Below are 72,089 nucleotides of genomic sequence, written 5' to 3'. Positions count from 1 at the left end.
CACTAGACCCGATTTTCACGTCTGTGGTGACCTGTAGAAAGACATGCCTGGACGTCTGTTTCAGTCAGACGAGGAAGGGCAATAGTGGGTGCGGTTGTGGATTTATTGACAGCCGACCGCGTTCTATGAAACAGGAATTTATACCGGTGTGGTAAATGGCCCCACGCTTGTGGTTATTACTTTTGAATGGAACCATTCAGTGGTTCCGTTGTGGCGGGTGTTCGATTTTCATTTGACAGCACCTTATTATTTTGCTGTTTCTTGGCAGTCTACAATCTCGTCATTATAACTGAATGTTATGTCGCAGCCATTCTGTTACTGATCCTAGTTCTCCATAAATAGTGACTCCTAAGTCGGAAAGCAGTCTTCAGAGTACTGTAGTGACCAGGCTGCAGACACTAAACTCAATTGTCTAATTGCTGATGAGTGGCTGTCTGGGTGTTCGCCGCGTGTAACGCTTCGGTGCCTGTTGGCGGAAGGATTTCTAGGTTGGCCAGTACAAGGCGGAAGCGATATAGTCCCTTCAACCATAGATATTGGTAGACTGGTCATGACGTATATTTCGTGGCACCAACATCTCTACTGCTATACCACGTGACTATTGGCAAAACAATGGTGTTATCCTGTTGTGCTTATGGTTGTACCGAGCGTTTTGTGAAGGGAAGTAACATTAAATTTCATGTGTAAGTATTATTAGTATAATTTAGCGGCATTTCTTGAATACTGATAAACTATTGTGTGTATCATATCGTTACCCAGAACGCCACAGTTACGTAAATTGGCGGTTTGAAGTGCTGTGTGTGTTTCCAGGCGCACATTGCAATCGTTTATATTTCTTGAAATGGTAAGCTACAAAGCTACTTTTTCTCTTTCGTATAGGTTTCCAAAGGATGAAGGGAGCAGGCAGATGTGGATACAGGCAGTGAAACGAAAAGATTTCAAGCCTACTGCGCACACACGCATCTGTTCGAAGCACTTTGTTTTTAGATATATTCTTCAAAGATGATGTGACTCACCAAACGAAAGCGCTGGCATGTCGATAGACACACAAACGTACACACAAAATTCAAGCTTTCGCAACCAACGGTTGCTTCGTCACGAAAGAGGGAAAGAGACGAAAGGATGTGGGTTTTAAGGGAGAGAATAAGGAGTCATATTCCAATCCCGGGAGCGGAAAGACTTACCTTATGGGAGAAAAAAGGACAGGTATACACTCGCGCCCCCCCCCCCCCCCCCCCACACACACATATCCATCTGCACATACACAGATATATATATTTTGTGTGTGTGTGTGTGTGTGTGTGTGTGCGAGAGAGAGAGAGAGAGAGAGAGAGAGAGAGAGAGAGAGAGGGATATTTATTACCAATAACCCTTCCCACTCCAAAAGCAATGGCATTGTGCATTGCTACTGCATAAGTAGAAAGGGTGATTTTTACTATCCTGGATTAAATCTGACTTTGGTGCAAAAAGGGGTGAATTATGCTGGTATTATTTTAAAGAACAATGTGCAAAAACAAGTTAGGGGTTTGATTTCTCATCAGGGTTTAGTTTTATTTTGTACTTCCCAGTTACAAAACATACGAATATCAGAAACAAATACTGAATACAATTTGCAAAAAGGTAGTTGTATGGCCTATGTTAGTTTCCACATAATAAGCTGTAATGTATGGGATAAATAATATGCTGCTACAAAAATCTTTGGTCATTTACCAGGAAGCATTAAAAGCCTGACAGATAGCCAACCAGCATTTAAAATCAAAGTAAAAGAATCTATGAATGACAGCTGCTACTCAGCTGCTACACTTTTTAGGTGTAAATAAGTGATTGGAAGAATTGTCATGTAATGATAGGTCTACCTTTCATTAAACTGACACATCATTGCGAAGTATCGTATTCATGATCTGTGGAACAAGTATTCATGTAAGTAGGTACTGATTTTGTAGATGTCTTATTTGATACATCTACGAAACGAACTGTTTAAACCAAAAAAGAGCTTTCAAATGAAACTGCTTTACGTTTTATGGGTGAACGACACAATTGAGATCGTTACATTCGATGTGAACACGTGTGTTTACGTTACAGGTTTCGTTGTTTATGCCGATTTATGAAGTCTATAACACTTTCTACAACACTAAAACACACACACACACACACACACACGCAATATTTACATTTTATGCAGTGCATAACGCGTATTGTTAGTAGAGAATGCATCTCATAATTGGTAACACTGAAATATTCGCGGCGAATATATTGCCGAACATCGAAAGTGTTTCAGCAGTCACAAAGTTCATTGTGAAGCAATGGCTTTAAAACTAAATTTGTACAGTGGTTACGCAATAATTTATGACTTCTAGCTGTGTTTACATAAGCTACATTTAATGTGGCGAAGTTAGCAGGAAATCCACTGAGAAATACTGGAAGTGAAATCAGGAATCAGAATGCTGCCTTGAACTCCCGCCGACGTTTTGCCAACAGTCACGTGATTCTATGTTGCAGCCACGCCAGATGTATAGCCGCTGCACTGCTTGCCCAGTCTATTAGTATCTATGGTCGAAGTATAGTCCACTGTTCACAGCGCTTTCTGTGGTGACTGTCCACACTATCGGCAGGCGCTTCAGGGGCCGAAATTCATCGAAGACTTTCGGTACAGTTCGGGAACAGTGCTTTTCCGCATCGGAGTGTCTACGCATGGATTGAAAAATTCCGAAATGGTCGCACAAGTGTTACGCACGATGAAGGAGCCGGACAAACATTTACCGCCACAAATGACGAAACCATTTAGCGTTCACGTGAAATGATACTCTTAGACAGACATCGTCTGCAAATTAGCCACGAGTCTGCCTACGAAATCATCCGCAAGACTTGGGTTTCATAAAGTTTGTGCAACATGGGTCCCAAAACAACTGACACAGTTGCATAAACAAACGCGCTTGGACATTTGCAAATAACATTTAGATCGCTATGGTAACGAAGGGGACAACTTCTTAGACAGGATCATTACTGGTGACGAAACATGGATCCATCATTACGAGCCGGAGACTAAACGGCAGAGTATGGAATGGAAACATCCAAATTCGTCGTGCAAGAAAAAGTTCAAGACCCAACCGTCCGCAGGATAACTGATGCTTTCGGTGTTTTGTGACGCACAAGGTCTAGTACTGGAACATTATGGGGAAAGGGGCACAGCAATAAACAGTGTGCGTTACACTGAGATGCTTACTGTCAGCCTAAGGCCTACAATTTGAAGCAAATGCCGAGGATTACTGTCGAAACGTGTTGTGTTGTTGCACGACAATGCCCGTCCGCATACTGCTGCCCACACTGCTGATACGCTTCAAAAACTCAAATTTGAAGTACTGGATCATCCTCCATATAGTCCCGATCTTGGCCCTTCTGGCTATCACTTGTTTGGTCACTCAAACAGGCATTAAGGGGCCGTCGATTTGCCTCGGACGAAGCAGTGAAAGAAGCTTGTTCAGCGATGGACCAAGTGCGTTGAAACGCAAGGAGACTGTGTCGAAAAATGATGTTCTTGTAAGTTTCCTATTTGATTACAATAAAATTTTATAACTACTTTGCGGATACTAACTGACTTACCCTCGTATGAAACATTCTTCTCTCTTCACGTTTCCTCTCCGACTGCGGAGAGATCTTCACAGGTAAAGTGGCGAACTGCAACCAGAACTCCAGAGACCTCCGAATATATGGGCGGCGTAGAGGAGACCACAGTTCATCACGTGACGTCGGCGACGAGATTCTATCTGGTAATGTCAATATTCTCGATTTAAAGTGATTGAGCGTCAGCATCCAAATTTTATCTAATTTAACACTTTCCTCTTTTCTGCTATAATTATTATGGTGTTCATAAATCTCAATAGCCTCTCTTTACATACGAGCATGATAATGCAATGTTTTCGATGGGTGGCCCTAATTTCAGTGAATTTTATTTGATGATCATCCCTTTGGTAAAGATATTCCGATGCGGGTAGAGTTGTCCTTATGTCCCAGGCAGCAATTACTCTTGTGTTCAACCAGACAGGTGCTTACACTTCTTTCTCTGGTACCACAACTACTAGGAATTTTGTAGATACCCGGTGTAGCCAAAGGATGTCCTACATCTTTTGCCGATCTTAAACATTCTTTTATCTCCCTGGTGGGTCTGATGGTAGTTTTCTCACCATCTTGCTCAACACTTTCCGAATGCGATCTGTAATTGAACTTTTTCAAAGTTCTCCGTAAACAAACTGGCCGCAGCAGAACTAAGAAGACTGTTCATAGTCTCTCCGCCAATCTGTTCATAAAAATCAAAATTGTATTCGAACGAGGTCTTGGGAGGCAACCCGTCTGGTTGAACACATGAGGAATTTTCGCCTGAGACACACGGATAAATCGGCAGTAGCGGAACATATTTACCAAAAGGGCGATCACGAAATAAAATTCACTGAAACGAGCGTCATATCGAAAACATAGGCGATCACAAAATAAAATTCACTGAAACGAGCGTCATATCGAAAACATAGCATTATCACGTTCGTATGTAATCATACTATCGAGTATAAACACTACAATAACTTTAACAGAGCAGAGGAATGTTTTAAATTAGATAAAATTTGATGTCAACATGGCAACATAAGAATGACGATCTATCACTTTGAATCGAGAATGTTGACATTACCAGAGATAATCTCGTCGCCGACTGTGGTGCCCTCTGCACTGCCCATATATTCGGCGTTCGCTGGAGTTCTGGTGGCAGTTCGCCCCTTTACCTGTGAAGATGTCTCCCGCAGTCGGAGAGGAAACGTTAGGAGAAAAGGATGTATTATATATCGACCACAGTCCATTAGCCCGGAAGTTTTAAGTGATGTTCGTACTTAGACTTCGACGCTCTCCAGTACCCATGCCGTGCGTTTCTGGATATGGATTCGTTCTTGTAAACGGATGAGTTTGCCTGTCCTTACAACATACTAAGCGCTGTCAGAGTATTATGGGACAAATTGTATATTGTGAATGGTAATGATCATGTAACACTCCAAAACTGCCCTGGGGTACATCCGAAGTTACTTTTACATCAGAAGATTTCTATCCATCCAGAATTACATGCTATGTTCTGTTAGCTAGAAATTCATCAGTCCAATGGCATAGCTAGTCTCATGTAGTGTACGCAAGTATTTTGTTCAATAGAAGGCAGTGCTGAACTGTATCGAACAAGATATATAAGTCAAAGAGCACAGCAACAAGGACACCAGTATCTACCGCTTTCTCGGTCTCATGAACGAACCGAGCCAGCTGTGTTTCACAACATAGTTGTTTTCGGAACCTATTTTGATTCCTATAGAGGTGATCTTGCGCCTCCAGAGATTTTAGTATTCGCGAATATAAAATATGTTCAAAAATTGTAAAACAGACAAACGTCGGAAATATAGGTCTATTGCTATGTGCGTCTGTTTGATGATAACTCTTGAGAATGAGATGACTTATGTTTTTTTTTCCAATTGTTAGGAACTCTTCGCTCCTATTTCCTGTTGCTATCCTAAATTGAGAATCCTAAAGAAACCCCTACACAGATCTGTTAGATTGCCATGGCCCGGCTGATCGTAGCCACCAATAGCGCCATAGTGTAAGTATCTTTGCACTCATGGGGTGCTACTACTTCCAAGAGACACTGACACTATTGTGCAAATGAATAATTATCAAGTGAGAGGAATTACGTTAATATTAAAATTATCCAACAATACATTCACACCAAATAATGTATTCATATTATAAAAAAAAGTTCCCAGCTGCATTTTTCAGTCTATAAGTGAAGGCTCATCTAGGAAACTACTGTAGGGGTTTTGATAACGTTTCAACTGCTAGACAGATTCCCGAGGAAGGTTTGTATATGTAAAATATTACCTTTAGGCTAGACAAGTCTTTCGACAGTAGATACTCTGTGCTACCCGTCTAAAATTTGGGCAGATCGCTAGTATTATCTAGCTTCCGCATCTCTCTCGTCTAGAGAAAGCATCTAAAATTGCAATTGAAAGCTTGGGAAGGATTAAGTAATAACAAATTTGCAAAATAAAATGTTTCTTTGTGAAATTTGGGCTTCTTCCAGCGCATCGAATATTCAACTACCTTGCGCGAGAGTATCCGCTTAATGTCGCTCGGCCGGTTTCCCCAAAGTTATATGAACAAAATGTCACATTTCAGTTTAAGTATCCTTAAATGTTGGCCAAATGAATGTGTTAAAAATCTCCATCCCTTCTGGTGCCACTCTGCAACAGTTAGGTTCCCACTTAGATCTTCGTCCTCGAACTTCCCTTATATACTCCTCAGTTCTGTTTCCAGCGGTTCTTTTTGTACGTAAATACTGACTTGGTATAGGTAGTTTTACGAATGCAGTGTTGTATGACCAACACCTCATTTATGGAACGTTTCCGTAATGTTTGTCGACATGGTGACAATGTAAACTACGATCAGCTCCTGTAAAGAGTAGTTTACATTGTTATGTACTGTACAGCAACAGTGCTGTTGCAGTACTCTTTTTTTGTCACTTTTCGTTATTTACTACTAGCGCTGTCAGAGTTCAAGAGTTGGTTTGAGGAGGCAATAGGACGTTTAATGGTGTTTTCAATTAAGTATTCAAAATTAACATTGAAAAAAACACACTGAATCATCTGCAACAAAGAAAACGAATAAAAAGTTAAGTGAATCCTCCGATTAATGGGGAGGCACTCAGCACAGAGATTGAATAAAAGAGTTTTTAGTTTCATTCACCCATTGTTGAGACATGTTTCGAAGTATTGTCGTTAGCTATATACACCAACATTAAGAAGGTGCAAGTCCCCCTGAATAAATTCTTGGGTAATTGAAACTGATGCTCCCAGTTATGTACGAAACTCAGAGATATACACATAGCTTCATATCTGTGAAATCATAGAACAGCCATTGCACAACGTCTACTTCTAGGCTAAATCATCACCACATCATTTAGTCCGAGCCGTAAGTACGATAAGATCCTCCCTTACACTAGGTACAATTTCCTGAATTGATTCTCAATCTGCAGTTTAATATCGGAATTGCTTCGTCCCTAGATAGTACAGTCTCTGAACAAAACAACAGTGAAGACAATGTCAAATGGTAATTATAATTTGAAAGAGCGACCAGCCACAAGAATGCATTAAATTTTTTTTATCGAAATTCGAACCGTACCGGAAATTATGCCCCCGGCTTAGACAAGGAATGAAACCTATGCCGTCGCGGTTCTCCAAAGTCGATACGTCTTGAACACCTCGCAGTGCTCGGTCGGAACTGCGTTTGTTCTTCGACTTCTGGGGCGGCCGTCGCTCTCTCACGGAGACGGCGCCGTGTTTCAGGTTCACCGCGTGTTACGGTTTTGCTGGTACGCACGCCTAGGCCACCTAAACGTTACAACTTTCCTCGTCAATCTGCGGCCCTGCGGTCAACCTCTGCGACGTGATCGGCCGCTACGACATCGTATCCACTTCAGCTCAACTAAAACTCTGCTCCAAGGACGCGGCTGCTGAATTTCATAACCTTCTTGCCGCAGCTGCGGAGATTTCGTTAGTCGCTTCAAACTAAATCGTATTTTGTCAACTCCTTGCGGTTGCCACTACTTTTTCTTTCGTTTCGTGAGTCAAGGTGTGATACCTGAATGAAGTGCAGTGCGAATACGGCTTTCTAGTTCTTACGAACCAAAGATCGGTTGTTGAAACTGTTGTTTCTTAAAATGAGGTATTACTGGCATTAACTTTTTCATATATGTTGGTATTTTTGCCATGGCAAGACGCTGAACTGCAGTTATAATTTAAATCGTGGGTAGGAAAATTGATCTAGACCAAGATCCAGTTACCCTGCTTAACGTGACCAGTCAGTAACCCCGCGTTAATCTGGCGGATTGTAGGATATTCGATGACACATGCTTTCTTATGCAGGTTTGGTGTTTCCACATTTCATTTTCTCAGTCTGTGTACCTTCTGCTTTTGTAACTTACACTAAAGACCCAAAGAGATTGGTACACCTGCCTAATATCGTTTAGGGCTCCCGCGAACACGCAGAAATGCCACAAGAAGACGTGGCATGGACTCGAATAATGTCTGGAATAGAGTTGGAGGAAATTGACACCAAACATCTTGCAGGGCTGTCCATAAATCCGTAAGAGCACGATGGGGTGAAGACACTTGTTGAAGGCCCAACATTGAAATCTGCAGCAATTTGCGGAAGGGTGTTCTGTCACGTTGAATGATTCTCTTCAATTGTCGTTGGTCCTGTGCTTGTATGATCTTTTTCCGGTCGCAACGGTGTCGAAGATATTTTACGGGTTTCCTGATATTCACGGTAACTCCTGAAACGGTCGTACGTGAAAATTCCCACCGTATCGCTACCTCGGATATTCTGTGTCCCATCGCTCGGGCGCCGACTATTAACACCACGTTAAAACTCACTTAAATCATGACAACCTACCATTGTAGCAGCAGTAACCGATCTAACAACTGCGCCAGACACTTGTCTTGTACAGGCGTTGCCGACCGCCGTATTCTGTCTGTTTACATATCTCTGTATTTGAATACGCAAACCAGTTTCTTTGCCGCTCCAGTGTAATATGTATAGGCCGATAACTATATTCTCCAGTTTTCATTGTTCCCATGTATTTAATTTCATAATAACGCCATTTTCAGCTGTATGTTTTGTTATTGAAGTACAAAATTGATAGTGAGGTTATAATAAACAAGTTACTTTTTTAAAGTACATGTGTGGTCAGGCGTTAAAATTAACAATTTGACCTTATTTCTGTAACATTATACAGGAGGTCAGGAGGTACCATGAACCATGGACCTTGCCGTTGGTGGAAAGGCTTGCGTGCCTCAGCGATACAGATAGCCGTACCGTAGGTACAACCACAATGGAGGGGTATCTGTTGAGAGGCCAGACAAACATATGGTTCCTGAAGAGGGGCAGCAGCCTTTTCAGTAGTTGCAAGGGCAACAGTCTGGATGACTGACTGATCTGGCCTTGTAACAATAACCAAAACGGCCTTGCTGTGCTGGTACTGCGAACGGATGAAAGCAAGGGGAAACTACGGCCGTAATTTTTCCCGAGGGCATGCAGCTTTACTGTATGATTAAATGATGATGGTGTCCTCTTGGGTAAAATATTCCGGAGGTAAAATAGTCCCCCATTCAGATCTCCGGGCGGGGACTACTCAAGAGGATGTCGTTATCAGGAGAAAGAAAACAGGCGTTCTACGGATCGGAGAGTGGAATGTCAGATCCCTTAATCGGGCAGGTAGGTCAGAAAATTTAAAAAGGGAAATGGATAGGTTAAAGTTAGATATAGTGGGAATTAGTGAAGTTCGGTGGCAGGAGGAACAAGACTTCTGGTCAGGTGACTACAGGGTTATAAACACAAAGTCAAATAGGGGTAATGCAGGAGTAGGTTTAATAATGAATAGGAAAATAGGAATGCGGGTAAGCTACTACAAACAGCATAGTGAACGCATTATTGTGGCCAAGATAGATACGAAGCCCACACCTACTACAGTAGTACAAGTTTATATGCCAACTAGCTCTACAGATGACGAAGAAATTGAAGAAATGTATGATGAAATAAAAGAAATTATTCAGATAGTGAAGGGAGACGAAAATTTAATAGTCATGGGTGACTGGAATTCGAGTGTAGGAAAAGGGAGAGAAGGAAACATAGTAGGTGAATATGGATTGGGGCTAAGAAATGAAAGAGGAAGCCGCCTGATAGAATTTTGCACAGAGCACAACTTAATCATAGCTAACACTTGGTTTAAGAATCATAATAGAAGGTTGCATACATGGACGAACCCTGGAGATACTAAAAGGTATCACATAGATTATATAATGGTAAGACAGAGATTTAGGAACCAGGTTTTAAATTGTAAGACATTTCCAGGGACAGATGTGGACTCTGACCACAATCTATTGGTAATGACCTGTAGATTAAAACTAAAGAAACAGCAAAAAGGTGGGAATTTAAGGAGAGGGGACCTGGATAAACTGAAAGAACCAGAGGTTGTACAGAGTTTCAGAGAGAGCATAAGGGAACAATTGAGAGGAACGGGGGAAAGAAATACAGTAGAAGAAGAATGGGTAGCTTTGAGGGATGAAGTAGTGAAGGCAGCAGAGGATCAAGTAGGTAAAAAGACGAGGGATAGTAGAAATCCTTGGGTAACAGAAGAAATATTGAATTTAATTGATGAAAGGAGAAAATATAAAATTGCAGTAAATGAAGCAGGCAAAAGGAATACAAACGTCTCAAAAATAGAGTGACAGGAAGTGCAAAATGGCTAAGCAGGGATGGCTAGAGGACAAATGTAAGGATGTAGAGGCTTATCTCACTAGGGGTAAGATAGATACTGCCTACAGGAAAATTAAAGAGACCTTTGGAGATAAGAGAACCACTTGTATGAACATCAAGAGCTCAGATGGAAACCCAGTTCTAAGCAAAGTAGGGAAAGCAGAAAGGTGGAAGGAGTATATAGAGTGTCTATACAAGGGCGATGTACTTGAGGACAATATTACGGAAATAGAAGAGGATGTAGATGAAGATGAAATGAGAGATACGATACTGCGTGAAGAGTTTGACAGAGCACTGAAAGACCTGAGTCGAAACAAGGCCCCCGGAGTAGACAACATTCCATTGGAACTACTGACGGCCTTGGGAGAGCCAGTCCTGACAAAACTCTACCATCTGGTGAGCAAGATGTATGAAACAGGCGAAATACCCTCAGACTTCAAGAAGAATATAATAATTCCAATCCCAAAGAAAGCAGGTGTTGACAGATGTGAAAATTACAGAACAATCAGTTTAATAAGCCACAGCTGCAAAATACTAACACGAATTCTTTACAGACGAATGGAAAAACTAGTAGAAGCCGATCTCGGCGAAGATCAGTTTGGATTCCGTAGAAATACGGGAACACGTGAGGCAATACTGACCTTACGCCCTATATTAGAAGAAAGATTAAGGAAAGGCAAACATACGTTTCTAGCATTTGTAGACTTAGAGAAAGCTTTTGACATTGTTGATTGGAATACTCTCTTTCAAATTCTAAAGGTGGCAGGGGTAAAATACAGGAAGTGAAAGGCTATTTACAATTTGTACAGAAACCAGATAGCAGTTATAAGAGTCGAGGGACATGAAAGGGAAGCAGTGGTTGGGAAGGGAGTAAGACAGGTTTGTAGCCTCTCCCCGATGTTATTCAATCTGTATATTGAGCAAGCAGTAAAGGAAACAAAAGAAAAATTCGGAGTAGGTATTAAAATCCATGGAGAAGAAATAAAAACTTTGAGGTTCGCCGATGACATTGTAATTCTATCAGAGACAGCAAAGGACTTGGAAGAGCAGTTGAACGGAATGGATGGTGTCTTGAAGGGAGGATATAAGATGAACATCAACAAAAGCAAAACGAGGATAATAGAATGTAGTCGAATTAAGTCGGGTGATGTTGAAGGTATTAGATTAGGAAATGAGACACTTAAAGTAGTAAAGGAGTTTTGCTATTTGGGGAGCAAAATAACTGATGATGGTCGAAGTAGAGAGGATATAAAATGTATACTGGCAATGGTCAGGAAAGCGTTTCTGAAGAAGAAAAATTTGTTAACATCGAGCATACATTTAAATGTCAGGAAGTCGTTTCTGAAAGTATTTGTATGGAGTGTAGCCATGTATGGAAGTGAAACATGGACGGTAAATAGTTTGGACAAGAAGAGAATAGAAGCTTTCGAAATGTGGTGCTACAGAAGAATGCTGAAGATTAGATGGGTAGATCACATAACTAATGAGAAAGTATTGAATAGGATTGGGGAGAAGAGAAGTTTGTGGCACAACTTGACCAGAAGAAGGGATCGGTTGGTAGGACATGTTCTGAGGCATCAAGGGATCACCAATTTACTATTGGAGGGCAGCGTGGAGGGTAAAAATCGTAGGGGGAGACCAAGAGATGAATACACTAAGCAGATTCAGAAGGATGTAGGTTGCAGTAGGTACTTGGAGATGAAGAAGCTTGCACAGGATAGAGTAGCATGGAGAGCTGCATCAAACCAGTCTCAGGACTGAAGACCCCAATAACAACATTTTTTTTTAAAGTACATGTGTGGTCAGGCGTTAAAATTAATAATTTGACCTTATTTCTGTAACATTATACAGGAGGTCAGGAGGTATATCCAGATTAACATTACGTCATTTTCCTTCTGATGGTAACGTACGGTTCACCAAAAGTGACACAGAGCACGTATCTAGAATAGAACCAAAATTCATAGCCATTTATATATTTTTCCTATTTTTACTTTCGGTCAGTTTTTGTTCAGTTTTTGTGTTTATCTACGGGAAGTTAAACCATGGTCCTTTGTCATGACCACTCTTCTCGAGACACTCTTCTCTAAGGGTGAATCTTCGGCTGATTGTTCGGAGAAGTATGTTGACAACATACATTGGTCGATTTGCGGAGTGATACGCGTGCCTTAAATTTTTAAGGGGACGGCTTGAGGCAAGCAAGAGAGCCGAGTGGTAACCCAGTGTAGTACAACACTTTGATCCTGCGGCTGCATCATTTCAAGAAAGATTTCGTGGATACCACTTCTGTTAACTGAATCCATCCTCGTCGATCCTACTCATTCAGTTCCAATGCTTTAATTGGATAGATATCCTGACTCTGTAAGAATTAATATTATATATAGTTGGTAATAAAAGTGGTTCAAATGGCTCTGAGCACTATGGGACTTAATATCTGAGGCCATCAGTCCCCTAGAACTTATAACTACTTAAACCTAACTAACCTAAGGACATCACACACATCCATGCTCGAGGCAGGATTCGAACCTGCGACCGAAGCAGTCGCGCGGTTCCAGACTGAAGCGCCTAGAACCCTCGGTCACCGCGGCCGGCTAGTTGATAATAACAGCATGCTTTTACCAGTCACACCAATATGTAACTATGCTCCCACTTCATATTGCAAGCAAATTACAACCATTTTACACTGGTGTAAAATTCGTGTTTGTGCTCCTTTCGTACCCCCATCTCGTCACATCCCTCCACAGTGACAGCTGAGTCATGGTGACAGTACGGCGTGTTTCACGTGGAAATTGAAAAGTGTGTGCTCGACTGTAGCCCCAAACTGGTCCCTTGATTTTTTGTGGACATTGATCTACCAAATGAGCTATCCGAATACGCTTCATCGCTCGATTCAAAACTTCAGCTAGCCAAAGGCCCCTCTCTAATTTCACAGGACTTGCCCTTAGATGCTGTGGTTCTCGTAGGGAGATGTGGTTCCCCAGACAGCTAGATGTACCCACAGGCTCCGAAGAAAAAGAGTAAAGTAGAGACCTGTCATTGTGAATTTCATCAGGGAAACCGATGAAACACTTTGATATGAAAAATTCACATCGTAATTTCGTAATCGCACCATACGCCGTTAACCAGTTTATAAGCTTTGTGTCTACAGACATTACAGAAATAAAGTAGTAAAATTGGCGGTGTTCGAGTCTCACATTTCGCCAAACAGATTTAGGCCCTGACTTACCGTATCACTTTCTACACACAGTGAACCTTGCAATGCACCAGTCTAATATCAGCCACAATGCTTGGAACGAAAAGATCTGGGTATGACGGAGATAATATTATGAGTAAGACATACAGGGTAGGTCCGAATTCAACAGACAAATTTACGAGTTTGTTGAGTTGTAATTTTTGAATATTTTGACATCAGGGACCCATGGTCTCTGGCAGCTAGTTGTTGAATAATACTGTAATTGTAAAACTTCCTGGCAGATTAAAACTGTGTGCCCGACCGAGACTCGAACTCGGGACCTTTGCCACTCGCGGGCAAGTGCTCTACCATCTGAGCTACCGAAGCACGACTGACGCCCGGTACTCACAGCTTCACTTCTGCCAGTATCCGTCTCCTACCTTCCAAACTTTACAGAAGCTCTCCTGGTTCGCAGGATATTTAAGATATGCATTTCCACATTTATCAAAAGAAAATAATTAAGAGCTACATAAAATGTGAATTGTATGCAGAGTTCAAACGTTTTCGAGTTCGGGCACACAGTTTTAATCTGCCAGGAAGTTTCATATCAGCGCACACTCCGCTGCAGAGTGAGAATCTCATTCTGGACTGTAATTGTAGTTTATTCAGTTTCCCACCACTGTTTCGGTGAAAACACCTTCAAAACAGTGAAAGAGCCTGTAATGTGGGCTGTGCGGCTGGTCCCGGCGGAGGTTCGAGTCCTCCGTCGGGCATGGGTGTGTGTGTTTGTCCTTAGGATAATTTAGCTTAAGTAGTGTGTAAGCTTAGGGACTGATGGCCTTAGCAGTTAAGTCCCATAAGATTTAACACACATTTGAACATTTTCTTGTGATATGGGATCGCCAAAACGTTCCAACAAAACACAGACTAAGTGTACAACCCTTACGAGAAATGGTGTACTTTCTTTTTTTTTTAATGTGTTTAGCATGTTCACACACACGGACGTTGCCAGGATTTTGTAAAAGGGGCTTTACGCTGGAAGTATATATACTGAAAGATAAGAAGGACGCCTCTAAATTTAAACAGCTCATTTATAAAGACGAGTGAAATGGAAAATACATTTGGCAACGGATCTGTTCATAAAGCAAAGAGCTACTCTAAGAGAAAAAATTTACTTTAAAATACAGGTACTATGCAACGTAATTGTTCCTGGATGATTTTATTTATCAATATCTCTTAGCAAAAGTTCAGTGGGCTTCTCAATGAGGCAGGAACAACAGCCTGTAGAGGGTCTTACTCTCGTGAGCACCGATATAGAACATGAATTGCCCAGTATCATGGTACGATCCTTGTGCACAAATATTTTCCGTTCCGTTCTTGCTTGTTGGGCATGTATACTATAAATACTACTGTATGGTACGTCAGAGGAAAGCACACGCTGCACTATATTCGCCAGTTGGTCTGTACGTCCTTGCCCTTAATACCAACTTTTCCGCAGCGTGTTCTTGAAGTACAGGTTTCACGAGGAAGTTGCGAGCCCTTGCTGATAAAACATTCTTCCACACGATCCAAAACAATCAGCTCAAATTCTATTGTCGACCATTGTTGCAAAGTGTGTCTCTGCACATTCACCTGGCTTTCCGGATACAGAATCCTGCTGCACCATACTTCAAACGGATGTCTACCAACTCCTCTAACAGGCAACGCTCCATTTTGGTAATTGGTCATGAAGTGTAAGCACTGATAATATCCACAATGGACGTAACATAGAAGGTAGTACAATATATTGTTATGGTTTGTTATGAAACATGTGCAGCCTACAAAACGTGCTTCACGCGGATTGCTGATTGAATACCTCGAATCCACTGGCTTACTAATTTCCAACCATTACATCCTTATCTCAGTGTACCCAGTTTAGAATTCTCCACCGTCTGCATACTTTAGGTCCTTAGGCCTTGCGGAGACCCTTTATCCTCCTCAATCATGAGCTTAGGTTTTGTGAATGAAAAATTTACATTGATTTGTCCTGTGAAAAAATACTGCTAAAAAACTAAATTTAAATTTTTTTTTATTAAATTCCCGAAATATTAGACATGTAGCACATATGGTCCAACAAATACACTTTAAGACAAAAAATACACACCACGAAGGAATGATGCAAATGGAACAGCAATCGGTAGATGTGATGTACAAGTGCAGTGAGTTTCTTGGACCACGACCTCACATCCCGAAAGATTTACTAACAGCTATGTCATCCGGTCGTGAAAGCCTTCAGTCTATGTTGCACATTGTTTTCAAATAAAACAAAATGCATCACAGCAATAGATACAATTCTGTATTGCATTTTTCCTTTCGTTGTACATGTTTCGACATTTGATAGTACATGAATATTTTAATATTCAGTTGTGTAGGGAATTCGTGGAAAAAGTTATTATGATATTAAAGAGCATAGATAGGTTTTGGACGAATGCGGAGGAGGGGGCGCAATGTGGCGGACGCAGGGCGGAGTGGTTCGGGCGACTTCAAGCAGACCACTGAAAAATGATCTGTTATAAATGAACCATAAAATGGGCTGTCATCACATACCCTTGTGCTCTTCACAACTCCTCTCCGCCTTTCTGTATTGGAGCCGGTTTTAATAACTGAGTACCGCCCGGATGACCAAGTTGGGCGATATTTTGCCATTTGCGATAATAATGGTTGAATTTTGAGCAGCTTTTTTTATAGAAATGCAAACATCGCCATTTAGGCGATATTTTGTTGATGAACGCGATTTTTGGGCCACACTGGCAAATTAAAGTGTATTTTTATGCACTGTTTTTAATTTAATGTTATATGTAATGATGTTTGGTGCACCGCTGCCTTGTGAAATTCTGAATTACTGCAACCCCAAAGTTCTGCCCGTCTCCAAAAGACGACCCCAGTCTCAACATTAAACTGCTATAGAAATGTACTTAGGGTATTATATGGTGCGTACATATTTTTAACTTATCATAACTGTAATGGACGAATCAGAATCGGTTTTCATCTTCTGTCTTGTTACAAACTTATCCATTATAAGAACAGCACACCGCTATAAACAATAAACGGCACCAGTTATATTAAATTCAGCTGCAAGTAAGAACTGAACTGATTAACAAAACAACAACTGGACTCTAGTAAGGTCAATAATGTACAATGGTCGGACTTGTCTAAAGTAGGGATAAGTGCAAGCCAATAGTGCTTCCGATATAAAGAGATTAAACCCTGTTGAGTCGATAGTGTGCATTCCTCGACAGTGCGTACACCGCTGCTTCGCTCCCGCAGATTGTATGGCCTGCAGAGAATTTTCTTTGTTTTTGCTTAATCGAATTTTTAAGTAGTTCACAAATTGCAACACCGTCGAAGCTGATGTAAGGCCATATAAGCATGGTCTTTCCCGAATGTACTTCTGACTAAAGACCGATTCCGCTAACTGTAATCCAAAGATTTTGTTAATGATGTCTTCTTGTGGAGGTATTTCCATAGCACCTTTCATCCCCTAACAACTATTTCATTATATTTAATTGAGAAATGAAATACCGCATTTATAACGTGCACGTTGGGAAGATACGAATGCGACACTAATCCCTGGCCCACATGTCCGTGCTTATACACCCGCGTCGGAGTCGCGCTACGTTACATATACGCCGCAGTAACGCCATCAGACGAAAATGTTGATCCTCCCTCGTATCTTTCAATCTGAGTACCCGACAACTACGTCGTATGTAATTTCATGTAGGTAATAGGAGGGGGGGGATTCCCTAGACCACCCTTTCGGCTACGTCTTTGTCTGACAAATGTGGAACTCTTCCCTTACCGTACATGCTCGAAGTGTAGACCACCACGATCAATGCAGACTGTACAGCTAATATTTAAGTTCAGCTAACACTGCCGGAAAAACAAACCCAAGACAGATCCAACTAATACTGAATGCAATATGAGGGCGAAGAGTAACGTGAGCAACAGAGTTGTTGACAGCAAGTATTGCGGTTGAATAGAACAAGTCTGTTAGCAAACATGACACACATCAGATGTCATCGACGTATTTGCAGTGCAATACAGACTCCAAGACAAATAAGACTGAGCAATGAAAGGAAACGCAGTTTCTCTCTAATGAGTCACCGGATCCTCGGGTACCTTGTACCAAAATACTCAGAACAACCTCGGGAATTTTATCGGTTGAATTCATGTCACTATATATCCCTTTAATAGCTAGAAAATATATCTTCCGCTGGGACAAGAGCAATATCTTTGTTGTCGTGACGTTTCCGTGGAAATACTTTAGGCTCAGTATAAATCGGTCAGGTCTCGTAAACTGTAGTAGGGCCGAGAGAGCAGTGTGCTGACCACATGTCCATCCATATCCGCACCCAGTGACGCCGGTGGGCTGAGGAGTACATGGCGGCCGGTCGGTACCGTTGGACCTTCATGGACTGCTCGGATAGACTTTTTTTCAGTATAACTCGGGCCATTTGACGGGAATGCTAGAAAATTCGCACACAACGCACCTAGCTTACGGGCTGTTCCAGGGTGGGAGAGGTCCAGAAGAAACAAGTCCCGCCTCTTGTTCGTGGGAGGGGCAGCACGCTGGAATCAACATTGCATTGACAGTGCCTGCTTAAATGCTGCGGCGTGTTTCATGGTTTAGTAGTAATGGGCGGAAGCATTCCGTAGTGACCTATAGTCATACGACTCCTAACGATTCCTCTCGCTCCTAGAGAAGTGCGAAGTTAGCGTTGGACAAAAATATGGCAACACGGCGAAAACTACATGCTTGAACACAAACGCTCATGCCAGCAAGACTGCAGATGGCGCCATTGTATCTGAACACGAACGGCACCTGCGCAATGCATGCCGGAACTGAGTGAACTCGAACGCAGCAAATTGTTAAGTGTTCGTATGGTGGAGTTCCGTAGCCAAGGTAGCCGAAGTGTTTGGTGTTCCTAGAGGCATCATATCGAAGGTTTATACCGCATACAGGGAGAGCGTAAATACATCATAAGACAGAGCACGGCCGAAAGTATATATTTAGTGATCGTGACGTCACTGAAGAGGCTTGTAACGAAAATAAGAGGACGATGTTGCAAAAGTTACTGTAGAGTTGAACGTCGCATTCACGAAGCCTATCAGCACATAAACAACGCGAATGATCCTCCGTAAGTAGGAAATTGTAGGGTGAACTGTAATTCCAAAACCACTCATTGGTGATGCGAATGCCCGTAACAGTAAAACATGGTGACGAAACCATGAAACCTGGACTGTGGACGAACGGAAGAAAGTAATTTTATCGACTGAATTGTTTCCAGTATTTTCGGCCGAGTTTCCGTTTGGCGTACGCCGCTCCTATGCCTATGATGCTTGGTGCTAAGAGTAAAATATAGCGGGAGTTCGGTGATGTTTTGGGCACCCATATCGTGGTATTCCACTCTCTAAAAAGTCACATTACTGCCAACGATTACGTGAACATTTTCCCTTATTAGGTCCATCTCATGATACAGCGTTTGTCGTTCACTGGTATGGCACCGTGTTTCAAAACACCAGGACCCTTGTTCACACAGCTTGAATCGTCCAGCGCTGGTTTTTTGAGCACAAGGATATACCCTGACCAACACTGTCAGGAGATTTCAACATTATTGAGTCTTCGTCATCTACTTTGGAGAAAAGAGTGCCTGATCGCTACCCACCTCCATTGTCCTCACCCGAACTTTCTACTATTTTGAAAACCGTACAGGAACTGCATTCATCCATTCCGAGATGACTGGAATGGGGGAATGGTAGTATTTTTTGCGTTTCCACATTCCCCCCCCCCCTCCCCCCTGTATTTCTCCATATAGTGGACGGCACTCGAGTTGTTTGCAGGTCGCATATACAGCACGTATTAAGCTGGGCCATTAGATTAATAACTCACACCTAATTCTCTTGTTTATCAACAAAAGGTATCAGATAGATTACATAATGGTAAGACAGAGATTTAGGAACCAGGTTTTAAATTGTAAGACATTTCCAGGGGCAGATGTGGACTCTGACCACAATCTATTGGTTATGGACTGTAGATCAAAACTGAAGAAAGTGCAAAAAGACGGGAATTTAAGGAGATGGGACCTGGATAAACTGAAAGAACCAGAGGTTGAACAGAGTTTCAGGGAGAGCATAAGGGAACAACTCACAGGAATGGGGGAAATAAATACAGGAGAAGAAGAATGGGTAACTTTGAGGGATGAAATAGTGAAGGCAGCAGAGGATCAAATAGGTAAAAAGACGAGGGCTAGTGGAAACCGTTGGGTAGCAGAAGAAATATTGAAATAAATTGATGAAAGGAGAAAATATACAAATACAGTAAATGAAGCAGGCAAAAGGAATACAAACGTCTCAAAAATGAGATCGACAGGAAGTGTAAAATGGCTAAGCAGGGATGGCTAGAGGACAAATGTAAGGATGTAGAGGCTTATCTCACTAGGGGTAAGATAGATACTGCCTACAGGAAATATAAGAGACCTTTGGAGAAAGGAGAACCACTTGTATGAATATCAAGAGCTCAGATGGAAACCCAGTTCTAAGCAAATAAGGAAAAGCAGAAAGGTGGAAGGAGTATATAGAGGGTCTATACAAGGGCGATATACTTGAGGACAATATTATGGAAATTGAAGAGGATGTAGATGAAGATGAAATGGGAGATATGATACTCCGTGAAGAGTTTGACAGAGCACTGAATGACCTGAGTCGAAACAAGGCCCACGGAGTAGACAACATTCCATTAGAACTACTGACAGCCTTAGGAGAGCCAGTCCTGACAAAACTCTACCATCTGGTGAGCAAGACGTATGAGACAGGCGAAATACCCTCAAACTTCAAGAAGAATATAATAATTCGAATCCCAAAGAAAGCATGTGTTGACAAATGTGAAAATTACCGAACTATCAGATTAATAAGTCACAGCTCGCAAAATACTAACGGGAATTCTTTACAGACGAATGGAAAAACTGATAGAAGCCGACCTCGGGGATGATCAGTTTGGATTCCGCAGAAATGTTGGTACACGTGAGGCAATACTGACCCTACGACTTATCTTAGAAGAAAGATTAAGGAAAGGCAAACCCACATTTCTAGCATTTGTAGACTTAGAGAAAGCTTTTGACAATGTTGACTGGAATACTCTCTTCCAAATTCTGAAGGTGGCTGGGGTAAAATACAGGGAGCGAAAGGCTATTTACAATTTGTACAGAAACCAGATGGCAGTTATAAGAGTCGAGGAACATGAAAGGGAAGCAGTGGTTGGGAAGGCAGTGAGACAGGGTTGTAACCTGTCCCCGATGATATTCAAACTGTATATTGAGCAAGCAGTAAAGGAAACAAAAGAAAAGTTCGGAGTAGGTACTAAAATCCATGGAGAAGAAATAAAAACTTTGAGGTTCGCCGATGGCAGCAAAGGACTTGGAAGAGCAGTTGAACGGAATGCGCAGCGTCTTGAAAGGAGAGTATAAGATGAACATCAACAAAAGCAAAACAAAGATAATGGAATGTAGTCGAATTAAGTCGGGCGATGCTGAGGGAAATAGATTGGGAAATGAGACACGACACTTAAAGTAGTAAAGGGGTTTTGCTATTTTGGGAGCAAAATAACTGATGATGGTCGAAGTAGAGAGGATATAAAATGTAGACTGGCAATGGTTAGGAAAGCGTTTCTGAAGAAGAAAAATTTGTTAACATCGAGCATAGATTTAAATGTCAAGAAGTCGTTTCTGAAAGTATTTGTATGGAGTGTAGCCATGTATGGAAGTGAAACGTGGACGATAAATAGTTTAGACAAGAAGAGAGTAGAAGCTTTCGAAATGTGGTGCTACAGAAGAATGCTGAAGATTAGATGGGTAGATCACATAAGTAATGAGGAGGTATTGAGTAGAATTGGAGAGAAGAGGAGCTTGTGGCACAACTTGACTAGAAGAACGGATCGGTTGGTAGGACATGTTCTGAGACATCGAGGGATCACCAATTTAGTATTGGAGGGCAGCGTGGAGGGTAAAAATCGTAGAGGGAGACCAAGAGATGAATACCATAAGCAGATTCAGAAGGATGTCGGCTGCAGTAGGTACTGGGATATGAAGATGCTTGCACAGGATAGAGTAGCATGGAGAGCTGCATCAAACCAGTCTCAAGACTGAAGACCACAACAACAACAACAACAACATCAACAAAATATCTAAACAGGCTCAGAATTATTTCAACTAACTCACTGACGTGACTACCAGCGCACCATACTGCACAGCCAATTCATCATCTAAAATCTACTTCCTCACAAGCTCTCGGTACTCCAAGTCCTTCTCAGAGAAAGCCACCGCGTAACTTACATCATTTCGTCGGTGGCGGCCGGATTTTTCCGCTTCGCACGTTAGTGTGGCGTAGCAGCTACGTTGTCGCAGTTAAGCCTGACAACATTGATTTTGGTGATGTTTTTCACTGTGTTGCACTTCAGCCAGTCCTGTACACAGACACACACACACACACAGACACACACACACACACACACACACACACACACACACACACACACACATAATCTAGGGATGCCAGCTGAAATACCTAACATTCCTTGGCAAAAGCGTTAACTGATTTGTGAGCTGAGGGTGAGCACGTTAGAACACTAAGTAAAAATTAAATATTATACTTGTTATTGCTGGTTACAGATTACAACAATTTTTTACCTTTATTTTTTTGTAAGGGTCGTTGCATACTGCGAACTCCTAATTAAAACGAATAATTAATTCTGTTTTTACTACACCTTACGTAGCCATTTTTTGTTGTTGTCAGAAATGTACACTTTCATAATTTAAGAAAAATCTTATTTTAGTATTTATAATTTATTCAACAACAAGGAAATGACAACAATGGACTAATTATATATAATTTGAATTAAACAACATTAGATCGCAGTTGCAGACGCATTTGTTTTATATTTGTCGGCGGAGGAAATCTGTTTCTAAATCTAGGATGTAATTTCTAAGTAGGAATTGAGCTTATCACATGATTTGTTGACATTAATCTTGGAAATCAAATTGGCTCTCAAAACTTACGCTTAACTGTGTTTTGTCACGTTTCCATATCTTATTTATTAGAGAAAAACTCTCTTGACGGGTGCGTTATTTTCAGGCAAAAATAAAACGGATTCTTTGATTATACGAAATTTCATACAGTTTAGATTTTTGTCACGGAAATGGGTGAACAATTCCACCCAATGGTCTTAGGAGAAACGTTTTTACCGTTCCAGCTTGATATTTTATCATCCTGTGACGTACATGGAAAAAGTTGCCCATTCAAACACCTGTAAGTCTGCATTGAACTGATACCAGTGATCCAAGTATTCTTTGCTAGTCTAATAAACTCAGTCGCCGCAGTTTCTACACCCTGAACAACAGCGTTAGTTTCATGTAATTTTGTTGTTAAGTTACGGACAGTGTGAGAAAGAAAACGTGAACTCTCTTTAAGCGCCAAGCTAGCCCAGAGGCGCTTAATTTCCTTGGTGGATTCTGCAGCAGACAGGCTTTTGCTTCTATTTTTAACGCCGTTTGACGGAAAGTTGCTGCCAGTGCATGCAAAAAGTATAACCATAACTAGAGGTGGGATACTAGAGAAACGCTTTAAAAATATTTGGACATTTATCGACGTTCAGGAAACAAAATTTCACGGGTTGAAATATTTTAAAAATTATTTCAAGCGCCGGTATTAATGCTAAGCACTTGGTTTTTCTGTTGCCCACCAATTTGTGATACTGTTTGAGAGCTTCCACTCGAACGCTGTAGATGTTGAAAAAATGAGTAAATTTTGACAATGATACATTACAAGTCCACAGAGAGGCAATATGAAGCTGTTGTGACCGAGTTGTGAACTCATCCAATCTCAGTGGGTTGCCTTCCGAGTGATAGGTTCAATTTTGCTTAAACATTATTACTCCCTTTTTTATTCATTCCTCCAAAATTGCAGTTAATCTCCACAAAATGCCGCAATTTCCTTATTTATACGATAATACCTCCTTCAAATAATCGACAACAATATCCGATGCTTCAGCAGGCTGCTCTCCAAACTCTAAAATATTGACTTTCACATTACTGAGCCACGATTTGAAGCATCCGTTAATAAAAATTTACAATGGGCTTCACAAAGACACTCTTTCATTTCATCTGTCACCATAGGTGCAACCACATTTACAACAATTGCCTGGGGTTTTGTACGAGCACACATAAATTTTTTGTCAAAGCATGTGCGAGTTAAATTAGTGGCACACTCATTTGAGCGAAAGCTGTGGTTGTCTTGAACCGTGTGAAACGAGCATGCACCTTCCACTGCAGCTACATCCAAATTTCTTCGAAGTCGGCAAATCGCTTCTTTTGAAAAAAGCAAGCATTGACGAGTATGTTTTTTTCCCACTTCAAATGTTTCTCATTCTCTCTGCCCCCACCGTGACCAATACCAAAATCAGTACGAAACTTCTCACACGTAATATCTGATGCACCATCCTTTGTTTTATAAATGGATACTTCTTTTGCAAAGTAATATTAAAGGGACCCTTGCGTTTAGGTGTTTTTCTAATGTTACAAACACGTAAACGTGGACTGACTTGTGTGATTGTGCTCGTGGTTCCGAACATTTCAGTACAAACTAAAGCTAAACACTGCTGCCGAACGTCAGATACGCACTCGCGCGATGTGATTGTTGGGTGAGTTGGGCGGTAGCATGTCTCGCTCGCATGTCACTCTCTTTGTCATGTCCACGCCGCCCGCGCTGCCACCTTCACCCGGGCGTTTCGGATGTAATGAACATGGGCAGGTAGGGAGTGCTTCTAATCAATTATCGGTTGGTCTTGTAACGCCCCAATGACCACTTTAAAGTCAATTAAGAAGGAACATGAAGTAGGGAAAGTTATCATGGCAGTTACGACATCTTTGCCGATGAGCTATCACGAAAGAGTTTTGTCAACAACTACATTGTACACCACTGAGCATATTTGTTAGCGAAAGAGAAAGAAGAAACATCGTATTTCAGCAATGGACAAATATCCATGTGACAAATGTGAAATTAATACACTCCTGGAAATGGAAAAAAGAACACATTGACACCGGTGTGTCAGACCCACCATACTTGCTCCGGACACTGCGAGAGGGCTGTACAAGCAATGATCACACGCACGGCACAGCGGACACACCAGGAACCGCGGTGTTGGCCGTCGAATGGCGCTAGCTGCGCAGCATTTGTGCACCGCCGCCGTCAGTGTCAGCCAGTTTGCCGTGGCATACGGAGCTCCATCGCAGTCTGGTAGCATGCCGCGACAGCGTGGACGTGAACCGTATGTGCAGTTGACGGACTTTGAGCGAGGGCGTATAGTGGGCATGCGGGAGGCCGGGTGGACGTACCGCCGAATTGCTCAACACGTGGGGCGTGAGGTCTCCACAGTACATCGATGTTGTTGCCAGTGGTCGGCGGAAGGTGCACGTGCCCGTCGACCTGGGACCGGACCGCAGCGACGCACGGATGCACGCCAAGACCGTAGGATCCTACGCAGTGCCGTAGGGGACCGCACCGCCACTTCCCAGCAAATTAGGGACACTGTTGCTCCTGGGGTATCGGCGAGGACCATTCGCAACCGTCTCCATGAAGCTGGGCTACGGTCCCGCACACCGTTAGGCCGTCTTCCGCTCACGCCCCAACATCGTGCAGCCCGCCTCCAGTGGTGTCGCGACAGGCGTGAATGGAGGGACGAATGGAGACGTGTCGTCTTCAGCGATGAGAGTCGCTTCTGCCTTGGTGCCAATGATGGTCGTATGCGTGTTTGGCGCCGTGCAGGTGAGCGCCACAATCAGGACTGCATACGACCGAGGCACACAGGGCCAACACCCGGCATCATGGTGTGGGGAGCGATCTCCTACACTGGCCGTACACCACTGGTGATCGTCGAGGGGACACTGAATAGTGCACGGTACATCCAAACCGTCATCGAACCCATCGTTCTACCATTCCTAGACCGGCAAGGGAACTTGCTGTTCCAACAGGACAATGCACGTCCGCATGTATCCCGTGCCACCCAACGTGCTCTAGAAGGTGTAAGTCAACTACCCTGGCCAGCAAGATCTCCGGATCTGTCCCCCATTGAGCATGTTTGGGACTGGATGAAGCGTCGTCTCACGCGGTCTGCACGTCCAGCACGAACGCTGGTCCAACTGAGGCGCCAGGTGGAAATGGCATGGCAAGCCGTTCCACAGGACTACATCCAGCATCTCTACGATCGTCTCCATGGGAGAATAGCAGCCTGCATAGCTGCGGAAGGTGGATATACACTGTACTAGTGCCGACATTGTGCATGCTCTGTTGCCTGTGTCTATGTGCCTGTGGTTCTGTCAGTGTGATCATGTGATGTATCTAACCCCAGGAATGTGTCAATGAAGTTTCCCCTTCCTGGGACAATGAATTCACGGTGTTCTTATTTCAATTTCCAGGAGTGTATGTCAAAAGTTAAGTCCAAAGTAATGTCATCAGAGATAACTTTTATGTGGAAGAGAGTTGTAAGCGCAACGAAGAAATTCAATGCGCCTACAATACTCTTCCACAGAAGAAGTCGCTTGCTAGAAATCATCCAGTGCAGACGTACGAGAGCAGTTCTGGTCTGAATTATTGAGATTGCGAATCGTGACGAGATTGTTTTCGAGTTTAGAAGTGTTTGTTGCGTGACGGAATTCACGGCTTAAGAAACTGATTTTATGAACTGAGACAGGAACAGATAGACTCATTTAACCGTGCACTACGGGTTAATTGAAATCTAATAACGGAATTAGTGAACATTGGACTTGACTTTAAAATAGTTGGACCTTAAGGAGAAGTGAACATTCTATGAAAGAATACACGCAATTAGTCTTGAGTAGGGCCCAAGTACACGACATCATGAAGATAAAACAATTACGCTAAAGTGTTGAGTTGTGGTAATTGCCAAGAAACTATAACTCAATCGGACTGACTTAACTGAACTTTTTCGTGTGCGTGTGGTGCGGGAGTTATAAGTATTTAGTGACAAAATAACAATAAAGTGTTCGTTACTAGTTAAATACCCGGTGTGGACTGCATCATTAAATAGTTTGATAAATGACTAAATCAACGACTACTGATGAAAGACTATTTCATTGAAGTGCAAATCTTCACGTCATTAGCTGAGAAGTGAACTTTAAAATATTTTCGTATTACGACGCAATCTTACGAAGACGGAATCTGGATCCCGCTGCATACCAGCACAACAATTCCATAGCAACGAGACAATAGCGTAAGAAAAAACTTAACTAAAATATTTCCTCGCAATCAGTGGTGAGTGCTATGCGAACGAGAGAAGAATTAATAACTACTGCAAATCCGGGCAATTAACAATACAATATTAATAAGCCGGCCGCGGTGGCCGTGCGGTTCTGGCGCTGCAGTCCGGACCCGCGGGACTGCTACGGTCGCAGGTTCGAATCCTGCCTCGGGCATGGGTGTGTGTTAGGTTTAAGTAGTTCTAAGTTCTAGGGGACTTATGACCTAAGATGTTGAGTCCCATAGTGCTCAGAGCCATTTGAACCATTTCAATATTAATAATAAAAATCATCAATTATACGAGTTCGCATTAGTGGAAACGCTGCGGACTTGTAATTGAGATACAACGACTACGCGAGGGACGCCTTTTCGGAAGTTTTTCAGGTTTTTTCTCCAGTTAATCTACGGGGACTGACGTTACATCGCATCGTGTCTCTACTCTGCCGCGAGAGCTGTGGCAGTAGCAGCTCTACGGCGTCGACTACATCAGCACGCGGTTGGAGTCCGGGGGCACGCGATACAGTCTGTTTGCAAAAGCGAGACATTTTTGCTCTGGCAATTATTGTTTTGCTATTTTTTTTTACTCTTAGGAGTGAGTCTACTTCAAACGTTTTCGAAGAAAATGAGTTTGTGGACGTAGAAGCTTGACTTTGTAATTGTTCCAAATGCAGTACGCACCGGCTGCCAACAGTGTACCAAATGCTTCTTGACTTGATTTTGGAAGGCAGTAAATAAATTAATGATCTGAATGGAATTGTAAAAATGCCAAACCACTCATACTTCGTTACTGAACGCCGAACACAGGGCTGAAAAATTGAACAATTCGATAAAAAACAAAACACCTGCTAACCCCCCCCCCCCCCACACACACACACACAGACATGGCAAGACACACACACATGCACGCACGCACGAACGCAATTTTAATTTTTAGGTAGAACGACGGACGTTGTCTCAGATTTTTTCAGCGATTAGTGTTATGAGTGGTTCGATGCGGACCTCCATGAACTCCTGTCGTGTACCAACTTCTTCACATCAATATAGCTCTCGCACCCTGCGTCCTCAAGTATTTGTTCGATGTACTCCAGTCTCTCTCTTTCCCTACACGTTTTACTCTCTACAGCTTCCTCTAGATTCATGAAAGTTGTTCCCTGATGTCTTAACGCATATCGTGCCATCCATTCCCTTGTCAGTCTTTTTCACAAGTTCCTTTCTTTGCCGATTCTGTGGAGAACCTCCTTATATCTTTTTTTTATCAGTCACCTGATTTTCAAAATTCTTCTATAGCATCACATCTCGGACGCTTAGATTGTCTTCCTTTCCGGTATTCCCATAGCCCACAGTCTCAACCTTACAATGCTGTGGTCCTAACGTTCGTTCTGACAAATTACTTAACCACGTTAAGACCGATGTTTCATGTTATAGTACGCTCTCTCGGCCAGAAATACCCTGTCGTCCAACAGCGTCATCCTCCAACCCGTTGCGTCGCTTTCACTGGAGATTTCTGACAGACAAGACTGACTGAGGCCGACAGACTGAGGCAGCATTGTGTTCAATCTGTCACGTCGCCCATTGACGCTATGGTATTCTTAACTTCCAAAGTGCACACAACGCCTGTATGGAGTCGAGCTTATTTTATGTGTTGACCGGGTGCCCTTTCTAGGGGCGATCTGACGTCTCTCTCGCTAGTAACAAAGTATTTAAAGCTGTAATTGAACTGCGTTACTTAATGATTTTATTGGTTTTAACACTGCTTTGATCATTGTAATTGCTTAGTTCAAGCTGTACTCTTAATCGTCACAATATTTGAAACCCTTTTGTTTTTAATTTCAATAGAGGTTGGTTCCGATTGCTTTGTCTAAACTATATTAGATTAGTTGGAATATTCCTTTTAAATAATTGTGCAAAATTTCCTTTGTGATGATCTCTGGAAAATAAAAGTAATTATTGTATAGAAATCTTACTCTACTGCAGGCCAGTATCAACCACTCTACTGCTCCATTTGGTTGCTACTGGGGTAAATAACCTTCACCATATCAGACGTGTAATTCGAGCAGGTTAAGGAAAACAGCAAAATGCAGGCCGATGGCAAATGACCTGTTAGGAGACACGATAGCGTTGTCTGCGTACCCTCGGTGTAGACCTCAAGATAACAGCTTCCAACCAAACATTAAGCAAAGCCAAACGGGGACAAAGAGCGGAAAACGAGGAAGAAGAAAGAACCTCTCACCTCATTAGTGCTACAAGCCCCACTCGACATTCATCCTGACCTATTCGTCAGACCAGTTACTCCATTCTAACAGGCATCGGAACACCAAGTAGAACCAACCGACCACCGTGTCATCCTCAGCCGATAGGCTTCACTAGACACAGGGGCATGTGGTCAGCACACCATTCTCCTGACCATTGTCAGTTTTTTACTGGGGGCACTATCTCTCAGTCAAGTAGCTCCTCAATAGGCCTCATAAGGGGGGTGAGTGCACCCTACTTACCAACTGGTCGCAGCAGACACGAAAAGTCACCCATTCAAGACTAGCCAAGCCCGACAGTGCTTAACTTTGGTGATCTGATGGGAACTGTTGTTACCACTCAGCAAGGCCGTTCACTCAGCCAAGTGAAAGGGTAATGAATGTAGGTAAGGTGTCTAGGTTAAATTAGAGATAGAGACCCTAATTTACTTGAAATTGCAGAAGTAGTTTTATTGATAAATAACTTTGTACAAATGCATGAAGCATGTGAGTAGTGTGTGCACGCGTCTAGGAGGGTCAGCGGGCTTCACAGTCAGCCCAGGTGGTGTCCGGCCTTGAGCGCCAGGATGCTGGGGGCGGCCAGACCGGCTCCCGCGTAGCCCAGACCGGCGGGACCGTAGGCGCCAGCTCCCGCGTAGCCAGCAGAAGCAGCAGCAGCGGCTGCGGCGGCGGCGGCGGCGGCACCGGCGCCCGCGTAGCCAGCGTAGGCGGGGGCGGCGCCGGCGTAGCCCGCGTAGGCGGGGGCGGCGCCGTTGATGGCGGCGTCGCGGGCGCGCGTCGCGGCGACGGTGGCCAGGTGCGCCTTGCGCGCGGCCGCCACCTCCGGCGTGTCGAGTGGCACGCCTCCCGGACCGATGACGATGTTGGCGGGCGCGAAGTGTCCGGGGCCAGCGTAGCCCGCGTAGCCGGCGTAGGCGGCGGGTCCCGCGTAGCCAGCCCCCAGGAGGCCGGGGGCGGCGCCGCCCAGGAAGCCCGGCTTAGCCACGGCGGCGACCAGCAGGCAGCTCAGCACCGTCTGCAAGGAAAAGTTGCGGAGTGTGAGCCGTAGCTAACTCGGGAATATGCACATACAGGGTTATTACAAATGATTGAAGCGATTTCACAGCTCTACAATAACTTTATTATTTGAGATATTTTCACAATGCTTTGCACACACATACAAAAACTCAAAAAGTTTTTTTAGGCATTCACAAATGTTCGATATGTGCCCCTTTAGTGATTCGGCAGACATCAAGCCGATAATCAAGTTCCTCCCACACTCGGCGCAGCATGCCCCAATCAATGAGTTCGGAAGCATCGTTGATGCGAGCTCGCAGTTCTGGCACGTTTCTTGGTAGAGGAGGTTTAAACACTGAATCTTTCACATAACCCCACAGAAAGAAATCGCATGGGGTTAAGTCGGGAGAGCGTGGAGGCCATGACATGAATTGCTGATCATGATCTCCACCACGACCGATCCATCGGTTTTCCAATCTCCTGTTTAAGAAATGCCGAATATCATGATGGAAATGCGGATGGGGCGCCATCCTGTTGAAAGATGAAGTCGGCGCTGTCGGTCTCCAGCTGTGACATGAGCCAATTTTCCAGCATGTCCAGATAAACGTGTCCTGTAACGTTTTTTTCGCAGAAGAAAAAGGGACCGTAAACTTTAAACCGTGAGATTGCACAAAACACGTTAACTTTTGGTGAACTGCGAATTTTCTGCACGAATGCGTTAGGATTCTCTACCGCCCAGATTCGCACATTGTGTCTGTTCACTTCACCATTAAGAAAAAATGTTGCTTCATCACTGAAAACAAGTTTCGCATTGAACGCATCCTCTTCCATGAGCTGTTGCAACCGCGCCGAAAATTCAAAGCGTTTGACTTTGTCATCGGGTGTCAGGGCTTTTAGCAATTGTAAACGGTAAGGCTTCTGCTTTAGCCTTTTCCGTAAGATTTTCCAAACCGTCGGCTGTGGTACGTTTCTCCCTGCTTGCTTTATTCGTCGACTTCCGCGAGCTACGCGTGAAACTTGCCCGCACGCGTTCAACCGTTTCTTTGCTCACTGCAGGCCGACCCGTTGATTTCCCCTTACAGAGGCATCCAGAAGCTTTAAACTGCGCATACCATCGCCGAATGGAGTTAGCAGTTGGTGGATCTTTGTTGAACTTCGTCCTGAAGTGTCGTTGCACTCTTATGACTGACTGATGTGAGTGCATTTCAAACACGACATACGCTTTCTCGGCTCCTGTCGCCATTTTGTCTCACTGCGCTCTCGAGCGCTCTGGCGGCAGAAACCTGAAGTGCGGCTCCAGCCGAACAAAACGTTATGAGTTTTTCTACGTATCTGTACTGTGTCGTGACCATATGTCAATGAATGGAGCTACAGTGAATTTATGAAATCGCTTCAATCATTTGTAATAGCCCTGTATTATTGTAGTGATAGTGCGTCCCAAATCTTCACGATGCTAACTCTGAACCAGTGTCCCCAGTGACAATATGTACAGGGTGAGTCACTTAATACATAACACCCTTTTATTTTCTGAACAGTTCTAGGTATCTAAATGAACTTTTTGGCCACGTAATTTTGCTCCGCCCTGTGCTCTCCTAGCTCTAGTATCAAGCGACATGTTGAAATAAGTGTAGTTTCTCAGGTGGTCTTGAGGTTAGATTGCTGGTCCCCAGCCCTGGAGATCCCTGGTTCAGTTCTGCGTTAACAGTGGCTGGGAACAGTTGTGGAAGACGGAGCCTGGAATACACCCAGCAAATGACTGAGAATGTAGGTTGCAAGTGCTATTCAGAGACAAAAAGGTGGACATGAGGGGAATTCGTGAGGGTTGTATCATACCGGTCAGAAGTCCGACGACACAAGAAAAAAGAAAAGAGAGATAAATATTTTTCCTATTTCCAGTCCCTCTATGACGACCCCAGTTCCACAAAGCCTGCTATCAGGTTGAGTAACGGAATCTTGCACAAGGATAAAAGGCACCGAATGTGATGGGCTCTCTGCCCTCTCCCTTATAGTGCTGCAGCAAACGAAAAGCTGCACTCTAGCTGCAGTCAGGCCAGAAGTCCATTCACAGGTTGACTCCCACAGACTTTCCCTTCCCTTTTGTAGCTCTTTAAATTGAGAGATCTATCTTTTCTGTCCTTGAAACTTCTGGCACACATATCCTGGAAGGTGCTAAAATCGTGAAGTGAAGGCGGCCACAATCAAGTGTTATGATGTAAACGCTGCCAGCGTCTGTTGTTTGCCGCGCGGGATTAGCCGAGCGGTCCCAAGCGCTGCGGTCATGGACTGTGCGGCTGGTCCCGGCGGAGCTTCAAATGGTTCAAATGGCTCTGAGCGCTATGGGAATTAACATCTGTGGTCATCAGTCCCCTAGAACTTAGAACTACTTAAACCTAACTAACCTAAGGACATCACACACATCCATGCCAGAGGCAAGATTCGTACCTGAAACCGTAGCGGTCGCGCGGTTCCGGACTGAGCGCCTAAACCGCTAGACCACCGCGGCCGGCGGCGGAGGTTCGATTCCTCCCTCGGGCATGGCTGTGTGTGTTTGTCCTTAGGATAATTTAGGTTAAGTAGTGTGTAAGCTTAGGGACTGATGACCTTAGCAGTTAAGTCCCATAAGATTTCACACACATTACATTACCTCTGTCGTTTTCTCAAAACTTTTCACTGTATACACGATTCCACAAAAGCTTTTCATTTGAATGTGTGTACGTAGACACATTTCAAATTATTTCATAAGCCCTTCTCAGTGGCTACAGACTAGGATATAGTTCACCACAAATATCGTAGCTTGTACTGTGTCTACTCGTATGAAGAGAAAATACCATTTATCTTGCAAGTTTGTAGTATCTTCTTATTGCATTTAACCTGACAATGTTTACACCACAGTAGCCGATTCCTTTCAGTGGAAGTGTATTTGTCGGATGCTTTTGAGAATAAAAAATGTCAATACTCACAAGCAATATATCACATGATGCGTCTTTTCAAGAACTTCAGAATGCCGTAATAGAAACAAATCGTGACATTTGAAAGAGCTGAACTACCCTAACATAACTGTCGTTTCAGAAGATAAAGTGTTTAAGCATCCAGCAACTTTATATGGTCCTCTGCTTTAATGATTTTCCGAAAACTTTGCCTCGCAAACTTGAACCATTCATGAGAGACGATGGGTGTTAACGTCTTATGCGACTCGTCCTGTACATAGTGGGTCAGAGCAGACTCTAATTTTGTAAGTGCAAGCGATGCAAGCCAGAGTGCGCTTGAAAGCCCTTAATAAATGTAATGAACACAACTTAGGGACACGGAAATGTAGCATTCACCTACTCCAAAGGAAGTACAATTGGGGTTTGACTTTACAACACCGACATGGCCATTACAGCCGTAAATTCTACTGTGATTTGCCATAAATTCCATCATTTCATAGCAGTTACTCAGTGTTCACACTTCCATGTTCAGGAAAGCCACAGGTAACCTAGATCTAGCTGGCTCCATCGGTAAATGGAGCCCACTTCTCTAGAACTGGAGTTCAGATATGAACCGCCCACTTGTTCCATCACTGATGTTCAGATGATCAGAGAATGAGCGAGCAGTGTTGGAGACATTTAAATTACATTGACCACAAGTGTCGCCTCCCTGTTGGCGTACAGCTTAATGCACAGGAACACAATCTTATTACTACAGTGCATTACTATTATGAACTGCTGCGCTGACCTCTTCGTAGTAATGGTGAGAGTAACGGCTCACCAGTGTACTAAAAGTAGTTGAGCTACTGAACTTCCATAGAAATCAACTGATTTATTAATGTTTTACCAATATGAAAGCAACAATAAGTTCTTACTGCACAAACAACCATTTGAAATGAGCAATAATTACAGAGTATCACAAGCAATAGTTTAGAATATTTTTGATGGTTGGTGTTGCAATAAAGGGAAAAGCACTACTAAACTGGGAAAAAAGACAAAGAATACAGAAGACAACATTCAGAGAAATACTATAATGCTAGTCTGTGAATAACTATCAGAAAATTTTGAAGAAAGTTGGGATTTAACACGTAAAGTTTACACTGCTGCTGCGATTGTATTAAACGGTAAAGTTGTGAACTTTTATGTCATTTATACCTGCCATAATTCGGATTTAACTGTGATTGTGGTAACTGTAATGATTAAATTCGCTTCGACATAATAATTTTAGTGCTAAATGACAGAAGATGTGCAGTCTTTTATGAGGCACTTTTTCAGAGATTTTCAATTAATGGCAAACACAATTAGGATTCAATTATTGAATCACTGTGGATAGGAGGATAATAATTGGGAAATATAGTACATTAGAGGGCCTACCTGCGCGACATATTCAGTAAGGAAGATTAGTAAGTTAGCACCTATAATGACCTGATGATTTCAGTGTCAGTGATTACAAAATTCACTTCACTCGAGACGGTCCTTGGATGACACTGAGAAACAGAGAACTCGGGAAAGTCACACTATCAATTCGCAAGTGGATGAAGTCCATACTAGATCGCGTGATACAACAATGTGCCTTCCTGTTGAAACAAGGGCACAAACTATCTACCTTACCGTCAGAACATAACACACAAGAAGATCCTACACGGGTGACTAGAACAAATAATAGCACCTGACAATACAGAAAACGTCCGAATTGTTGTTCTCATGCTCCACTTGCAACTAAATGGGGATGGGACTGAACAATGTGCTAGCGTCTTCCGCATCGCATTAAGCAACTGTATGGGTTTAAGGTGTTAATATGTAGACGGGGAACCAGTTGTACAATCTGTTATACTTTAATAGACCAATCGAAGGCACTATTTGTAACATCGTAAACACTCTCTTAGTAGATTGCAGTTGCGTAAAGTGTTATAGAGGTCGTTTCGTCTACGAAAATTAAATTTCAGTTATCATCTTACTTTTACTGACAAAATGCCCAGCACGTGACTGATCACAAGGTAATGAGAAACAGAAGTACGTCGTAGTCAAGAAAAATTGAATCATAATTTATTTTATTTTGCACGTCTAGTTTCGTAGGACCAAATTGAGAAACAAATCTCCACGATCGTGGGACAAATCAGTACATCTGATATGTGACAGTTTGCTTGTTTTCGAGCAAGGAAATAGGGCTGCTAAGACCTTTACTATTTTTGTAAATGAACTGATAAAATTACCTAAATTTAAAGCGAAAATCGGATTAACTTATGATCAGTGTATGGAACATGGTAAAATTAAATGAAAGGGCCTTCAGGTGGGTTCAGATATAATAAATAGAGCAACTGCTTGTGATAAGCAGAACATTAGGTTTTGAATTCAGGCCCGGCACACATTTTTGGTAATCATTAAATCCTTACCTTGAAGTTTAGCATTTTCTTAGAGTAAACAACTGAAACCAAGTCACTCATTCCATCCTCATCGACTCCATCTACTTCATGCGAGTGAAATTAATTCAGATGATGAACAGTGAATTTCAATGAAAAGAGAAGCCGTAGATCTCAGAATATTCAGCACATATGTACGAGTAACTGTAGTACTGTATGTGAAACTTTCAAGAAGTGTTTGGCTCAGTATGGCAGCAACGCTTTTTTGAAAAAAATTATACTGGACTGAGGATTTGTTGATAGAGAGGATGGAGAGACGTTGACATGTGTGGAAGTAGTTTAAGTTTTTTTCTAGTAAAGTGTGTTGGGACGCTTGCTTTTCATGTTTTGCGTATGTTACTGACATGACACACTAATTTTATAGAAACCTCAGAGTCTTTGAAGATTGTGCAGTTATCTACAACGAAGCGCAGTCTGAAAAAAAGATGCAGAAAATATTCAGTCAGAACCTAGTAAGTTTATAAAGTGCTACTACTGGTCACTTGCTTCAAATGTTCATAAATATGAAACTGTGCACGACTCAAAAAGCAAAAATTGTCCAATCACTGCAGTATTAATAAATCACGCTTGGAATCAACCAACTCGTACAAGTATGTAAGTGTAACATAATGTGGGCCTATGATATGGATTGGTCTACAAAGGCGATAGCTTCTAAAATTTTCTTGTGACCCATTTACAAAATTGGTCACCATTGGGCCCCTTACGAGACAGTATTTGTAGGTGAATTGAACAGATACACAGAAGGACAGCATTGATGGGTGCAGAGGAGACGTTCATATAAATGCTGAGAAACTTGGCATGCCAGATATTTGAAGATATTCGTGAACTGTCTCATGAAGTCCCAGTGACATAGATTCAAAAATTAGTATTACGTGAGGAATCTGGGAATATGCTAATCTCCCTTACGTATCGTTCGCCTATCGATCGTGAAGATACGATTAGACTAGTTGTAGAGCGCAAAAAGAGGCATCTTGGCACTCATTCTTCCCGAGTTCGATTCGCTAATGGAGCCATGCACTTCACAGAGATTTACAAGTGTAGATGAGCGTTTGTAAATGTTGCTTGAAGCGAGCGCAAGTACGTGTGACGAAATGAAATGGGAGACCGTTCAAGTACAATAAACATTCGATACTTGAAATCGTGTAGCCGAATCGTATCTTTTACGAGAAGTACTTCAATACACACAGATTAAAATAAACAGTTCGTAGGTACTGAAAGCACCCCTTACAGTCTGTTTACGATAATTATGTACGATATTCACTTCTCTAGGAGTGCTAGTGCAACACGGAATACAGAAGAGCTTCTGTGATGTTCGGAAAGTTGGAGAAATGTACTGAAAGAAATACAGTGGTGGAGGTTGGTTCCGATACATTCCTGACTGACCTAGCCAGTAAGAACATATTAGCAAAGAGAATAGACCAGATCGTGTCGCGGTATCGGTCTTTGAGGCAGTTTCATGACAAAACCTGCTTGTTTAAGACAGGTCGAACTGTAGGAGGAGACAACTTATAGCAACGCTTGCGAAATCATTAACAAAACCGAAGGTAGGAAGACATATCAAAAGTGAAATAGAAGCTTAATCAGTATCGTTCTCAGACGTGTGAAAACATTTGAAACAATTCGTAAGGAAAGAATAAGAGCCGGCCGCTGTGGCCGAGCGCTTCTAGGCGCTTCAGTCTTCAGCCGCGCGGCTGCTACGGTCGCAGGTTCGAATCCTGCCTCGGGCATGGATGTGTGTGATGTCGTTAGGTTAGTTAGGTTTAAGTAGTTCTAAGTCTAGGGGACTGATGACCTCACATGTTAAGTCCCACAGTGCTTGGAGCCATTTGAAAGAATAAGATTGAGTCATTTTCCAAAAGATCCAGAAGGAAAAGTATTTTAAGAAGGTCAGATCATGATGATTCTAATAAGGTCAAAGTAGATGTTCTTCAAGCAAAGAGTATGAATTTGTGCTCCGGTAACTACGGGTGGAATGTCTTAACTCGGACATATCAAGCGGGAAAATGCATGAAAGTAAACTATGGTCAGTAAGCAAGTCAAAGAAAAAGTTACTACAGGATTTTCAAATTCGACTGTTTAGAAGAATAGTGCACTACAAAGTTTAGTGGATGAAGTACGACTTTAGGAGGAATTGGAGTAGACGGTGAAAGGAGAGTATAGGTAAGTTCTACTAGAAAAGAAGAAGCTGTGCCTCGTGCAATGACGTGGTGCTGTTGCGCTACTCACCAGAATCTGCATGGTTGGCTGGTGGATGGTTGTACGACCAGAGGCGGCTGGGAGCGACTGTGCCCTGAGCGCCGGCCGGCGGCGCTTTTATAGCGAGGCCCGGCCAGGCCAGGGTTCATCGCGAGAAAGTCTCCTCCCAGCTGCGTCCGTCCCTCCGCAGAGGGCGTGAGGAACAGGCGCGCTGGGCGTGGGCCGTGGCCGCCAGCCTTGACATTTCGACCGCGGGAACTGTCCCTCGCGCTTCACTATTACGGGAAGTACCCACTAATGCACAAGACATATCACTTTTTGTTAGGGTCGTAACTCCGACAACTCTAGTAGCTCCAGTTTTGAGCTGCAGTGGTGCGCTAATTATCCGATACCGCTCTTTACGCAGAAGCGGAAACACATCACGATGACTACATACCTCGCTGACGATCTTACGAGCCGAGCAGTTTATCCCGTTATGCCGATGTCGTCATAACCTGCACATACACTCCTCGAAACAAGGCTCGTGGGAAAATTACTTGCAGTACAACGTCTGAGTAACTGTGCCCTCGATGACCGAGGATCGCGACTTCCACCTACTGGACAGTATAAACATGTAGTTGTAATGGCTCTTTATTTACGTGACCATTATGGCACTCCAGCCCCACTTCTCGATACCAGTAATATCGTACTACTTTTCTGCGAAGTAACAGACATATTTTTGTGACAATATTCACATTTGGTTTTATTAATGCATAGGTACTCCGATGTATTGATGTATTACAGTGATATGGTTCTTGTGTGTATTCATTTCTGTGAGACTGTCACAGTCTTTGACTTGTATCCGTATTGGCGCGAATGCGCGCAGATCAGTCTTTCTTTCACTTTGCAGAAGATAAGTTGTTATTTCGCTTTGTAAAAGAACAGTCAAGTCTTATGTTTGGTTAAAGTGGAAATTAAATATATGAAGATTGATGCAAAACTGTTTTCTTGATGATGTGACAATTAAGAAGAAGTATATGTGAATTTACGAGAAATACTAAAATGTAAACTTTCACGGCCGGAAATATCATGTCCATTATACGTTGGGAATCACCACAGCATTCATCAACCGACCACGGCATAACAGCCCGGATAATTATAATTTACGAGAAATGTAATAAAAATGTGGATCATGAACACCAAGCCAAAAACTATTTCTACCATACCATTGTTTTGATCTGGGATTGTTTGATCATTAAGAATTTCCAGAAAAACACATTTGTTAGGTCTTCAAATATTGCTAAAATACAGATCTGGACCTTCTAGCAGTCAAAGTGGAATCACCCTAGAATCAACAAGATGAGCTATAACAACTTCGACAAAATCTACGTGGGATTCCATTCAAGATAAGTGCCAAAATTAATTACTTTTTTACAGTCACTTCATTATTTCCATTCTGACGATACCATCCACAGTCAATAACTTTGTTGTTGCCCGATTAAGCGAACTTATGGGGTGTGAGCAACATTATTAATCTGATTTGTAACCTACTTTGCAAGTGGTGGTATTGTTAGATACTGATTCGTTAGACTTTTGCCCAGGAAATGTTAGTAAGCGCTAAGGCGATATTTAGGAGACGTACAGAATGACAATTAATGCAGGCATCACAGAACATGTGACTGAAATTGAGAATACGTAGTTAATTTTATGGCAGTGTGAATGAGAAGGGAATTCAAGAATTGAGGGTTACTCAGTGACTGCCGGCCGGTGTGGCCGTGCGGATCTAGGCGGATCAGTCTGGAACCGCGTGACCACTACGGTCGCAGGTTCGAATCCTACCTTGGGCATGGATGTGTGTGATGTCCTTAGGTTAGTTAGGTTTAAGTAGTTCTTAGTTCTAGGGGACTGATGACCACAGATGTTAAGTCCCATAGTGCTCAGAGCCCCCTCCCGTCAGTGACCGACAGAGAATTCTGGTGGTAGTGGTGGTTAGTGTTTAACGTCCCGTCGACAACGAGGTCATTAGAGACGGAGCGCAAACTCGGGTTAGGGAAGGATTGGGAAGGAAATCGGCCGTGCCCTTTCAAAGGAACCATCCCGGCATTTGCCTGAAACGATTTAGGGAAATCACGGAAAACCTAAATCAGGATGGCCGGAGACGGGATTGAACCGTCGTCCTCCAGAATGCGAGTCCAGTGTGCTAACCACTGCGCCACCTCGCTCGATGACAGAGAATTCTATGTTGCAAATTACTGGGAGAACAAAATTATGCCAATGGCGAAAATGTGGATGTGACATGTAGCCTGATGAGTGGTTGGATCAAAATTTACTGGATTCCGAGATGTATGATAATGTTGAAACAATGACATACTGGGAAACTGGTACATTTCATTACGAAATATGTAGGAATAACATAATGACATAGGGTTCTTGTGTAATGCATGTAAAGATCTACCGAAAACATTTAACCAACAGTGGGTATCAACTGAGACGACGATTATTATTATTACCATTATTATTGGCGAAGTCTCCCAATTAGTGGAAGGCCTTAAGCAAATAACTCAATCAACCTATCTTTAGGTTCTTCTTCTTGTCCCAGTAGGCTTTAAATCCTTCTAAGAAGGCTTGCTTACGTTCTCCCGCCTGTAATGTTTCTGTTTTCGTTGCTCTTGTTTAAGTTCCCATTTGTCTACTTTGTGTGTGAAGGTTCATGTTTCTAAAATGTCCGTTGGTCTTATGTTTGCATTTTGATGTCCTGTCGAATTTCCTTCAGCCAAGGTGTTGAGTTCTTTACCTATGTTGCATAATCCCTTATCCTTTGTGTCAATCACCTTTTTAATGGTCTGTTGAGATGAACAAAGAATTTCATTCGCCTTCTCTTAATGTTGGCTTCTATGTTTGAAAGCTTTTCTGTTGTTTTGATTAATTGTAGCCGGTAACCATCTTGGGTATTCCTAACATATAAAATTTTCGCAATGGTCTTTCTGTCTTCTTTTTTGATTTCTAAAAGTTCGTTTTGATTGTTAAACGTGAGAGTTTCGCTTGCTTAGAGGACTGTCTGTCTTATCAATGTGTTGTATTGCCAAATTTTTGTCTGTCTTCACCTGTATTCTTGTTGTGGACCTTATGCACCAACCCTAACGTTTTTCTGAATTTTTAAAGCCGACTTTGCTGCGAGATTATATCTAAGCCTGCCGATTCGATAAATTCTGCGAGGTACTTAAAATAGTGGTTCCTGTTGATTTTACCGCACTTTGTTTTCAGACTTGCTATCTATCTTTCGACATGAACGTCCAGTTTCCTTGAATCAGATTTATAAAGCCATTTTTCTGGACATTTTTAATATCTCGAGCTGTTTGACACCAGCCACTTTGTCCTGTGTAAGATTCGTCACGTCCGCAAGCATGAGGTGTGGTATGTAGAAGTCTTTTATTCGGGGGTGAGGGGGGGGGGGGGGTGGGAGGGTGCTACTTAAAACTTAAGTAATGGTGCATTTTTATCTGTGTGTGTTCATTGTGGCCTCCGGCACACTTCAAAATAGGAACATCGCCTGAGCTTGTCATTAGGTAAAGCAGGTGGCAAAAAGAACCAACCTGTTTGCTCCATTTGACTAAGCAAGAGGAAGTGTGTAACATGCATACGTTCACGCAGTGCTGTAGAACACTAAAACGATCCCTCTGTTCGGTATAAAAATGGTCCCTAGCCCAAGGGCTAATTCAGCTGACACTTTGCGAAAGCAGTGGATATATTCTTATGACCAAAAACATTGTGACCAGTGCCCACCGCTAAACGGAAAGCCAGCTGATAAGTAGCAACTGCATGAATATGTAAGGAAAGTATGTAAGGGGAACAGAGGTGAATGGGGAATCTTCGTAAAGACGACGACACAGGCCGCAAGTGGGGAGGTCCTCTTATACAATCGAGAAGTTTGTTACAGTCCTGGGTCTGGGAACGAATATCTCGGGAACGGAGAAGATGTTCATTTGTTCGCATGCCACTTTCGTGAGCATCTGTGGAAAGTGGTTGAAGGACGTTGAAATCACGGCTAGGCGGCAAAGCTTTTGGACGTCCACGCTTCATCACAGAACATGGAGGCAGGAGGCTTGCGCGCTATGTGAAACAGAATTGGCAGCGGTTTGTGGGAAACGTGACGGCAGAGTACAACGCTGGGGCAAGCACAAGTGTTTCGGAGCAGACTCTTCAGCACAGAGCTCACTATTCAGCGCATCCCCATTGATGTATGAGTACAAAATAAATGATCAGTCTTTGAAAGCGGTAACATCAGTCAAGTATCTGGGTGTGACTATTCGAAATGATCTCAAATAGAATGATCAGATTACACAAGCAACGGGTAAGGTGAACTCTAGATTGCGGTTTATTGGTAGAATCCGGAAGCGATGTAGTCCTTCAACAAAGGAAATAGATTACAATACGTTAGTTCGTCCAGTCTTAGAGTATTGTTCGTCTGCATGGGACCCTTACCAGTTGGGTCTGATTCAAGAGATTGAGAAGGTCCAAAGAAGAGCGGCAAGATTCGTTACTGGTACATTTAGCCATCGCGGAGCGTTACAAATCTCAGAGAAAGTTTGAAGTGTGACACACTTGCAGATAGACGACGCGCTAAACAGATGGGACTGCTCACTAAGTTCCGAAATCCAGTCTTCACCGAGCATGTAGAGCATATATTATTACCACCAACTTTCAAATCGCGTAATGATCATCATTCAGAGATAAGGGAAATAAGAGCTCGTACCGAGGCGTTGAAACAGTCGTTTTTCGCTCGCGCGATCCGCGAGTGGAAGAGAGGGGGGTAATATGACTTTGGCGCGAATTGTGCCCTCCGCCACACACCGCTTGGTGGCTAGCGGAGTATATATGTAGATGTAGATGCGGTAGACGATCCCTATATATTCCCATATCGACCTAACAAAACAGTCAATTACAAATCACAAAGACTGATCGGTGAATCAACGGTAGCGTGTGGCTTGGTCGGATTAATCACGGTTCTTGCTACATCAGGTCTGTGGTCGCGTTGGGATACGTTGTTGTCCAGGGGAACATATGCTCGAAACATTAACCGCTTCCCGCCGCACACGCAAGCCGAAGAGGACAATATTGGGCTATTGGAGACATTCGTAACACCTTCCATTGGACCTATGGTAATAACTGAAAAAATGGTTCAAATAGTTCTGAGCACTATGGGACTTAACTGCTGTGGTCGTCAGTACCCTAGAACTTAGAACTACTTAAACCTAACTAACCTAAGGACATCACACACATCCATGGCCGAGGCAGGATTCTAACCTGAAACCGTAGCGGTAGTAACTGAAGTCTGCCTGACAGTTGTGGACTACATGAACGTTATTTCGGACTACCTGCATCCCTTGATGCTTGATGTCTTCCTTGACGACGATAGCCTCTTCCTGTTGGACAACTGTCCGTGTCACAAGGCAACAACAATCTTGCTGTCCGCCGCTCGTGGTCTCGCGGTAGCGTTCTCGTTTCCCGAGCACGGGGTCCCGGGTTCGATTCCCGGCGGGGTCAGGGATTTTCCCTGCCTCGAGATGACTGGGTGTTTGTGTTGTCCTCATCATTTCATCACCATCCAGGAAAGTGGCGAAATTGGACTGAGCAAAGATTGGGTAATTGTACGGGCGCTGATAACCACGCAGTTGAGCGTCCCACAAACCAAACATCATCATCATCATCATCATCAACAATCTTGCTATAGTACTTTGAAGTGTATGATATTGACGTCCCTATGTTGTCTCGTCCACCAAAGGTACGGGAATTGCGTGACGCGTGCGTACACATTTGGTGCCACACATCTCCAGAAGCCTACCAAGGACTTGTTGAATTCATGTCACGCAGAAGTACTGCTATATTGTGTTCCAAAGGTGGACTTAAAGGCTGTTGACAAGATGGTCAAAATGTTTTGACACGTGAGTGTACGTAGCTAGGCTATATTACGCAGTTAGGCTGCATGAAGATGTGATTGTTCTTAAATGTGTTCCTCAGTCTTGAATGGAAACGAGCGTAAAAGCCCGGTATCAAGGCCGTGAAGACGGTTGTTTTATAATCTTTGTGAGCTTTTCTGTAGAATGGACGTTCTGGATTCAGAATATCTCTAAACCATTGAAATCATAAATCATTGAAACATGTGTGTGGAGAACAACTTTTAGAGTTGAAAAACGTTATAAACTTGAACAGCGTTTAAATATATTTGAATTTTTAGTTTCTTAAAATGTCATCTAACCCGCTTTTTTCTGCTGTATTGAAGTAAAGATGAAGCTAGAATAATTGCAATTGTCACCCACTACAACTGAACTACGGCTTACAGGTAAATATTAACACAGTTCCCAGAACGAAATTTTTACCCTGCAGCGGCGTGTGCGCTGATATGAAACTTCCGGGCAGACTAAAACTGTGTGCCCTACCAAAATTCGAACTCGGGACCTTTGTCTATCGCATGCAAGGGTTCCACCAACTGAGCTACCCAAGTACGACTCACGAGTCATCCTGAGAGCCTTTAGTTCCGCCAGTACGTCGTCTCCTACCTTCCATACTTCACAGAATCTCTCCTGCACAGGAGACCTTTGGTCCTTATGAAGTGAATGTGGGTATTCTTGGCGTAATGGATTTATGATTCCACATTCGTCTTGTCTCTGCTCTGCTTATACTCGTATTCCACGCTATGCGCCCACAACACCGCTGGGCAGCGTCCAGTCCCGCAGTGGACAGTGATTCTGTTTAAGCTCATTACTGTTCACTGTACCCAGTTAGAAATCCACAATGTTCTGAATAAATGAGTGTATGTAATCTCAGATGAAATATTTAAGATATGCATTTCGACATTTATTAAAAGAAAATAATTAAGAGCTACATAAAATGTGAATTGCATGCAGAGGTCAAACGTTTTCCAATTCAAGAGGCTTCTATCACAGAGTCAAATGGTTGGTATGGTTGTTAACATAACTGTACATGTAGCAAGAGGATTTTTAGGTGCTCATCAAGATTACTGTTATCTCACCATCGTGTTTGTGCGACGAGTCAGGTGCAACTTTGGTACACATAATTTCCACGTGACACACATTCTTTATTTTACATTCCCAGTATTATAGCAAGCCATGTCATCTACTGTGCTACATTTTTTACTTTTATTTTATGTGTTTTCTTTTGGCAGCACGTGGATGGACTTGTCTTGCATTGGTTGAGCCTTCGTAAATGCGATTATTTATTTTTTGGTTCTTTATTAGGAACTATTAAATTTCAACATCTGTATTTGTCGAATTATTGATTGTACTATCATGACCTGTTAACGTGATCGTTTGCAGACTCGCTCGCTGTAGCTTACATATTATACAAGATATGCTCTTATGCATAGGCTTCGTCTATTGAACTGCACTTCCTCTATCACGCAGCGGTCGTTCACAACCGAACCCCCCACCCCCACAACTAACAGTGTCACCTCCCCTACCGCACCATATGCGCAGGTACGGGAAATTAATATTTTTATGTACTCCGCACCTTGTTGTTGGCAGTGTAGCAGCTGCAGGTGATTGCTTTCAGCTGCAACTGCTCAGTGATTATACAATAAGTAGCTGATTCACAAGACTTCAAACATGTTACTTCTGATTTTCTACGTACGTGACCGGGTAATGATATGGGATATTATTTCAATAAACACTTCATGTGAGGTTTACTAAGAGATGAATAACTGAACAATAAAGTTTATTGTAACCGAAAATTCACACGAAGTATTTTAGTGTGTCATCGAAGAAAATATTTGGCAGCAATATACCATATTATTAATACAAACGTGCTCTCTGCTACTCTCCTTTGGCAACTTCGCAAGCATGAACAGTAAATTGACGCCTATGTTAACGCTTAAGTGAGACCCTCTTTGACAAGTTTCGCTCTTTCAAAACCTATATTCACTCTCCTAAACGCATGTTACGAAACGTTTGGACTGTGCTCACCGTACACACGGGCCTCTGACATCTCTCTCGCTCATTACAAATTTCCTTTTATACTGTCTGGTCTCCTCCATTCCTCTTCGCATTCGTACTTCTGCTGCCAGCCATTTTTATAAATTACATAAATTACATGATGTCATGGTTCTTGTAGAGTGTGGATGGGACGCATTACATTCGCTGCCTTCCCAGTTCGCATTTGCTTAGAGAGTAGCTTCCTTGGTTCAGTGTGCATCTGGTAACTGAAGCCAGAGCTTGAACAACACAATCACAATGCTTAATACAGGGGCCATCTCATTTCTATCTCTTCCTCAGTTCTCCAGTAGAACTGATCTAATCCGTTGTGAAATGTTATTCTAGTTATCACAGTATTCATTCTTTTTCACTCACGACTTACCTCAGATCTCAGCATCATATGTCCAAAGGCAGACATACGGTGTGGGAAACGAAAACATGTCCATATACACTGAAGAGCCAAAGAAATTGGTACACCTGCCTAGTATCTTGTAGGTTTTAGGGGGCCCGCGAGCACGCAGAAGTGCCGCAACACGATGTAGCATGGCCTCGACCAATATCTGAACTAGTGCTGGAGTGAATTGACACCATGAGTCCTGCATGGCTGACAATAAATTCGTAAGAGTACGACGGAGTGGGGATGTCTTCTGAACAGCACGTTGCAGGGCGTCCCACATATACTCAAAATGTTCATGTCTGAGGAGTTTAGAGGCCAGCGGAAGTGTTCAAGCTGAGAAGAGTGTTCCTGTAGCCACTCTGTCGCAATTCTAGATTTGTGGAGTGTCGCATTGTCCTGCTGGAATTGCCCAAGTCCGTCGGAATGCACAATGGACATGAATGGATGGAGGTGATCAGACAGGATTCTTACCTACATGCCACGTGTCAGAGTAGTATCTAGACGTATCAGGAGCCCCATATCACTCCAACCGCACAGGTCCCACACCATTACAGAGCCTCCACCAGCTTTAACAGTCCCCTGCTGACGTGCTGGTGTCACGGATTCATGAGGTTGTCTCCATACCTGTACACGTCCATCCGCTCGATACAATTTGAAACGACACTCGTCCGACCAGCCAGCATGTTTCTAGTCATCAACAGTCCAATGTCGGTGTTGACGGGCTCAGACGAGGCGTAAAGCTTTGTGTCGTAATTAATCAAGGTTACACGAATGGGCCTTTGGCTCCGTAAGGCCACATCGATGATTTTTCGTTGAATGGTTCGCTCGTTGACACTTGTTGATGGCCTAGCATTGAAATCTGCAGCAATTTGCAGAGGTGTTGCACTTCTGTCACTTTGAATGATTCTCTTCAGTCGTCGTTGGTCCCGTTCTTGCAGGTTCTTTTTCCAGCCACAGCGATGTCGGAGATTTTATGTTTTACCGGATTCCTGATATTCATGGCATACTCATGAAATTGTCGTACTCGAAAATCTCGATTGCATCGCTACTTCGGACATGCTGTGTTCCATCGCTAGTGCGGCAACTACATTCAAACTCATTTAAATCTTGATAACCTGCCATTAGAGCAGCGGTGACCGATCTAACAACTGTACCAGATACTTGTTGTCTTATATTGGAGATCCTGACTGCAGCACGATATTCTGCCTGCTTACATATCACTGTATTTGAACATGCATGCCTATACTAGTTTCTTTGGTGCTTCAGTGTAAAAGTTACAGGCAGTTATCATTAGTTGTTAAACAGTGAGTTAAGATATGACTTTTGTTCTGTCTGTATCATTTCATTTTTGATATATGTAACAACTACACTCTGCATAAATGGTATTTTAATAGCTTTATGGTTAATTTTATTTAGCAGTGTTACTACCGATATCAGCCTCCTGTCAATCCAGGCAAAGAACATTTTAAAATATATTTAAAACAAACCAGCATTTTTGTAGGGATTCCTTAGGCTTCTTTTACGCAGCGTGTAGTAAACTAACTTTTCCGTCAGCCGTCAGCCAGCTAGTGGTATGAAATATAGATCGCTTGACACAATAACAATGAACCCATGTGTGAGACTTACGAAAGAACAGCCACATATGAAGAGCGGAAAGCGTAGGCGCAGTCTCACAGTAGGTACAAGATGTTGGAATTGTTTCTGACAAAATGAACGATGATCTAGTGATAGTGCATGTAACTCACACCATTCGATGCATGAGATATGTCTTTCTTGAGATAACGTGCACAACTTCAGCATACTCTGTTATTTATCTCATTTCCAGCAACATTTTCATTGAAGCGAATCCTTAAAATATCAGATAAATTGAGCATCTACACCTTAGACAAGACAACGCCACAAACTTTATGTATGTTTACGAGTAGGCATGTTTACATAGAAGAGAGCACTTTAAATAAACCATTGTAGCATTCGAGACAATTAAAAAAAAGAAATAACTCTAAAATTCATGACCGTGAATTCTTTCATAAGGATATCATGATTACGGATCATCAGGTGTATATTTTGTTGTTGCGATATGGACATAATGGAGACTTCGTACTGTAACACATATATAACATTGCCACATTTTCAGGCCATGGATCTGATCTGATGATGTTAATAAATATTTGGTGACTATTACATTAGCACTTACCTTTTTATGTTGATGGGAATGTAATCTGATAACGCTGATACACAAATTTTAACTGTATTGTCTAGGTGACATGTAATAACGTCCATCACTTAATTGATTTGCTTGAATGCTGCTCGTTACTGTAATCAGTAATTGTTTTAATGCAGTATGTAATGGATCTGAACAGTGCTCCTTCTTTTTTCGTCATGTATTGGAGAAAGCGATACAAATTAGGTCATAGCACTATCCACTAAGATCGAAACTGTTACTGCATTTACTATAATTTGGCCGTTACAGCCAAAATAATCATACATTTTATAAACAGAAGTAAAGCGCGATGTAGATGTATGATTAATTATTGTATGAGGCACATAATGATATTTATATTTTCGATATGTTTCAGTTATATTCATATTTGAATTGAATTCTGATCATAATTATTGTTTTATAATTATTACAAAGATTATTAGATATACGATTTTCTCTATGAAATATTAATGAAGTGCAATTCTTTGGTTATATCCATTCTATCGATTCTATACACGTATCTTTGTACTAAAACTTTTAGAGCTCTGATTTCGTCAACAACCAGTGTGTGTAAGTTTTTGGCATGAGTCAGTTGCAGCGGAGTTGTACTCATGATTGTCAGTCCATACTAATAGTAGCAAGTTGAATGGACTGTGTTACATTGAAAAGGTATTATGACAATAAAAATGTTTCGAAAATAATATACAATCCTGCAATCTCTTAATGTATGCAGACCTCCTCGTAGCTACTGCATAAAGAACTCATCTGCCGAGATTACTGTGCTACGAACAAGAATGAGAAGAATCTACAACGATCGTCAAGAAAGAAGCTAATTTGATAACATTTTTCTAAAATTATGGAAGATAATTTACTTTCCCACTCGTTCTCAGGTTCATGCGTTATGTAGGTGAACATTTTCTGATTCCAATTAAAATGAATTTAATGCATAGCTTTGAATAATAGTCATCAAAAGTAATTATCGACCTTTATTTTTAATGAAGTAGAAGTAGAAGTAGAAGTAGCAGTCTACCTCACTCACCTTGTATAATTAACCTTTCAGGACAAGAAATAAATATTATCGCTGCAGTGTAATCTCTATTGATTGCTAATTCCGTTGATGGCCTTTGCACAAATGCATGAATTGTGTAAGGTGGTTCGACGCTGAACGCTGTCTATAGATACAAAAATGATCACTAACCCCATAAGGCGTTTCTAATTTTCACTGAGAAATTTCTACGTATGTCGTCAGTAAAATAAAATAAAACATTATACTTTAAGTATTGATGGATGCAGCTCACATATAGATCATAAATACCGATTAGTCTTTCATAGATATTTGGATCTTAAGCTTTATCTTAAACTGTGATTGTGCTCCTGTAGAGTTGTCTGGTAGACAAGGAACTTTAATGTTTCAATGATTATTTATGGTGTTGCTGGAAATGACACGGGAGGTCACGTTATGCAGCTTGATGCAATGACAGACTGCGCTGAGTCGCTTTCTGACTGAATAAGTGTCACTTTTGGTCTGATGAACTGCACCAGTACATCCTGGGTGAGGTCTTCCAAGTGGTTTATGCACACAGTCATCTTGGCTGGTCGCCTGTCTCCACTACATCTACATCTGCATTTATACTCCGCAAGCCACCCAACGGTGTGTAGCGGAGGGCACTTTACGTGCCACTGTCATTACCTCCCTTTCCTGTTCCAGTCGCGTATGGTTCGCGGGAAGAACGACTGTCTGAAAGCCTCCGTGCGCGCTCGAATCTCTCTAATTTTACATTCGTGATCTCCTCGGGAGGTATAAGTAGGGGGAAGCAATATATTCCATACCTCATCCAGAAACGCACCCTCTCGAAACCTGGCGAGCAAGCTACACGCGATGCAGAGCGCCTCTCTTGCAGAGTCTGCCACTTGAGTTTGTTAAACATCTCCGTAACGCTATCACGGCTAGCAAATAACCCTGTGAGGAAACGCACCGCTCTTCTTTGGATCTTCTCTATCTCCTCCGTCAACCCGATCTGGTACGGATCCCACACTGATGAGCAATACTCAAGTATAGGTCGAACGAGTGTTTTGTAAGTCACCTCCTTTGTTGATGGACTACATTTTCTAAGGACTCTCCCAATGAATCTCAACCTGGTACCCGCCTTACCAACAATTAATTTTATATGATCATTCCACTTCAAATCGTTCCGCACGCATACTCCCAGATATTTTACAGAAGTAACTGCTACCAGTGTTTGTTCCGCTATCATATAATCATACAATAAAGGATCCTTCTTTCTATGTATTCGCAATACATTACATTTGTCTATGTTAAGGGTCAGTTGCCACTCCCTTTACCAAGTGCCTATCCGCTGCAGATCTTCCTGCATTTCGCTACAATTTTCTAATGCTGCAACTTCTCTGTATACTAGAGCATCATCCGCGAAAAGCCGCATGGAACTTCCGACACTATCTACTAGGTCATTTATATATATTGTGAAAAGCAATGGTCCCGTAACACTCCCCTGTGGTACGCCAGAGGTTACTTTAACGTCTGTAGACGTCTCTCCATTGATAACAACATGCTGTGTTCTGTTTGCTAAAACTCTTCAATCCAGCCACACAGCTGGTCTGATATTCCGTAGGCTCTTACTCTGTTTATCAGGCGACAGTGCGGAACTGTATCGAACGCCTTCCGAAAGTCAAGGAAAATAGCATCCACCTGGGAGCCTGTATCTAATATTTTCTGGGTCTCATGAACAAATAAAGCGAGTTGGGTCTCACACGATCGCTGTTTCCGGAATCCATGTTGATTCCTAGATAGTAGATTCTGGGTTTCCAAAAACGACATGATACTCGAGCAAAAAACATGTTCTAAATTCTACAACAGATCGACGTCAGAGATATAGGTCTATAGTTTTGCGCATCTGCTCGACGACCCTTCTTGAAGACTGGGACTACCTGTGCTCTTTTCCAATCATTTGGAACCTTCCGTTCCTCTAGAGACTTGCGGTACACGGCTGTTAGAAGGGGGGCAAGTTCTTTCGCGTACTCTGTGTAGAATCTAATTGGTATCCCGTCAGGTCCAGTGGACTTTCCTCTGTTGAGTGATTCCAGTTGCTTTTCTATTCCTTGGACACTTATTTCGATGTCAGCCATTTTTTCGTTTGTGCGAGGATTTAGAGAAGGAACTGCAGTGCGGTCTTCCTCTGTGAAACAGCTTTGGAAAAAGGTGTTTAGTATTTCAGCTTTACGCGTGTCATCCTCTGTTTCAATGCCTTCATCATCCCGGAGTGTCTGGATATGCTGTTTCGAGCCACTTACTGATTTAACGTAAGACCAGAACTTCCTAGGATTTTCTGTCGAGTCGGTACATAGAATTTTACTTTCGAATTCACTGAACGCTTCACGCATAGCCCTCCTTACGCTAACTTTGACATCGTTTAGCTTCTGTTTGTCTGAGAGGTTTTGGCTGCGTTTAAACTTGCAGTAAAGCTCTCTTTGCTTTAGCAGTAGTTTCCTAACTTTGTTGTTGTACCACGGTGGGTTTTTCCCGTCCCTCGCAGTTGTACTCGGCACGTACCTGTCTAAAACGCATTTTACGATTGCCTTGAAGTTTTTCCATAAACACTCAACATTGTCAGTGTCGGAACAGAAATTTTCGTTTTGATCTGTTAGGTAGTCTGAAATCTGCCTTCTATTACTCTTGCTAAACAGATAAACCTTCCTCCCTTTTTTTATATTCCTATTTACTGCCATATTCAGGGATGCTGCAACGGCCTTATGATCACTGGTTCCCTGTTCTGCGCTTACAGAGTCGAAAAGTTCGGGTCTGTTTGTTATCAGTAGGTCCAAGATGTTATCTCCACGAGTCGGTTCTCTGTTTAATTGCTCGAGGTAATTTTCGGATAGTGTCACTCGATGCTCTGTCCCTACCACCCGTCCTAAACATCTGAGTGTCCCAGTCTATATCTGGTAAATTGAAATCTCCACCTAAGACTATAACATGCTGAGAAAATTTATGTGAAATGTATTCCAAATTTTCTCTCAGTTGTTCTGCCACTAATGCTGCTGAGTCGGGAGTTCGGTAAAAGGAGCCAATTATTAACCTAGCTCGGTTGTTGAGTGTAACCTCCACCCATAATAATTCACAGGAACTATCCACTTCTACTTCACTACAGGATAAACTACTACTAACAGCGACGAACACTCCACCACCGGTTGCATGCAGTCTATCCTTTCTAAACACCGTCTGTACCTTTGTAAAAATTTCGGCAGAATTTATCTCTGGCTTCAGCCAGCTTTCTGTACCTATAACGATTTCAGCTTCGGTGCTTTCTATCAGCATTGAAGTTCCGGTACTTTACCAACGCAGCTTCGACAGTTTACAATTACAATACCGATTGCTGCTTGGTCCCCGCATGTCCTGACTTTGCCCCGCACCCGTTGAGGCTGTTTCCCTTTCTGTACTTGCCCAAGGCCATCTAACCTAAAATACCGCCCAGCCCACGCCACAAAACCCCTGCTACCCGTGTAGCCGCTTGTTGCGTGTAATGGACTCCTGACCTATCCAGCGGAACCCGAAACCCCACCACCCTATGGCGCAAGTCGAGGAATCTGCAGCCCACACAGTCGCAGAACCGTCTCAGCCTCTGATTCAGACCCTCCACTCGGCTCTGTACCAAAGGTCCGCAGTCAGTCCTGTCGACGATGCTGCAGATGGTGAGCTCTGCTTTCATCCCGTTAGGAGACTGGCAGTCTTCACCAAATCAGATAGCCGCCGGAAGCCAGAGAGGATTTCCACTACAGAGGAAAAACATTCAAACAGTTAAAAATACAGCAGAACGAATAAAAACTTCAGGATTCAAAGGTATGTAGATGTATTACAGTGTATCTATGTGTTACTGTTGTTATGATCTTCATTCTGAAGACCTGTTTGAAGCAGCAAACTGATCTTTACTGGGGTCGTCTTCTGTCTATTTCCCCCTACTTCTGAAAAGAATTTATGTTAATATTTTGCAGCCATGACATAGTAACGTGATAATTCGATAATATTCACAACTGTCAACAACTAGTTTCTTTTGAATTGGAATTAATAGTCTGTGCTTGAAGTGTGAGTGTATTTCGATTGTCTCATACATCTTGCACACCAGATGGAAGATTTTCGTCATGGCTGGTTCTCCCAAGGCTATCATTAGCTCTGACGGATGTCGCCTACTCCCAAGGCCTTGTTTCTACTTAAGTTTTTCATTGCTCTGTCAAATTCTATTCATAGTATCATATCTCCAATCTCATCTTAACCTATGTCCTCTTCCATTTCTATAATTTGCCTTCAAGTTCATCACTATATTATATACTCCAACTTTTCAGCCTTCCCTTGTTTCCTTAGGACTGGTTTTCCATCTGAGCTCTTGGTATTATACAGCTGCTTTTCGTTTCTCCCAAAGCCTGTTTAGTTTTCCTGCAGGCGTTATCTATCTTTCCCCTAGTGCAAAATGCTTCTACCTGTATCTATATACATATCTGCAGATACATGTACATCATGTAAGTCACAATCTTACTGAGTGTCGAAAATTTTGTAAGGTGTCAAACAAATAACACACCTTACATTGAACACCTGAAAAAATCTGGTTAACTCAGTATGACATACGATATAGTTATATGATAGAATTTTATTGATAGGCAAAGCAAATAAACAATCCGACATTTTGGGATTATAAACCACTAACACTCACACTAGTAATTGCGCGCAAGTAATTTGCCAGACCCGAGCTACAAGGCGCAGTTCTGAGGAAAGGAAAACTTTATGATGGCAACGCCCATCCCGTGTAGGCCATAAACATTCACAGCGTGACACCTACTGGACACAATGAGACCCCGGTGCCACTGCGTAGGTCGCCGGTAAAAGCAGCCCTTGTACGTGCTTTTAACGACGACCCTTTCGAAAGCCTTTCTACAGGAACATGGCATGAGATACCAGATAAACATCCAGAAAAACCAGACTCAAACCTTCGGTGACTCACTGTAGCCACCTGTGTTAAAACTCACATGAAAGAAAAAGCTGTTTATCTCAGTACTACGTAGCAAAAGCTAAACTCTGCCCTACGAAAGAAACACTGCCTGCTATAGGCTACAAAAACTCTAGTGGGTTGTGATATACACTCCTGGAAATTGAAATAAGAACACCGTGAATTCATTGTCCAGGAAGGGGAAACTTTATTGACACATTCCTGGGGTCAGATACATCACATGATCACACTGACTGAACCACAGGCACATAGACACAGGCAACAGAGCATGCACAATGTCGGCACTAGTACAGTGTATATCCACCTTTCGCAGCAATGCAGGCTGCTATTCCCCCATGGAGACGATCGTAGAGATGCTGGATGTAGTCCTGTGAAACGGCTTGCCATGCCATTTCCACCTGGCGCCTCAGTTGGACCAGCGTTCGTGCTGGACGTGCAGACCGCGTGAGACGACGCTTCATCCAGTCCCAAACATGCTCAATGGGGGACAGATCCGGAGATCTTGCTGGCCAGGGTAGTTGACTTACACCTTCTAGAGCACGTTGGGTGGCACGGGATACATGCGGACGTGCATTGTCCTGTTGGAACAGCAAGTTCCCTTGCCGGTCTAGGAATGGTAGAACGATGGGTTAGATGACGGTTTGGATGTACCGTGCACTATTCAGTGTCCCCTCGACGATCACCAGTGGTGTACGGCCAGTGTAGGAGATCGCTCTCCACACCATGATGCCAGGTGTTGGCCCTGTGTGCCTCGGTCGTATGCAGTCCTGATTGTGGCGCTCACCTGCACGGCGCCAAACACGCATACGACCATCATTGGCACCAAGGCAGAAGCGACTCTCATCGCTGAAGACGACACGTCTCCATTCGCCCCTCCATTCACGCCTGTCGCGACACCACTGGAGGCGGGCTGCACGATGTTGGGGCGTGAGCGGAAGACGGCCTAACGGTGTGCGGGACCGTAGCCCAGCTTCATGGAGATGGTTGCGAATGGTCCTCGCCGATACCCCAGGAGCAACAGTGTCCATAATTGGTTGGGAAGTGGCGGTGCGGTCCCCTACGGCACTGCGTAGGATCCTACGGTCTTGGCGTGCATCCGTGCGTCGCTGCGGTCCGGTCCCAGGCCGACGGGCACGTGCACCTTCCGCCGACCACTGGCGACAACATCGATGCACTGTGGAGACCTCACGCCCCACGTGTTGAGCAATTCGGCGGTACGTCCACCCGGCCTCCCGCATGCCCACTATACGCCCTCGCTCAAAGTCCGTCAACTGCACATACGGTTCACGTCCACGCTGTCGCGGCATGCTACCAGTGTTAAAGACTGCGATGGAGCTCCGTACGCCACGGCAAACTGGCTGACACTGACGGCGGCGGTGCACAAATGCTGCGCAGCTAGCGCCATTCGACGGCCAACACCGCGGTTCCTGGTGTGTCCGCTGTGCCGTGCGTGCAATCATTGCTCGCAGTGTCCGAAGCAAGTATGGTGGGTCTGACACACCGGTGTCAATGTGTTCTTTTTTCCATTTCCAGGAGTGTAACAAGTAAAACCGCTCTGACTGGCCAGAACGAAAATGGGTGGTCACCATCTTTGATATACGAAAATTGCAGACAGAATAATTCACTTCTACTCTTGCAGAGAATCATTGAGTGTTTGAGCAAGGCAACTAGCGCCTCACTGAGACGATTGCGAGAGTCATTATCTGAACATCTGTTCACAGGCTCGTCTTAACTCGTAAAGAGTTAAACTGCAAAGACTCCTAGTAGAGAGAATCGCACCGAGCACTGACACTGCTTGCAAGCGATTTCAGGCCAACGACTATGCGCTATTCCAGCCAAGTAGAGTGTACCATGCCAATTAACTTAGCTAGGGAGTAACTTCAGCTTCACCGAAGACGTAGGGAAAATATCCAACTGGTGTCTAAGAGTCTAGAGAAATTTAGAATAGATTCTCAGGCTCACATCTCGCGCCGACGTCAGCCACTGCCGCCGCCGACGGAAGTTAAACACGCGAGCTAGCACTGCATCACCAAGTGATACTCAATTGACACTCGTCACTGTGGTCGTCTATGTCTCTTCTAATTTTATACGTTCTACCATGACTTTTGGTTAAACATATTCGCGATTGTTGGCCTTAACTGAAGCAGAAACGCGAGATATCCGATTTAACGAACAGAATTTTTCAGCCGCTGTAGAGTGCTTTATACTCATAAGTTATGAAAATGTTTAGACCATGTACCTCTTTTTGATTGATCTTTACCGAACCTCATTCAATTTTTGGTATTTTCATTGTGCATTTAGCATAACTGATATTTTTGGCCCCAATTGTATTTTATTTGTTTGTATTTTAGTCGCCCTCAGACATGGTCATCAAATATGTTACCACTAAAGAACCTTATAATAGTTAGGAATTTCGCTTGACAGCTGTGAACACCCAGTATAAATATTTTACCACCCTGAGTAAAAATAAACCATAATAACGGAAATCTAAGGTTTTCATTTTTGCTAACATATACCGGGTGATCAGGAAGTCAGTATAAATTTGAAAACTTAATAAACCACGGAATAATGTAGATAGAGAGATAACAATTGACACACATGCTTGGAATGACATGGGGTTTTATTAGAACCAAAAAAAAGTATTGCTAGACGCGTGAAAGATCTCTTACGCGCGTCGTTTGGTGATGATCGTGTGCTCAGCCGCCACTTTTGGCACGCTTGGCCTCCCAGGCCCCCAGACCTCAGTCCGTGCGATTATTGGCTTTGGGGTTACCTTAAAACGCAAGTGTATCGTGATCGACTGACATCTCTAGGGATGCTGAAAGACAACATCCGACACCAATGCCTTACCATAACTCCGGACATACTTTACAGTGCTGTTCACAACATTATTCCTGGACTACAGCTGTTGTTGACGAATGATGGTTGACATATTGAGCATTTTCTGTAAAGAACATGATCTTTGCTTTGTCTTACTTTGTTATGCTAATTATTGCTATTCTGATCAGATGAAGCGCCATTTGTCGGACATTTTTTGAACGTTTGTATTTTTTTTTGGTTCTACTAAAATCCCATGTCATTCCAAGCATGTGTGTCAATTTGTACCTCTCTATATACATTATTCCATGATTTATTCAGTTTTCAAATTTATACTGACTTTTTGATCACCGGGTAGTTACGCCTGAACCCCTACACTAATTTCTGTTAGCGATAATGTTTCCTTTACAGGGAATGTAGTGGAGCCAATATTGAGATCGTTGTCTGGTTACATTACTGTCCACACTGCTGCACTCTTCTGAACTCTGTATGCATGAAATGTGTCTTCCTACCTTTCAGGCCATAGGTTCAACACCAAATTTCTAAAATACTCACACAGCATCTATGCGTAGCTATGTTAGATAGATAGATGAGAACCAATCTCACACATGTTAGAATTTCTAATCCAGTATGGGAGAGCAGCCACAATATGCTATCTCATAAAGTGAGAACAGTGTTCAGGAATGTCATTAGGGTTGCATGTAGGAAGCCATTGCATGCCTTTAGTACCAAATACAAGCGTAAAAGGCTAACACCTATCACTTTTGCGATTGTCTACGTTCAGCAGTACAATCAAGAGATAATGCTTTATAATTATTACTGGAAATAATACTGTATTGTGCGAAAAAACCTTACCTATTTGTTGCCTGCTTGGCAGCTTTTGTGTTAAAGTGACTGCTTATTTACTCAATAAAGCTCTCAGACCCTTAAATCTGAGATGAGTGGGTGGGAATTCAATCGGGCACCTTGTAAGAGGTATGCGCTGTCTGCGATATGAGAATCGCTGACCAGAGAGCAGTGTTGACTGAAGTACGAACTGTTTAACTGTAGCAGTTAGTTGTTGCTAGTCGCTTGTCTGAGGTTGTCTGCGCTTGTCTACAGTCTGCTCTGGTCGGTAATCTGGAGATGGAGTATTATTGTATAAGGCAAAGAAGCAGCGTCGCGCATATCTAGTAATGTATCTGAACAGTCATCCAAATGTTTTAAAAATGTCCTAATAATAATTTTGGTAATATAATGTAATTTAAAAAAAAGCATTCATTTTAAAAAAATCAGTTGCTTCCTTTCACAAATCACAAATGTATAGGCCAGCATTGCACGGAGCTGTGCCGGAAAAATGTTAAGTAAGAGCAGATATATTCGCCGTTTTTATTGAGGTAAGAATTTTTGCTTTTTATTCAGAATTATCTTACAGGGCCACGACGCAGCACTGCTGTCGTCCAAATTTCACCAGGTTACTGAATTAATTTTTTTTATTATGAGGCTTAGGAATTTTTCTGTTTCGTTCTTACATTAAATGAGAAAAGAATTTTGTGGGTACATAAAATGGGAACCAGTTTTGTTCAGAGGTCACACAAAAATGAGAATCGCTATCCATAATAACTATTTTTAATTTCAATTTTTTTAAATTTTGTGGGGAGGTTACACTTGGCGACCTTGCCAGGATCGTATTTCTTTGTGAATCTCTGAGAAGTAGTCATACATCTGCTCTTATTTACTTAAATGTAGTTTGCATCTGGCGCAACGCATTTACTAATTTGTCACTCTTTCTTTCACAGATCATCGGCAATTTATTGCTCTTGGTTGTAATTGTTTGTTGCATTTTTGCTTTGTCTTTGTTTCATTTTGTGCTTAATTTTGATTCGTGTAAAAATGCCGCGAAAAACTGTTAACAGTACATCGCGATGTGCAATGAGTGAAATAGCCGACTCGAATAATTTGACCGATAATAGTTGCGACACTCAGTATCTTAATGATAGTCCTCCATTTACAGACAATCAGTGCGTACCGATCACTAATAATGATTTTAATGCTAATTATGAGCAAACAAATTCAATAGTGTCCTCTCTTAATTTAACGACAATTGATGACGCGGCACGTTCCGGTACAATGAACGTTGCCCAATTTCACACACCCGGTTTGCAAAATTTGAATTGTGAACAAATAATTGTTACTAATGAAGGTGATCAATGTACTCAAAGTACGTCAGATTTATTCGATTCCGATGTAGTGACCAACAGTGCTCATCCGAGTAGCAAACCTTTTCGTGAATCAAATAACGGTCAAATGGTTACACACAACGTGTCACATGCAGATACACCATCACACAGTACAGAGAATAGAGCCGCGAATTTTGGCTGGGATCAAGTTATGGCATTATTACTATAAAATAATGAAAATGTCAAACAAATTAATGAAAGTCTTAAACAGTCGAATGATAAGCAAGACAACAATCACAAACAACTTAGTGAAAATCTCAAACAAAAAATTAATGAAATTAACGAAAACTAGACAACAATTCCAAACAGCTTAATAAGCAGATTACAGCCGTTGCCGCGCAATGTCGTGATACTAAAGAACAATTACGTCAGGAAATTAAGGCTTGTGCTAGGAACAATAGTGAAGAAATTAGATCTGAGGCTCAAGAATTAAATAATACACATGCAGCCACAACTAAAGTTCTTAGAGACGAAATTAGTGCAGTCGCTAAACAATGCTCTGAAAACGCAACACAGTTACGCGACGAGTTTAAATTAATGTCAGCAGAACTTTCACGCACACTGGATGCAAAAGTAGACGCGAAATTTGACCAACAGAACAGCCAAATTGATGAACGCTTTAATCACCACCTACAAAACAGTGAAACGCGTTACTGTAAATTTATACAGGAACAGAATAGAGTAAAGCGACAAGTCATGGAAACAATTACTGCACAGACAGGAAGATAAACGTAAATTGTTTACGAAAGCAAAAACATACGTAGACAACAATATTGCTAGTGTATCAGATGAAATTAATACTATCAAACAGTTGAACACCGAATTGCATGATGAAATCTCCGATCTTAAAGCAAAAACAGACACACACACAATAGACTTTCAGACAGTGACCGACGGACTTGAACAATTAGAACTAATTCAGGATTCCGATGCCATCAAAGCAGACGTTAAAAAGTTGAACAAAACCACGCGTAAAATACAAGAACAAATTAATGCTTGCGAGACTAAAAACGATGATCAGGTAAAAGCACTGACTGAAAAATATGATGAATTAGCCAGTCGTATTGATGTTATCGAAAGTAATAATGACACCAAATCAGACGATACTTCACCACTTTCATGTAATCAAACACCCGAATTTCGAAATTTACAGCAGACAATCTGTGAGATAGATTCGTCCAATAATACATTACGTAGAAAATTGTCATCCTTACAGCACGAAGTGACAGAAATGAAAAATATTTCAGCCTTTAACACATCACAGCATACGCCACTTTACGAACATTTGTCAGACTCACCGAGCCAGTATCATTTAAGTAATTTGCAGAGAGTATGTGAGTTAGATTCCGAACAGTCACAGACAAATAGATTCTCATACAATCCTGAACCTGTTCACACATTCAGAGACGATAACGTTGATTACAAGCAATTTTTATCTGTAAAAAAACTAAAGTATTTAAAAATGACAGAACACAGATTCACGCTTTGGTCTGGATACGACAATTTGCTTTTGTACTTTCACCAGCTTGGCCTGTAATGCAGAAACTAGAATTGGCCTGGATACAACAATTTGCTTTTGAATTTTCACCGGCATTACCTGTAACGCAGAACCTAAAATTTATTTGCAGCGCGTAATTGACCTCAGGGGATTCATTACACTGTGATGAATATGTGCCGTAGCGTGCACAGGGCCCCGAGCCGTGTTAGTGCTATTTCATCTTTAGTTTTCTGCACTGCTACCTTCTCTTCTACTATCCTTTACATCTATCAAAACAACTCTTCAACTATCGATCTATCTAGAATTAAAAACGAGTAAAGAAAACCTGATACTACAGGTTTTACAGAAAGTGACAGTTTTCTTTAGACACTCCCGAAATAACAACTACCGCCGTAATTTTAATAACAAACAAAATTTTAATCATCAGTATGTACAAAATTTTCAGCAACAGGAACTACATTTTGGTAACAATAGACGCTTTTCACCGCAACAGCATGAAAGCCAGCCGGTTAGCATACCTAACCAACAATGTAATGTACAAGGTCAACCAAGCTTTAATGTTTCGCCGCCTACACGTGTAGCGTCAGCTCCAACAAATAGTAACGCACAGCAACAAGGGAATCAGTACGTACAGAAAACACACCATTTCAATTTCTATCGCAATGCACCGTATAGAAATGACTATCATGACAGACGTAAAAATAATGGTCACAATTTTCAGCGTACGTTTAATAACAGTCGGTCTTACCAGCAGCAAAATCAGCCGCAACAACAAATTATCATGAATGAACCAGACAGTAGATGTCATCCCGAACGTAATACGTCAGGAAGAAATAACAGAACAGTACAAATAGCGGAAATGCCACAGCATCCTCCCGAAAATAATAGCACGTCAGATAGAATTTGACTAGATACAGTACAGGTAGCATCTTCCAGCAACGCAAGCAATGCTTTTGACACACAGAATCTTGTTCACGAAAATTTTATTACTTTTGACGACATCCGAGACACTCTTTTGTAGGAAAGACCTGTTATTCAAAAAACCATTTCACACCCTGTCATTGAAGTAAAGATTGGATCATCCAAATTTTCAGCAGTAATCGATTCTGGATCACCTATGTCAGTTATAAATGAGGAAACTTTCAACGAATGTAACAAAGAAAATAGCTATCCTACGTTACCATTAGGCAAAACTAAAGTAAAAGGAGCAGTATCTGGTAAAGGAGTAAATGTAAAATTACAGACACATTTATCATTTTGTATTGCACGTCATACATTTCAGTCAAATTTTTGGATTGTTCCCTTATTGACAACACACGTTATTTTAGGTACGAATTTTCTGGTACAACACGACGCAATTATTGACTTTCAAATTTCCTATTTAATGATAAAGGATGAAAATGTACAACTGGCTTTAGAATTTCAGCACTCTTTATCTGCAGAAGAACAAACAATTAATCGTACAGAGGTCATTTCCGAATCACGTGACATAGACTGTCATTCCACATTGTTCACAGATACGTACGTACCCAACTATAATACTCCAGACGAAGCTGCCTATGACGTTATGCAAATGATTTCTGATAAAGTTAAAAAGAGCAGTGCAAATACAGACGACGAACGCACGCAACTACGCAAAATTCTTTTACAGCAAGCTCCAGTTTTTGACAACGTTCCTGGTACTATGTCCGGTTTTATGTATGAATTTCAGGTTAAACAGCACGACACATTTAAAGCCAAACATTATCCCATTCCGTATATTCACAAAGAACAAGTTAAGAAATAATTGCAAGCTATGGTTGACCAAGGTATTATTTAACCGGCAGTTAGTCCGTACAAAAATCCACTCCATATTGTTAAGAAAAAGGATGGTTCACTTCGTCTCGTACTTGCTTCAAGTCACATCAACGACATTATTATTAATGAAACAGATCGCCCACAAACACTAGAAGACCTTCTACAGAAATTTCATGGTACTGCTATTTATTCCACATTAGATTTGAAATCGGGATTTTGGCAAATTCAACTCCATCCGAACTGCAGAAAGTACACGGCTTTTCTCTGTTTTGGTAACTGTTATCAATTTTGTAAATTACTGTTCGGCTTAACTATTTCTTCAGCAGCATTTATTCGCTGTTTGAATAGTATACTTCCGACAGAACTTAAAGACAGAATCACAACGTATGTAGACGACATTCTTATTGCAGCAGCTAACTGGTCTGAACGCAATCTGATTCTTGAACAACTGTTGCAAACTTTTCGTGCACAAGGACTCACAGTTAATCTCAGTAAATCGCACTTTGGCAAAACTTCTGTAAAATTTCTTGGACATGTGATTTCAGCAGAAGGCATTGCGTCTGACCCGGAAAAACTTCAAGCTTTACGTGACATTACTGTTCCTACGACGAAGAAACAACTACGCAGCTTTTTGGGTTTAATTAACTTTTTTCGTGAATTTATTCATTACTCTCCTTTAGACACCCCTAGATTATGTCAATTGACGGGTAAAAACACTATTTGGTCCTGGGATAGGCAAGCACATTCTGAATTTATGAACCTGAAAACTTCTGCAAAGCAAATTTCAGCGTCATGTACATTCAACAAGTTGTATTTGAAAATTTCATTTCGTCATCATTACAAGACATAGCACAACAGCAGAGTAAAGACAACGTATGGAAAGAAATTAAACACCTTTGGCAAGATAGGAATAATATTACCATTAGAAACCATTACATTGTACAGAATAATATTTAGTTTCGCCGCTCTCACCCTGACAGCAACAATTGGTTATTATGTATTCCTGACGAGCTTGTTAACAAATTATTTTGGTATACTCATTTAAGTTACGCACATTACGGAGCCAGAAAATGTTTTCTTATACTGAGACAGAACTGTTATTTTACCAACATGGAGAAACGTATTCGACGAGTTTTAGAGTCATGTAAAATCTACCAGAAAGCTAAGTCAGATACGATTTCACATATTCCTCCGTTACATCCCATTGTACCTGTTAAATTGAGACACATGGCTGCTGTAGATATTTTTGGTCCGATTCCCAGAACTAATAGAGGTTTTTGCTACATCTTTGTCCCTGTTGAACTCACTTCAAAATTTGTTACTTTCACTCCGTTAAGCAAAGCTACTGCTAAAACTGTTTCGAAAGCATTTGTAAAACATTTTCTATTCCATGTAGGGCATGTATTGAGAGTAATTTCAGACTATGGATCACAGTTTCGATCTGCTATATAGACACGTATGTTACGAGCTAGAAACATTTTTTCGATCTATATATCCAGGTACCATGCTTCTTCGAACCCTTGTGAACGACTAATGAAAGAAATTGGTAAACTATGTAGAATATACTGCCATAGAAAACATATTGATTGGGACAAACACATACTCTCATTCCAAGATGTAATTAATTCCATACCAAATGAATCTACTATGCTATCTCTGACTGTTATACTGAAAAATGTTGAACCACCTAACAAAATTAAAGAATTAGTAATCTTTCCTACATCTCGTCGTCTACGACGCCATGAAATAATTGACATTGCGCTGAACAACATCAAACGTGCCGCAGAGTGCCGGAGAAGACAGCAAAAACAGGTTTGTACACGCCGTGACTTTCACATTGGACAGAAGATATTAGTACGCACACATTATTTATCGAACAGAGGAAAGAATAGGTGTAGTAAATTTGAGCTTCTATACGCAGGTCCATATCGAATTCGCAGCTTGCCTCACCCCAATGTAGTACACGTCGAAACTTTGAGAACCAGAAAAAGTAAAGGCAATCACCATGTCTCCAATATTTAACCCTTTATTAAATGAATATACTTTATGATTTATCACACTGTAATGGCATTTCCTGATTTTATATGACCAATGATGCAATTATATTTATGTGACTACTTACGAATGATTATCGTATTTTTTTTCTTGGCAAGTGCCCGGCAAGGTAAGGTTAGCAGGTCGCTTTTCTTGTCGTTACACATCAGACCGTGCACATTTTTCCAGAAAAACTTCATATTCTATGACTACTTATGCAATTATATTTATATGAACACTTACTAATGATTATCGTATTTTTTCTTGGCAAGTGCCCGGTAAGGTAAGGTCCTTACACATCAGACCGTGCACATTTTCCATTCTTCATGTATGTATGATTGTTTTCCTGTTTTGTTTGTATGAAATATTTAAGATATAACAAACACCAGTTGACTTTGACATTTTGCCTTATGATATCTCAACATCGTGACTATTTTACATTTTTTTTTTTGCTGCTTCATTGTGATACTCTGTGTACATTTCTGCACCTGCATACTGTCTATGTTTTTGACATATTACGTTTTCTGTCATGCTATGGTGTATGCTCAATTATATCACTAGAAACCAGTTTTTATTTAATGGGTATATGATTTAAATGCAAGACATTAATCATTGTTCATCATTTTCAGAAAGCAATAACGTGTCAAAGAAATAAATTAAACAAACCACCGTGGATTACTGTGAAATGGGAATTTCACCTTCGGAATGAACGGAAGAAGATGCAATACCTCGTCACGAAGAGTAAATGGATCAGAATTAACAAGCATTAACAAGAATATACTAAACACATCGTATGATAGCGGTCTTAACTAATTTTTTCTTTCAGAATACGAGGCGATTGATGCAGGCTGTCAAACAGAACTACACATCTTAGTTTTAGTGATGAAATATGCTAGAAATAAGGAACTCTATACTATGAATAGTTGTATGATGAAGTGTCTTTTTGCAGATGGTAATGAATGGTGATGAATAGTGATGAAGAATATAGTAATATGAATAATGAAGTTTTTCTTTACAGGTGACGATAATAATGGATTTATGGTGATATGAATAATGAAGTTTTTGTTTACAGGTGTTGATAGTGATAAACTTTATGTGGCCACTAAACGCACCACTTCTAAGTTTTTCTTTGCATATGAGGATAATGTTGAAGCTTATGTATTTATGCTATGTAGTTATTCAAGTATTTGTTGCAGTTCGTTTTGACAGTATGTCTTATGTCGCATGGTATGATGACTGAAGGTTTTGGAAAGGACAGCTAGAGAACATATATATTTAATACACATTTCATTACCTGTTAATTCGAAGTTCACTACTTTTCAGCATAATATGCGTTTCTTCTTTCAGCTTAATAGTCAATTTTGTATTTTTTCCAGGAGAAGCTATTCATGAAATTAATGTGCTATAAGCAGTTGGTCATTAAACCTGTTCTAGTACTTGCATTTTTTACCCATTTGTGTGTGTCATTCATGAATGTGATCACATATACTTTATTTGTTTCATAACCTTGCTACAGCTGACTCATAACGAATGACGTTACCTATCCTCATTTGCAGCAATAAGTCAAGAGTAAATATTTTTATGCCCCAGCAATTAATTATCGATCCCAAGGCAATGCATTGCTAGTATATATATAAAAATGTATTAACAGTCCCAAATAATGCTACCAGTTTAAGAGAGTTCTGAGTAATACTGAATGATGTTTTTCTAATCACAGACCTTGAGTAATAGTCACAGTGTGTTACATTTTAAATATGTCATATGTCACCTGAATGATGAGTTCTGAGTAATAGTAAATGATATTTTGTAATAATGCATGCATGCTCTACACTCTTTAACTCCTGTTTTGAAGGATGACTTCTGATGTTTTGTAACTGGCCACTGAGTGCCAATAATTATTTTAAATATGTCGTATGTCACGTGAATGATGAAAAATGTTTTATAATATTCAATACTTGCTATATGTTTAGTAACTGGCCAATTAATGCCACTGTGTGTTATATTTGTATTATGTCACCTATATGCTATATATGTGAATACTAGTAGCTTGATGCTACACTCATTAGCTCCTGTTTTGAAGGATGACTTCTGATGGTTTGTAACTGGCCAATGAGTGCCAACGATTACTATAACTAGCTGAATTATGTAAATAGTAAGCCAACTCTTGTTGAATGATCACTTTTGAATAATGCATAAAATGGTTTGTAACTGGGCAATGAGTGCCAATGTTCACTATAATCAGATGACTTATGAACATTATTCTGTAATTCCTCATACATAGTGCAGAAATGTTCAGTAACTAGGCGATGAGTGCCACCAATTACTCAAATCAGTTGATAGACTAGTGTAATTCGCAATGATGACTGGAATAAGACTTAATGTCCTTAACCTTCTGACCTAATTACCAGGAATTACTGCAATATCCGTTTGTCCTGTCTATCCTCATGATCATGGAGCGCTATATTTGGTTTTTGCACTAATTCTACGTTGGTGTACCTTACAAGAACGTGGTGTTGACACGACATGTTGTCCACCACCTTGAGCGATGGCGATGTTATTATGGTCCCACTGTTTGGTGTACCTTATGTACTACCAAAATGATAACATTGAATATTAATACGACATTTCAGTGTCTTGGCTACACTGATTAATACTTCAGGGAAGAGAACTTCCGATTGTCTCACTTGGTGTTGTGCTTCTGTAGAAAGATATGCACTTTCAGTGCAGCTACGTGCAACCTACTGTGCTACAACCATGATGCAATCCTTCCCTTTCCCATCCAAGTTCTTGTAAAATGGTAAAAAATAATACTACAGTGCGTGTGCACTTTATGTCATTTGTTAATATGATTTGTTCTCATTGGGTATACGTTTTGTGATTTCCTGTGTTCTGTACTACAGTGCGTGTGCACTATTTGTCATTTGTTAATATGTTTTGTACTCATTGCGTATTCATTTTGTCATTATCTGATATGTTCTGTACTACAGTGCGTGTGCACTTTATGTCATTTGTTAATATGTTTTGTACTCATTGCGTATACATTTTGTCATTGCTTGATGTGTTCTGTACTCAGTGCATGTGCACTATATTTTATTTCATGTTCTGCACTATATATATGTATATATTCTGTGACTACAAACTTAGTTAATTAGGAAAAATTTGTTGACTGCAGTAGGAACTGTTTAACTGTAGCAGTTAGTTGTTGCTAGTTGCTTGTCTGAGGTTGTCTGCGCTTGTCTGCAGTCTGCTCTGGTCGGGAATCTGGAGATGGAGTATTATTGTATAAGGCAAAGAAGCAGCATCGCGCATATCTAGTAATATATCTGAACTGTCATCCAAATGTTTTAAAAATGTCCTAATAATAATTTTGGTAATATAAAGTAATTTAAAAAAAGCATTCATTTAAAAAAAATCAGTTGCTTCCTTTCACCAATCACAAATGTATAGGCCAGCATTGCACGGAGCTGTGCCGGAAAAATGTTAAGTAAGAGCAGATATATTCGCCGTTTTTATTGAGGTAAGAATTTTTGCTTTTTATTCAGAATTATCTTACAGGGCCACGACGCAGCACTGCTGTCGTCCAAATTTCACCAGGTTACTGAATTTATTTTTTTATTATGAGGCTTAGGAATTTTTCTGTTTCGTGCTTACATTAAATGAGAAAAGAATTTTGTGGGTACATAAAATGGGAACCAGTTTTGTTCAGAGGTCACACAAAAATGAGAATCGCTATCCATAATAACTATTTTTAATTTCAATTTTTTTAAATTTTGTGGGTAGTTTACAACCTTGTCAGTAACCCACTATCCACAGGACTAGTACACTGCTAGAATAAAAAAAAAGGGCACCTTGAAGGAAGGTGTTGATTTTGATCTGGTGACGGAATATGCTACCTGGAGGATGTTAGATGTACCGATATGGGTCTGAGCGTCATTCAGCAGCAGATGAAGTAGTGAAATAGCTACTAGAGAGCCATTTGTGTCTGTGGAGGATGAAATGGAGCGACACGGCCTCCAGCAATTAAAGTTCTGTTTGCATGCTAGTGGGTGTCGTTCATGCCTGCAATGTAAATCGACTGAGTGCTGTCCCAGAAAATGAATTCTTCCGAGACACATTGGTCTCACCGTATGCCATACAGACTGATGTTCGACAACTTATTCTGCATTCCTTGCAACAGTAAGGTATCCTAGAACAGTATTCGTCACTTTCATGACCAACTGTAAAACAAAGTCAGTACCTGCCACTTGTGTATGCAGAATACTGGTATGCGTGTTTCGGCATGGGTCCATATCTGGTACCTCGAAACTGGCAGAGCTAACTGATCTGTAAATGTAACCATTCCTTTTATTCCACAGACAGGTAACTTGAGACAACCGAATATCTGCAAAACGATACATCATATGACAAAGATGTTCTTAGTGAAAAGTGAATATTAGTAAAAGGGACATCCGTCAGTGCTACAACTGACACTCCTCCTGCATGGGCGGGATAAAAGTTGTATTTTGAAATGAGAACGCCCAATGTTTAGTGTATATTTGGATTTTAAGCCGAAATACGTAGGTTTACTCAAACCAATGTTTTCCATTCGTGGTAGGTGAAGCTGTAATCGACAAATATCAAGAGTGTCTGTGTTTTCAGTTAAGAACGGAGGCATTTAATTCTATATCTCATTTTACGGTGCATCGTTTTCGAGTATTTAGCTGTCTCAATTTTTAAAAAAAGCAGGCTATACGCATTTTCTACAGTATTTTTGAACAAATTTGAAAACTACTTGGAAGTTCTCATTTTTTCTGTCAGTGGAGATATTACTTTCATCATTAGAATTGAGGGCTCACACACTTAACTTCACTGTCTATGAAACTGCTGACAGAGAACCAAGTAGGGCATTCTCCCAGTCATTACTGTCTACTTGCAAAACAGGAACCACTACTTCAAGCACCTTCTCGACGATACGAGACTAAGGACAAAAACTCTACCACTTTTACCAGCGAAGTACACTACTGGTCATTAAAATTGCTACACCACGAAGATGACGTGCTACAGACGCGAAATTTAACCGATAGGAATAAGATGCTGTGATATACAAATGATTAGCTTTTCAGAGCATTCACACAAGGTTGGCGCCGGTGGCGACACCTACAACGTGCTGACATGAGGCAAGTTTCCAACCAATTTCTCACACACAAACAGCAGTTGACCGGCGTTGCCTGGTGAGACTTTGTTGTGATGCCTCGTGTAAGGAGGAGACATGCGTAGCATCACGTGTCCGACTTTGATAAAGGTCGGGATTGTAGCCTATCGCGATTGCGATTTATCGTATCGCGACATTGCTGCTCGCGTTGGTCGAGATCCAATGACTGTTCGCAGGATATGGAATCGGTGGGTTCAGGAGGGTATTATGGAACGCCGTGCTGGAGTCCAACGGCCTCGTATCACTAGCAGTCGAGATGACAGGCATCTTATCCGCGTGGCTGTAACGGATCGTGCAGCCAAGTCCGATCCCTGAGTCAACAAATGGGGACGTTTGCAAGACAAAAACCATCTGCACGAACAGTTAGACGACGTTTGCAGCAGCATGGACTATCAGCACAGAGACCATGGCTGCGGTTACCCTTGACGCTGCATCACAGACAGGAGCGCCTGCGATGGTGTACTCAACGACGAACCTGGTTGCACGAATGGCAAAACGTCATATTTTCGGAGTAATCCAGGTTCTGTTTCCAGCATTATGATGGTCGCATCCGTGTTTGGCGACATCGCGGTGAACGCACACTGGAAGCTTGTATTCGTCATCGCCATACTGGCATATCACCCGGCGTGATGGTATGGGGTACCATTGGTTACACGTCTCGATCACCTCTTGTTCGCATTGACGGCACTTTGAATAGTGGGTGTTACATTTCAGATGTTTTACGACCCGTGGCTCTACCCTTCATTCGATCTCTGTGAAACCCTACATTTCAGCAGGATAATGCACGACCGCATGTTGCAAGTCCTGTACAGGTCTTTCTGGATACAGAAAATGCTCGACTGCTGCCATGGCTAGCACATTCTCCAGATCTCTCACAAATTGAAAACGTCTGGTCAATGGTGGCCGAGCAACTTACTCGTCACAATACGCCAGTCACCACTCTTGATGAACTGTGGTATCGTGTTGAAGTTGCATGGGCAGATGTACCTGTACACGCCATCCGAGCTCTGTTTGACTAAATGCCCAGGTGTATCAAGGCCGTTATTACGGCAAAAGGTGGTTGTTCTGGGTGCTGATTTCTCAGGATCTATGCACCCAAATTGCGTGATAATGTAATCACTTGTCAGTTTTAGTATAATATATTTGTCCTATGAGTACCCGTTTGTCGTCTGTATTTCTTCTTGGTGTAGCAATTTTAATGGCCAGTAGTGTAAGTCTAGCACTGCCAACGAAGGTTTGGTGTCATCTGGTTAGCAGTCACAAGTGAGCTGGCGTACCTAGATCAGGTATACTTAAAAAAGAACACAATTTATTGTTCGTTTGCAAGACTACATTTATTTATAAATAACTTTGTACAAATACGTAAGAGGTGTGTTTCACACATAGATATACGCGTCCGTCGGTCAGTCTCGGAGGGTGATCAGTGCTCTGGGTCAGCCCAAGTGGTGTCCGGCCTTGAGCGCCAGGATGCTGGGGGCGGCCAGACCGGCTCCTGCGTAGCCCAGGCCGGCGGGACCGTAGGCGCCAGCTCCGGCGTAGCCAGCAGAAGCGGCAGCAGCGGCTGCGGCGGCGGCGGCCGCGGCACCGGCGCCCGCGTAGCCGGCGTAGGCGGGGGCGGCGCCGGCGTAGCCCGCGTAGACGGGGGCGGCGCCGTTGATGGCGGCGTCGCGGGCGCGCGTCGCGGCGACGGCTGCCAGGTGCGCCTTGCGAGCGGTGGCCACCTCCGGCGTGTCGAGGGGCACGCCTCCCGGACCGATGACGATGTTGGCGGGCGCGAAGGGTCCGGGACCAGCGTAGCCCGCGTAGCCGGCGTAGGCGGCGGGTCCCGCGTAGCCCGCGCCCAGGAGGCCGGGGGCGGCGCCGCCCAGGAAGCCCGGCTTAGCCACGGCGGCGGCCAGCAGGCAGCTCAGCACCGTCTGCAGGGAAAAGTTGCGGAGTGTGAGCCATGGCGCTGCAGTCTCAGCTGGAAAAGTTTAGCCACTGTTGAAGTAAAATCTTCACGACGCTAAATAGTATGGTGAGTTGTGAAGGAAGTGTCTGGTCAGCAGCACAAGGTCGACGATATAAAGCTAGTTTGCATTAAAATATTTCTGTTGCTGATAAATCAGATATATGTACAGTATTTAACAATAATTTTCTGATCATTGCTGGTGAATTAAATAAAAATATAGTTTCTACAGAAAATATTATAACTCTATTGGCAAATGCCTTTCCGAGATTGATGTCTGAAATACTACTCTGTGATACAGACAAGAGGGAGATTGAATCAGTAATTAAATCACT

The 72,089-nt window shown here is 42.1% G+C and overlaps 1 protein-coding gene across 1 annotated transcript; it reads right to left on the bottom strand.

Moving 5' to 3' along the window:
• Nucleotides 1–29,518: 29,518 nt before the first annotated feature.
• LOC126177018 (spidroin-2-like) lies at nucleotides 29,519–37,753 on the bottom strand. Its single transcript, XM_049924246.1, has 2 exons — nucleotides 37,703–37,753; nucleotides 29,519–30,109 (listed from the first exon to the last, which is right to left on the bottom strand). Exons 1-2 carry the CDS (start codon nucleotides 37,712–37,714, stop codon nucleotides 29,627–29,629), a joined length of 495 nt encoding a protein of 164 aa, XP_049780203.1. The 5' UTR covers nucleotides 37,715–37,753; the 3' UTR covers nucleotides 29,519–29,626.
• Between the last annotated feature and the right edge of the window lie 34,336 nt (nucleotides 37,754–72,089).

This window comes from Schistocerca cancellata, chromosome 3 (assembly GCF_023864275.1).
Source record: "Schistocerca cancellata isolate TAMUIC-IGC-003103 chromosome 3, iqSchCanc2.1, whole genome shotgun sequence".
Lineage (NCBI taxonomy): Eukaryota > Metazoa > Arthropoda > Insecta > Orthoptera > Acrididae > Schistocerca > Schistocerca cancellata.
This window is presented reverse-complemented; position numbering and strand designations above follow the sequence as displayed.